Source organism: Chanodichthys erythropterus, chromosome 3, assembly GCF_024489055.1.
Source record: "Chanodichthys erythropterus isolate Z2021 chromosome 3, ASM2448905v1, whole genome shotgun sequence".
Taxonomy (NCBI): Eukaryota; Metazoa; Chordata; class Actinopteri; order Cypriniformes; family Xenocyprididae; genus Chanodichthys; species Chanodichthys erythropterus.
The window spans coordinates 35,550,044-35,612,939 of record NC_090223.1 but is presented as its reverse complement, the minus strand read 5'-3'; the positions used below and the strand labels follow the sequence as shown (position 1 = coordinate 35,612,939).

The 62,896-nt window shown below is 38.7% G+C and overlaps 1 protein-coding gene across 1 annotated transcript; it reads right to left on the bottom strand.

Annotated features, from left to right (window-relative positions):
- Window positions 1-2,186: 2,186 nt before the first annotated feature.
- Window positions 2,187-22,182, bottom strand: c1ql1l2 (complement component 1, q subcomponent-like 1-like 2). Its single transcript, XM_067374541.1, has 2 exons — window positions 21,571-22,182; window positions 2,187-2,366 (listed from the first exon to the last, which is right to left on the bottom strand). Exons 1-2 carry the CDS (start codon window positions 22,180-22,182, stop codon window positions 2,187-2,189), a joined length of 792 nt encoding a protein of 263 aa, XP_067230642.1.
- Window positions 22,183-62,896: the final 40,714 nt, after the last annotated feature.

The window sequence follows — 62,896 nt, the reverse complement described above, 5'->3', positions numbered from 1 at the left end:
GAATAAAAAGTAAAATGTGCAAAACATTCTGAGAGACCAAATAACTTGCAGTATTCGGTGGATTTTTCACTGCTCAGGACAAAACAAGAATTAATGCATGTAAACTCGATGAACAAGATGATATCTTTAAATTCAGTTCTCTTGTGGACTATAAAAAAATAGACTGATTTATTAAAAAAAAAAAAACATCTTGCACATTCATTTAAATCCCTCTCAGAATATCAGTTCATTTGATCTATTTTGCAAATACCTGCCAACATTTCTCTCTCTGTCTCAGAGGGAGTGACTGCTCAAAACACCAGGCCTGGCTGTTTGAGTGTGTCCTCTGGAAGGAAGTGTCCTAAGATGCAACAGAGGTGACAACGTGAATCATGCAATGAGGCACACTTAATGAAAGCTTTTGTTGAGTCTACAGCTGTGTTTTTTTTGTGTGCTTTTGTGAGTCAGGCCAGATGACAGGTATGAGATAAAAATAGAGGGACGGGAGGAAGGAATCCGCGGACGGAAAAGAAGCAGAGGCATAAACGTGAATCTTCTTTGCCTTCCTATTTATTCTGATGTAATGGCCCATAATGTGAACTATTAGATAAATTGGAAGATTTATGCAAATGGCCTTCTATTTCCCAAAAACTGTTTTCTTGCATTGAAAAAAAAAATCATTATACCACAAATGAATTCAAATATCCCATTTGTTATTTAAATTTATTCAACATTTCCAAAAGATAGAGTAGGACTGACAAACATAGCATAGATTTATTTAATTTACAGCTTTATTGTTTCTTTTATATCTTCTCTGTAGAGGCTTAGCTAAACGTGTCTGATGCAATCTCATTAGCTCTATATCACATCTTTGACCAGCTAAAGCATAGAACATTTCTCAAACCAATAATGTGGCAAAGACAAAATATACTTCATGCTCTGGTGTTGGTACTGATACACACACTCTCACACACACACACACACACTACTCACACTCACAAATGCACATGCACGCTTACAAACAATCCTCATTTGCACACATTCCTTCATCCCATCAGAATAAAATAAATAAAAATAAATGTTCTCACCGCATTTGTCAGCATGAATGATTGAGTTACAAGTGAAGCCCCTCAACAGCACCTCAACTCTCCCTCACCCCTCTTGAAAATCAATACTTTTTTTAACAAACACTTCTGACTTCTGTATTTCACCGTAATGTCCAGGTTATAATGACAACTCAGTAGTATTAAGTACTGTAGATATTGTGTTTTTTATAATGGAAAATACGACTTAATATTTGCCGAATGCTATTTAGTTTTAACTTTTTAAAATTTAGCTTCAGAAAAATATCCATCTGGTTTTTTGTTTTTGTCCATCACAGGCTCTCAGGCGTCCATTCTACATTAAGTTAACTAATACTAAAATATAAGAGTCTTTTAAGTCATCATTTACTGTTACTCATGTTCATAAGAAAGAGAATAGGCTATTACAAAGTCATCTGTAGTTTCCTCAGGAGCGCAGAAGGGCCGGAGGTGGCTGAGAGGAGGGAGTTTAGGGTCGAGTGCTAATTGACAGGGGAGGAAAGGAGTCATGGGAAGAGGCGGAAGCAATTGTTTTAACTCAGTATCATGTGCTTTTCAGGAATAACATTCATTCACAATGCTCATCAGCTACTGCAGTCCCAACAGAGTACAACACATACGGAAAGAATGCAGATGGAAATCAGTTACCAACAGTAGCCAACAGGGGATGCTGTGATCAATGTAGAGGTAAGGAGAAATCGAATTGGACATGAGCGTTACAATTCTATGAATACTTTTTCCACAGGGTGCCAGGGATATTTTTAACATTAGATATCTGTGGGTAAAGAAAGCTTCACTGAAGAGAAGCACATGATGACGAGTTTAAAGATCTCGGCCAGTCACTCATGGAGTCTTAAAACAAGAAAGGCAAAGGTGCCCTTTCCAGAGAAAAACTTCACTTTTATCACTTTATTTCCTTGTCTTTGATCAATCAATAAGGTGATTCGGAGAAAAGCTACTGAACCCTCGTTCCATTGAGTCTCTTTCTGTGAGAATGTGTGCTGAAGCAATGGAGAGATCCTGAAAAAATAAAGCGTTTGGATGATGAATGCTCCTTCCTTCGCTTCCCTTTTCCTTTCGCTACATCTCTTTCTTTCCCACGCCTTCTCTCTTACGCTCGCATATTCAGTCGGCGTAAAGAATGAAGCCAGAGAAGGTGCTGTATTTGTTGTTGTTGCCCCCGTGGGCTTTGCCACCATCCAGTTTGATGTAGACTTCATCGCCAGCGTCTAGATGCAGAATCACACTGTTCGAGGCGTAGTCATAGTTCTGATCAGCATCCTGAGCGATGGCGCTGGCTCGCACCTACATGAGAGAGAGAGAGAGAGAAAGTTTCAGTAACAGAAAATAATGTCTGTCTGACACAGTTGGTCAAGGTTTAGCTGCTTGGCATGGATCTGTTAGAGCGAGATGGTTGGTAGATGCTGTAAATACATCAGTTGGATCCAAAAGGCATCTTACTCTATTTACAATTAGCTGTTTATTCTGACTAAATAACATTTTTTGCAAGTAATGTGTCAGGTGATTAGCTCAGAAAATGGGAGGTTCTGCGCCAGCCAAGCAACTGTCATTGGGATGTATGGAAATGCTATGGATAGCTTTCTCCAGCTATTAAAAACAAATGACGTGATAGGAACACACAAGCTGTATTTAGTGCCAAGCTCCTTTTCTGACACTGATACTTAAAATCTGCAACCTTTGCCAAGGTTAAATCTCCCGCATTAAACAGGAAATATCAGATATCCACCAACACATAAGACGCTGGGATGCATAAAAACACGCAAGCGTTGACACACATTCAGATTGGCTTAAAATTGATAACAACTGTTACCGTTCACCTGAGCGGGCTGGGAAACGATTGAGACACGGATGGATTTAATATGTGTGGATTTGTTCGAGTACCACACAACAGCAGTAGGGAAATTGCTGAGGATTTCTGTAATCTGTCTGGTGAATTACATTTCGAGCTGGTAAAGGCATGAATATGTACAGCTTGACTGCCTGGATCTCGCTCACAACAAGCTGTGAAATGTGAGCGTGTTTTAAAAGCAATGAATGTGACAGGCTGGCTTTTTTTCTTTCAGTTCATTATTAGACGTAAAGTTCAGCTTCAGATAATGTCTATGTTATTTATTAAAGAAAAAGAAGGAAGTAAGGAAGTGTTTGTGTGGGTGTGTATTTGTGTGTCCTTGTGTTCTGGTTCTAGATGACCTCTGTTCCATCTAATTAAGAGTTCTGTTTGAAAGGATTTTTTCAGACTCGAGGGAGAGACTCCGTAGGCAGAGGTGTTAGAGCAAACCCCGACGCACTATTATAATCAACACCAGTGTGTGTGGCGGAGTTGGTGTGTGTACGTGTGTCCCTCCCACATAATGTGGCTTGCACTCTTTGGCAATACTGGTAAGAAATATAGAGGGAACCAGGGTTCTGGAAGTGGAAGGATCAGAAATGACTTTGCTAATTAAAATGTACAGTCTGTTGCTTTCATACTAACAAACTAATGCTTTGTCTTTTGTATAAAAGGAAATTTTACAGGGCCACCCACCCCAGACATCAACATAGTGTCGGCCCAGATCCGGCCCACTTCTGGTCCATGTGTAATCCACATTTACCAGATGTGGGTCGAATCTGGGCCACACTACGTTGCTGTCTGGGACAATTGTTCTGTTCCTTTACATTGTTTTAAACTGATATGACTTTATTTTGTGGAAGAAACTTTTTGCCCATAGAATGAAAGTCTTTGGAATCCAAAACAATAATGGACCCAAAGTCCCTTCCAGGGAACGTCTGTTCACTCGGCGGCCATATTTGCAACGCCTCCGAGCAGCTATTTTGGGCATCCAAGACCAAGTCCTATCTGTTTGAATGGAGGAATCCTGAAATCTCAAAAACTGCTTGGCGAACTCACAATTAAATAACATATTTCAAATCGGCAACAACATTTGACATGAACTGTCCCATAGATGTTGTTTCTTTGGCTAAAATAGCATTAAAAATGGCGGGTAGTTAATTTAAACTCTTTATATATATATATATATATATATATATATATATATATATATATATATATATATATATATATATATATATATATATATATATATATAGTTTGTATGTCTAATATGTAAAAAATGTAAAAAAAAAACATCTTGTCTTGTCACATTCAGTTATAGACAGTTTAAATGATATTTAAATTATATTTTCAATTCAAAACTGAAAAAAGTTGAGTAGTTTTGATCACTGTATGTTACTGTGGGTCATTAAACATATCCATCATAAAACAGTTGACAAATACTACATTATTAGCTACTTATATCTTACCATGCACTCTTTCACTGTAAAAACTAAAAGCGTCATGTTGGAATTCACGTTCGTCTCCAGTGAATAGTAAGCCTCGCCTTCTTTGATCTGATTGGCCATCATTTTGACATTGATGAGCGCTGTTAGACCATTGAGGCAGACCAGCCAAAAATGTAACTTTTTAAACTTCTGTCACCCTGATAACAAAGACAACAATTTGGCCATTTCCAATTATTACGGGGGGACTTGTCCCCCTCAATGCCTATGGTGGTTTATGGCCCTGGTCTCAGGTTTCTATGGGAACCAGAGCCTCTAACGGCAGCTACAATGACACAAATTACTTTATCAATCGGCGATTGACTCTTTTACTGTGACGTATTCCGCCATATTGCGCATTGCAGTTTCTCCCATTTATAACTAGGAGTGAACCGTCTTTCTATATCTTTGATGGACCCCATTGACTTTCACTGTACAGAAGAAATAAAGACATACAGGTTTGAAACAACTCTTTTTCTTTCTTTTTTTACCCAATTTCAGGCACATTTTAACATATTAGTTTTATTTATTATTCATTAAGATAGATATGTTTATTCTTTTATTGATGTTTCTTGTTTTATCATATTCATATACAGTTTTTTTTTTTTTTTTGCATTTTACATTTGAGTGGCAATGTACCAGTAATATAGTGTAGCATTATTAATTTCATTGCATACAAGTATACAAAGGCAATAAAGGTGTTCAATTCAGTTCAATTCAATTCAATTCAATATCACTGCATCCATTTTTTGAGAAAAAGGCAATGCCAGAATGCAGTGAAAAATACACATTCAATTATTATTGTGAAGTACTTAATAAAAACAGATTTTTTTCCCCCAGTATTTGTGTGCTGAATATTGTGTCAAGTTAGAAACATGCTAATTGTCAAACCAATGATTGTGAATATATCAAAATTGTTCATTCGTATTACTTTTGCTGTCTCGTTTTAAAAGCTGCACCCTTCAGAGATGATATTTGTCATCTACAAATGTCATCGAAACATTGTCTTACAATGTCTTATTTCAGAATAGCACTTCTTGTGAAGAACAAATGACTGTAATTTTTATCTTAATTTGGAATGTAATGGTTGCTTTTCTGAAAGGAGACAGTTTCGATGATGTATGAGGCTGACAAATGTAACCTCTGGAGAAACCCAGTTTATGAATGGTACAAAGTGCAATAATATGATGGAATAAGTACCACCTTCTAAATAAAAGAGCTAATTACCGATTGTTAAAGTCAAAATCAATTCTAACTGCAGCTGCTGTTAGAAGTTTGAGATGTACACCAAATGTATGTTGGCTTTACTGAACTAAAATGCTTTTTTTATTATTCTATTAGAGAAGCAACCTTTATGGGCCAGTTCATGTTAGATTTTGTTGCTAATTTGAAATATGTCATTTAAATGTAAGCTTTTAAGATTTCTGCATTTTCCCATTCAAGTAGACTCTATTGAAATCAATTGCTCGAACCATACATGTATCTTCTATTTGTGTGGTGTGGAGTTCCTGCCTATGCCTATATGAGGCAGCTGCTTATGTAGACAGTGCAGCAGCTCTCTAGGTTTTGGAACAGAGATAGTATGTTTGTGTTGCTTGAGTAAATGGCTGGATTGATTAGCCAGGCACATATCACCACCTGCCCCATTGAAATGTTGGCTGATGTTTGCGGGTATGCATGTGCGTGTGTAGCTGTCTAATTACGTTCATCCACACAAACACTCTGTAAATACTCTGGCAGAGGGGATTCCCTGAGGTTAAGGCCATATGGATGTTTGGGCTGTGGTACGGTGGCTGTAGAGGGACACATGAGCTTGCAGTGCTGAAGTGTAATGGGTAGCGGGGCAGCGCTGGTTTGACCAGCTGCTGCTGAATACACTTTACTCAAGTGCAATCTGAAATGCTGGAATGTATAAATATCCAGGTTTATTAATTATGGATAACTTCAGATTCTGATAAATAATCATTTCAAACTATTTGAAATCAATCAATACTTCATGTTTATTTATTCATTATGTAAGTAGCCAACAAAATATATAAACTTAGTTACACACACAGGCTAACACTGTGGGGTTGAACTGGACTTATTTCATTTAACCAAATCAGGTCTTCTGAATTTCAGCAGAGGATTTCTATAGGACCATTTCAGCTTGTGATTTTAGTGACGAAGCAAATGGTGAAAGAAAATGTGATAAAGAAACAGAGAGAGAATATTATGAAGCTATCTTGAAAAGAGCTGTCAATTCCTTCAAATTGAATGATTCTGCAGTGTGTTTTCCGTTTTGTGCTGAGGCAGCGCTTGCCAGAATCATTCCTTATCGATCGGACACATTGTTTACCGAATGTGCCAGCGTAAGAGTGCTGTGCAGCATGAGTGACATTGCCCGAAATTCGCCCTCCTCTTTCAGTGTCCATTTTCTGAGCCAAAGCGAGAGAAAGATCTAGAGCTTTCCATCATCCGGAGAGGTGGACCAGCCCTCCTCAGGGACGCGGCAGGATCAGCAAACACAGTGGAGCCCTCTCATTAGTTTTCATTTTGAGCTGAATGGCAGTGGGTTTGTCAGCCAGAAACTGTAATGTGTTCTTTAATTATGATGGACAGAGCACAGTCCAAGAAGGAATGGAGAGAAATGTGACAGGGCCATGGAAAAGAGTGAGATATGGCAGGTATACAGCCATCATAAAGCTTCAGGATTCTTGGATGAAGCCTTTGGCACATCTGTATTTACAAGGATCCCAAAGAATATTTGCACACTGAAGCCACGCTTGAATTATATGAATGGCACTTCAATATCAAACCAAAACTGTGGATATATTTAATTGTTTTGACAACAAGAAAGTGCCTTATTTTTCCTTATACACTGTAAAAAAAAAAAAAAAAAAAAAAAATCCTTGTAAAATTTACGGTAAAAAAGCAGAAGCTGTGGTTGCCAGAACTTTACTGTAAAAAAATACAGAAGCAAAATTTTTCATTTTACAGGACAGCACTACTTTACTGTCTATTTTACAGTTCAAAACCATATAAATTAAAGGTTTGTATTGTAATAATTACAGTTCATAACTTTGCCACTGTAAAAAAATTCTCTTAAATTTACGGTAAAAACGTATTTCATTAACTGATCTAATGTTAATTTACCAACCTATTGAAATACTAAAATATCTGTTTTGTACCTTTGTAGTACACTGACAACCATCAAACACAGTAATGAGTCACATGATGAATCAAAGTTCATCACAAGCTGCTTTTCCACAATCTGAGAAGGACAATACTAATATCTAGAAGGCGCACAGTCTGTCAATCACACAAACACTGAACACCATCATGGTAACACATATGAAGTTTAAAAAATGCAATAAACATTAATTTAACAACATTAGATGTAACATAAAACCCTAATGTACATAACTGATTAGAATAAAACTAAGAAACATATTTATTTCAATGAAAATATATCAAATGTGAAGTGTCACACAGGTCAATTTCCGTTTTTTCACTGTAAATTATAAAACAACTTGTTATTTTTCACTTCCAAAAACTGTACATTTAATGCCATTTTACCGTAAATTACATTAAATGTATGGTTAGATCTATTACAGTTATTCACCGTATATAGAACAGAAACTTTCTGTAAACCAATGAACTGTTTTTCGTTAAAATCGCGGTCATTTTTTTTTTTTTTACAGTGTATGTATTGCTTTAAAACCAGCTTGTGCTATATTTATTTTAAATAAATGCAGCTTGATTTGGTATTTTGTTATATTCATACATTTTTAAACGTAGCTAAATTGTCCAAATACCAAAAAAACACTATATATTCTGTGTGGTTAACATTCTTCCTCTCAGGCAAAGAAACATTTTCTCATTTATCTGAGTCTCTCTTGTCATATATTATGTTCTCCTTTATAAACCTCTTCACATGCATGTCTGGTTTTTCTTCCATCCAATTAGTTTTCTTAATCATCTTATATGACTTTCAGTTCTATTTCTCTCTTTCCCTTTTTTCCCCTCTTTTTAACTTCTATTTCCATCAATTTCCATGTCTTGAGGTCTGAGAGGTCGAGAGCAGACTATCAATAACTCAGATAAGAGGAGCAGACGACTGGTGATGTAGATGAGAAAGGATTGAGAGAGACGGATAGACACTGACCCTGTGGCCATCTGTCCACCATCTTCACTGCCCCACCACTTTTACCTCTAGTAAGTGTCACATTAATATTTTAAAAATATATATATTCTGTACATTTTACATTATATCCATCATGTTCATTTTACAAATCTTCTACAAAATACCGTCAATGTTTGATTACTTTTTGAAGTGTAAATTAATTAGTCTTCTGCCATCATCTACAGGTTTCAACATTAGCAACACTTTCCTGATATTGCATAATTCTTATAGTTTTGTCTGCCACCCCAAAGCTGTGAATTACTTTGTTAATGGTATAGCTCTGTCAGTCTTTATATCAAGTATAATCAGAAGATGAGAATGAGATGAACCCAGACTCGCATGAATATTCAGTCTGCCATTTTTCTCAATCCTTTTTCAATTCATCTGAGACCAGGTGAGATAAAGGTGAATGTTTGAAATTTGCAGATTCATATTAGCCATCAACAACATTCTCCCCACCCACCACCCTAATATAACTAGTAGTGTAAAAATAGTGAGTGACATTTTGCTTTGACCTACTGAGATTAATGAAAAGATGTTAATTAGAGCAAAAGAAAGAACTGAATTGTATTCAAAGTTTGTGCCTTACACATATATGAGGCATGGACAGTTTTAGTAGTGAATGATGCTGTGGCTTTAAATAGTTTTTGCTAATACTACTAATATTCATAAAGCCAAAAGAAAAAAATAGGGAAGTGTTCAGACAATATTCTGCCAGCATTTAATTCAGTACCTTATTCAGAAGTAAGGTTTGCTTTGGATGGCACATTCAGTGCATCTTGTTCAGTGGCGTCTTAAAGTCTCTGTCGGTCAAATGGAAGAGGACTTACCCATCACTCAACCCAGATGACTCTGTGTCGCACTGTCTCTCTTTTTTATTCTCTATCCTTTTTCTATTCATTGTTTACCTTCTTGATTAAATCTGGTGAGTCTAATATCGATGTGCAAACAAAGTCTGCTATTCTGAATCCATGGTGACGATCGTCCGGTGCATATTAATATCAAATAATCCGCCTTTAGCACACAGAGCCTGCATGGCGGCCTTATTAAAGGGTGAGCTCTTAGTGCCCAGGGAGAGCGTGGGATTTGTTGGAGAGGATTTCGATGAAACACGTTTTAATCTTTTTTTAGTTTTAATATTAGCTTCCTCTGGGAGGTCGGACTTCCGTTGTTGGCTGTGTTGGGATATCATTTCAGGGTAATTAAAAAGCAATTGAACTGTGGTTGAAATCTAAGCTTAAAAAAACCCATATAAAGACTTAATGACAGAAACTGTGTTCTGATTGACAATACTATAAAACTGATTTCATTGGTAAAGCCACTATTACTATAACTGATATCCGGAGCAATGAAGAGACACCACAAGGCATTTCAAACTCTGCGTAAACAGAAATCAAATAGAAAGCTGGATATATCAATTGCCTCTTAGAGGTCCACGGTAAATCCTTTCTTTATGATGCCCACGGAGAATCTGTGTAAGCTGAGTCCAAAACAAAATCATTAACAAAGACAGTCACTGCAATAAACATTGAGATTTAAATGAATATTCTGGGCTCTTTAGAAAGCTTCTGTGTGATTCTGTCAATTAATTACTATTTGTACCTTAGTCGTAAAAACAAACTAAAAAGGTGTAAATGAACTTACAATGGAAGTATGTGGGGCGACCGTTGTATACTTGCCACATATAGACTTCCATTAGAAGTGAATATCTATCACTTTTGTTTGTTTTTTCAAACTGAACTTTGAGTTGAAATGATTCTGTGGTAATCAACAGCATGCCACAGATGCTGCCATTTACAACACAGCATCCCAGAATATTCATTTAATATGGAGTGAAATAGCTGGAAAACATGTCCAAGGGGAACACATGAGGGAGGGAGGCGGTATAGTTGGGCAAAGTCAAAGAATGTAAGTCCAAAGACATTGCTGAGCTTTAGGGCTGGGTTAGGGGGACAGACAGCCTGCATTTAGCATTTCAAACAGAAGGAAACCGGCGGCCTTGCTCTGACACACATCTGTTTGTCCCTGTTTTGGAAAATAGTCGGCGTGCGCTCAGAGCACATACATGCCACGCGTTTATAGACTTTCAGAGCGAGACCTCTCTGGTGATACTGCACAATTTATGTGACTGATCAAAGACCTGAATGTCTAAACTTGTAGATAACTGACATAATCATAAATCATTTGTTTTGTGAATTTTTTTTTTAGCATGTGTGTAGATTTGGGGATGGTCTTTAGGACAGGTACCTAGCCAAGTCAAGACATCACTGAATAAGCTCCAATGTTTCTATTCTTTAGATACACTACTGTTAAAAGATTTGGAATAAATATGATTTTTGATTTTTTTTTTTAAAATAAAGTCTCTTATGTCAAGCTCACACTGCATGATTTTAGGCATGTTTTCACTCGCCGTCAGATTTTGCAAAATCGCCGACAAATGGCCGAAATTGTGAATCGTTGAAAATCACGCAATGTGAATTATCAAAGAAGTGATATTAGAGAATCAACAATACGATGCCAATGAGATATTTGGCATGATAAATATCTGGACCTGTCTGCGATTCAAAATCCTGCTGTGTGAAATGTGTCCTGACTGAAAATGACATCGCCGATGACTACAGCCAATGAGCAAGATTCAGGGCAGCGGGAAGTTTGGGGAGGAGTTATATATTATATATATATATTACATTTCCTCCGTCTTTTTTTTCTTTTTCTCCTTTTTGCTGAAAATTAGCGTACAGACAATGTGGATCGCTAGCTTCTTGCGGGCTAGCATTTTTAATAACAATTCCAGTCTCATGCGTGACCTTTTGTTATTTCCTTATCACTTCTCGCGTGTTTGGTTGTGAAACGTAGTTTGTGGACCAGACAGAGTTGTAGACTTGTGCCGATATTCGGTAATGCGATAAATCGCGATAATGAATATGCACGATATTGTAATCGTCGGCACTTCAGAATACCGTGAATAATAATTTATTACCAATTCATTTTTTATAAGGCAATTGAGAATACTTTACCCATCAATCGTATAAAATGCACAACACCGCTGTATTCTGCGTCAAAAGGACTCACGCTCAGATGTAAACAATCCCAACGTGCACGAGAAGCACATGGCTGAATCAGTGAAGGAGACGAGCTGAATGAAAGTGCGCGTTCACTCTCTGACAGCAGAGGGCGCTGATGGAACAGCTGCGTGCAGCGGTTACCACGGAAACCGTGCAAACAAAGTAACTGCGCTAGTTAAGTTTTTAAAATGCTTCAAACAGCTATTCATTTTTTTGTAATCTCAGTGTTGTTCATCACCGCACTAAATAGTGAATACTTAAAAAAGACTTAAAAGGATATTTATTTTCAAACCTAAACATTTTTATATTTTAATCTGGACTACAACATGCCCTAATGATTAGAAATGTTCTGATTATTTGTTATTGTTCAGTAAAACTTTGAAAACATTAGTTAACATGTTAATTCATCACTAAACTGACAATAAAAATACTCAAAGTATTAATTATTATTAATTAATGTTAATTTCTTAGTTACTGTTTAATAACATTACTAAAATCAAAATAACTTATTTAATGGACCTGAGATAAAACTAACAATGATCAGTTGTGTTTCTAAACTAACATTAACAAAAAATAACACTTTCTGTAACAAATGTAGCTATTGCTCAGTCTTAGTTAATGCATTGAATAGAGTAAAGTGTTATATGTTGTTCTTTATAGCCTAATTCTTTACTGTGAAATCTTTTTACAATTTATAATAACTGTTTCCTATGTTGATACATTTTAAAATGTAATTCAATCCTGTGAAGGCAAAGCTGATTTTTCTAGTAGCCGTTACGTCAGTGTACTTCAGTGTTCAGTGTCACATGAACCTTCAGAAATCAAATGCTGAGAGTGTAAATATATATAAATATATATAAACTGTTTTTCTAATCATATATAAGAGTTGATTTATGTTGTTTTAAATAAAGTCTTCAAACCTTTATTGTTTGGACTTTTTTCTGATCAGCTGTAAAAAATCAAGTAAAACAGACAGTAGTTCATCTGTCTAGTTGAAATGTATTACTGAACTCAAACATACGCCTTGGAATTTACGTAATAAAACTGCACCTTAGTAAACCAAACCTTACACCTTATCCTTTGAATTTCCTGGCACAATTTTTTAATACAGTCAATGGAGAGATTAAGCATGCTGCGACTGAAACGCAGTTGTAGCCAGTGGATATTCTTACAGATGTCAGCAGTGTTTCCCTGCCAGAGACTGATCTGTCTCTGAACGATATGAAACATTTCATCTATGGAAAGCAAACTAATCCTGATGGACAGATCCTGCAGTCTCCATGTCCGTCTTTCTCTCTTTCTTGCTTTTTTCCTGTGACTGACACCAGTTGACTTATCCTACCCCATTATAGGCTTTTAGACAGTTAGTGGTAGTGTGGTTCAATTGAAGCATGCGCCTGCCTCTAATTATAATTAAAAGGTGGACTGTGAGCTGCATCTCTGATCGAGGCTTAGCAAAGCACTTCACACAGCGCTCGGAGAAAAATCCCCTCATGGACGAGAGCGAGCCAGATGCTTACTGGTTGTGTGAAATTCCTGAGGACATTAGAGACTCACGTGTGATCCTTTTCACTTGGGTTTATTAGCAAAGCAAACCTGATTAAGGACAAGATAAGTTGTGGAGAACAAAAGTGAAGGTGCCACGCTTTCATTTCCATCTGTCGCAGAGACACCCGGAGAGATTAATCTACCCAGCTGCTCTTTGTCTTGTCAGCGAATACTCCAGGAATACTTAAATAACATTGATAAAATGTTTAAACAATGATTAAAACTGTTTGAGAAAAAAGGGCCATGGTGTTTGCAGAGAATGAAGGATGAACAGCAGTGAAAATAGGTTTTGATAAAACTTCAGAAGTACTACTAATAAAGTTATTACTGAGAAGGAGTTTAAATAATCATGTCGTGTGCTGATGGCCATGATAGACGAGGGCCAGCTGGATGGAGAAGAGGATGCCAACAGCCATCAGCTAATGCCAGAGCAGCTTTCCATCAGTTACTCACACTTATGCATCTAAAAGAAATCTAAACAGTCTGATTCATACACAGTTCAAGTAGCTGAAGTCAAGGAAGACAGTTCACAAAATAGCCCCCGCAAAAAAAATGAGAGAAAAAAAAAAGAAAAGACTTTTCTGTGTTCTGATTTTTAGACTGATTGCGAAAACAGACAGGTAGTTTACAACATGTGCAGTCTTTTATAACCAAATCCATTGTAAATCTTCGTAAAGTTTTGGCTGTGGTGTACGGGATAATTGAACCTAGACCTCATTATATTTGTCACATCAGCTCCACAAAAATCTGTAATTGACAGACTTTTGGAAATACATCATACGAGAAGAAAAACATAAATAGTAAGCTTAATACAAAAAAATATTTTGGGCTTTAAATTGCACTTAAATAGCAAATTCTTATGTTTAGCAAAACAATTAGTATTACTACTTTTAACAATATAAATGGGTCATTATCCATGCAAATATTTACCTGCCTTTATATTTTATGAATTATTGCCTTTATATACCTGCAATGATAATTAATTGCATCATATTTGGGGAAGCTTGGCATCAAAAAGTTTGAAAAACCCTGTCTTAGGTTATTTCACTCAGAATCTTCACTGTAAAAAGTAATACGCTCTATCTACTCAATAAAATTGTGGCAACAGATTACAAGCAATATTATTAATTCAATTCAACATATAAGAATTGAGTTAGAATTAATCAAATGAATTCCTTAAAAGTCAACCATTTAAAATGTTTAAAATTAGCAAACACCATTACAAAAAACACAAACTGACATAAAAAGCAAAGAGTTAAACTGTCCAACTAAATGAAACACCGATCACCATAATGGTGATCAAACATTTTCAATAAAATCAACATCTAAACCTCTGTTAGTGATTCTTCTTGTTATCATCAGGTGTCTTCAATGATGGCAATAAAACATAAAGAGTTGTCTGTTATTCAGATATTTTTGTTTAAATTTTACTTAAATTTTAATTGGTTGACATTTAAGGAATTCATTTGATTAATTCTAACTCAATTCTATTTGTTAAATTTAATTAATAATATTGCTTGTAATCTGTTGCCACAATTTTACTGGAGTAGATATAGGTTATTAGTTTTTACAGTGTTCTCAATTACATTTTCAACAGTTGTTTAAAAAAAGTGTAACACTTTAGTTTAGTTCACAATTCTCACTATTAACTAGTTGCTTAGCATGTATGTTACTAGGGTATTAGCTGTTTATTAGTACTTATAAAGCACATATTAATGCCTAATTCTGAATGGCCATATTCTACATCCCTTTAATTCTTAAACTTAACAACTACTGTACATACTAGACTATTAATAAGCAATAATTTATTAAGGCAAAAGTCATAGTTAGTTAATAGATAGTTAATGGTGAGAATTGGACCCTAAACTAAAGTGTGACCAAAAAAAGATTTCAGAAAAGTATGTTACATTAAGTGCTATTCTTCCTTCTAGAAAGTGATGCAAACAATTACAAACTAAAGTGTATGCCACTGTTACTGATATAACAGACAAACAGATGCAGTTTAATTGGTTTGTTTAAAAGAACTGTCAGTCAAGCTCGACTTAAACTAGTGACCTCAAACTTAAAGCAAGAAATATTCCCCTAAACCACAACTGACGGATCCCCTAAAGCTGAACTCCTGAAATCGCTCCTGGTGTGCACACAGTGGCCTGACCTCTACGCGAAGCCCCTCTGAAGTCTTTGAGGAGCGCAGCTGCATAATGAAACATCTCGCTGCATTATAACGCATTATCGTATGATAGAGTAGTCTCACCTCCTCTCAGTACCATAATGAGGAGAGTGCAGTAATTCTAGTCTTGGGGGAAACTGAGGAAGAGGGAGAGAAAGATGAGGAGAGGGAGCGAGGGAGAAACGCATGGTTTTTGCTGCAGCATACATTTTTCATGAATTGCCCTATTCATCATTTGGCACTGGGCGGATAGCAGTAATCTTACAGTAGCTGTTGTTTATTTTCCGAGGTGATCGAGGTGTTAAACACGCACGTACACGCGCTGACTAATTCGACCGAGTAAGTGGGCTGAGCGAGGGAGTCGCAGCGGACGTACGTAGCGTCTGAGTGGAAAGAGTCACTGAAAGCATCATCGAAGCATCAAGATGTTTACAGAGGAACTTTGCCGAGGGGCAAGTTGTTATTCCCTGGGACAGCATGAGTGTGTGTGTGTGTGTGTGCAAGTCTGTGTGTTGAACACATGAAAACATGAGTCGAGAGGGGGTTTGGGTATCAGTGTGACTGCATGTGAGTGAGTGTGTGTTGATTTCTGCTCATTAAAAGAAGTAGAGGGTCTCCTCCTGAGTCACAGACCAGGCCACAGTCACTCAAGATAGGGAGGCGCAGCTATTTTAGTGCTTATATTGAACATGCATGCTTACAGCAGTAGCGCTGAGGTCTCTCTGGGCTGGATATTTGACTGATAGAGCTGAGGTGCAGAAGGACTGTGCTTTAAAAGTATAGGTTTTTTGCCTATAAATAAATGATGGATTCCTCCGCAGTGTTTGCTCCGTCTCACCCAGACACTTGTGACACGTGTGGCATTTCTTCGCAGCATGGGAAAATCCAGTGCTAATAACCCTACAGCACCCAATTAGACTGGTTTTAATGTTCTGCTCCACTGGGTGGCAAATTTAGTGTCCAATTAGACATCACATCAGGGGCAAAGGCCCCGCCCCAGCGCCTCAACAGCTGATTAGAAGAGTGGAGAGCGAGAAGAGCGTGTTTGACTGAAACACAAGTACACCCTCTACCTCCAACGCAAATTAACAAGCTGTTACTGAAGAGGACTGCTTATTGAACTTGTTAAAAGATGCTGCAGACTTCCTTCAGGAGATTATTTTGAGGATAATAAGTTTGCTTCTGAGCGAAAAGACAAGTGAAAGATTTTGTATACTTCAACCAAAGTAATAATTGCACACACTATACTGTATGTTCTTTTTTCCTGTTTCCAGCAAATGTAGTATTGATCCCGGGGATGTTTTCCTTCTAGCAGCGTGTTACTTGTCTCTCTCCTCATCCAAATACTAATGAACAACACTTGCATTTATGTACGCTGTGTAATTAAACATAAGTAATTTGTTTGACTCTAATAACTAAACACTGAACTCTGTAATTAAAAACACGTTTTTGCTGTTCCAGATGGTGAAGTGTGCTTTTTTCCCCCCACACACATACTGTATACATATATTATTCATATTTCTCCTAGTCATGTAAACACAATTGCCTTTAAGCTTGCACTATGCCCAAAGACATGTGAATGAAGGAGCGAGTGAACGTCATGCTCAAAGGTACAGTTCATCCAAAAATTAAAATTCCGTCATGATTTATCATGTCGTTCTAAACATCTATTAATTCCTTTCTGCTATTGAACACATTTAAAAATGTGTTTTAATCTGTGTACAATTAAAGTCAAGGGGGTCTAATGTTGTTTTGGACCGCACTGATTTTCATTATATGGATGAAAACAGTTCTTCAAAATATCTTTTGTGCAAAAAAAAGGTGAGTAAACGTTGTCGGAAATTTCATTTTTAGAGTGAAGTATTCCTTTAGCTCACTGACAGACATATCTAGTACTTTATAAACCAGCTGCAGGTGAATCTTCAGATAGTTGCGCACATCTGCGCATGCGTGAGTGTGTGTTCTTGTGTGAGTGTGGTCTGAGACAGCAAGATTATCCCGAAGGAGCCTCTTGAGAAACACAAAGAGTGCCTGGATGCATTTGCTTATAATGAAGTCAGAATGGGTTTGGGTGGATTAATGACAATATCAACAGAAGGAACACGAGGACAGGTGCCAGCACAATCTGGATGTGGTTCAAAGTTTTTAATTACGATTAAAAAGGCTCTCTGGCATGCTACAAACGCCTTTTCTTTTCCCAGTCTTTCATTATTTTTTACTCCTTTATCACATTTGAAGTGGAATTCCTTGTAAAGCCAGCGGAGTTTCAAAAGGAACGCAAAGGCATCTGTACATGTCCATCTGGCAAAAATAGCATTTTTTTTTGGAGAATATTTGGCAAATTAAGAAAAAGATGGCGAGAGATAAACGGAAGGAGCTTGGAAAGAGGAGTGGAAATGGATGAAAAGAAATGCATGTGTGTTAAAGCTAAAATCCATTAAACACAAAGCAAAAGCGGCGGTAATAATTACAGCGCTAATATTTTCCACATAAAATGCAATCTCACCAGAACAAAAAATATATATATTCTTTTTTTCCTCTCTCTCTCATTCACTCACGTACACATCTTGCACACCAGCTGTGTGGGTTTGTATGGCGGTATGGTCAGTGGCCGCTTGAAGAATAGAGTAAGTCCACAGGGATACAGCAGACTAGCTGAAAGTCTGTTAGCACTCCATCACTGCCATTGAGAACCACTATACTGCGTCCACACACATTCACAGTAAGAGGGTTACAACAAAGTTAAATAGTGAAAGTTTCTTTTAAACTGTTAGGGAGCGTTGTGAGACTCCGACAACAGTTCATTCAGCAGCAGCTCGCCTGAGGTCCTATATGCCTATTCTCACTCACACACAAACACTGCTGCAATTCCTCTGATCTGGAATAGCGGTTTAATTAGTGAGGCGGTAACCACTTTATAAAGATTAGCTTGCTCTCAGGAGGAAGGCTCGTCGCCCATGTCTGCCTAAAGAGTCTGTGAGGACGGTCTCTAGAGATCAGGACCCATTGTGTTCAACAGACGGTGCTTTACGACAACATATGCTCTCCCAGTGCTCTTCCTTCGCACACTCCATAAATGCTGTACTGTGCTCCCAGCAGTTTTTGCCTGTTCTCGCCTTTGCCATTAGTGTACTTCTTTTATGGTTTTGCTTAGGCAATCTAGTTAGGACACAGGGCAAACAAAGAAACCTAAAACAGCACTTGGGAAGATTGCAAGTTAGCAGACAAACTTTTTAGCTGTACAACAGAGAAGTTCACAAAGGTTGAGACCTTTGAAAACTTCTCTGCGTACAACAATCTACCCAAGTGCTGCTTTTAGGTTTCTTGCAGGGAAGGCATTTTACTGTGGTTGATTCGGATTAAAGCATAAATAATAAAATTAAAGACTGTCTCTGTTTGTGACAGAAGCAAGTGTTCGTCTTAATTAAGAGGAATAGATCTGCCCACATTGTCATGGCACCAAGAGACCAGACGAGATAAATTAACAGAGTATAACAGACATGAAGCGCTTACAAGAACTCAGCTAGCTGCCTAGTTTGATCTAATGAAGAACACGATTAACTTTATAAGGTTTAAAAAGAGATAGAAAGGGAGGGGTATGAGACACATATGAGCAGAGGAGGGAGAGAGAGTTTAAGACATGTTGGGAACAAAAAAGAAACATATTTCAATTTCGGATATTATGACCGTTAGCTTCCTTTTATTATCTCTTTCATTTTTCCGCTTACCCTCAGGGCCAGCCTTTAAACGTCTGGCGGTCTGTGACAATTTCTTTATGGGAGTTGAACTATCCTCTGAGAGCGGCTGCTGGATGTTCGCGGCGGCGGTCGGATAACCCTCGGTAATTGTATTTATCTGACTGAAATATCGGCTGTCTCGCGAAAGCTCCAGTTGCTGCGGCAACGCTGCGCGCGCCGACCTCCGGGCCACAGAAAGACTAAAAACAACACGCGCCCTCCAGGTGATGCTCTCCTCACCCCGTTTTCAATTCCAGGTGCAGTTTTAGCTAAACAGTTAAAATACATGTTGACAAACACACTTTATGAGTCGCATTGGCGAGGCAAATATGAGACATTTAAGTTAACTTTTCATTTCATTGAATATGCGCCTATATTAAAGAACTTGAAATGTTGAAGTGTATTCTCTGATTATCTAGTACACTGTCAGAAAAAAAAAGGTACGGCGCTGTCACTGGGGCTGTACCCTAAGGTACAAAAGTGAAAAAAGTACATCTTTGTACCTTACTTACCCCTAAATGGTGCATATTTGTACCTTAAAGGTACATATTAGTACCGCTTTGTACCCTAGGGTACAGCCCCAGTGACAGCACCGTAGCTTTTTTTCTGACAGTGGTCGTTGTGAACTCACAGACTGTATCTCAAAAAAGTCTGAAAGACGTTTATTAATTGATTGCTTCATGTAAAACACGATTACTATAACGCAGTACATTGGTGCCAATTTATAAGCACAAAAGCGCACAATATATAAGGACACATCAGATAAACCTTTGTTTTGTCGTTTGTATTCAGTTATTTAATTAAATGTTATTAAAAAAAATTATATTATATATATATATATATATATATATATATATATATATATATATATATATATATATATATATATATAACAGTTAATTAGCCTGCATAAGTAAGCGTTTAAAACGTTTATGAACGATGCTGTCAATTGTCTGCCAGGACAGATGTAAACAGAAGTTTATATTAAAAGTCAGTCACAGCTGGCCTTGTGGGCTGGTGTCCTTGTAGGCTACACTTCCGAAACGATGTAACATTTCAGTAGGCCTATTTGAAAATGTGAATTCTTACTCACTAGATCCTAAAAGAGACTCTAAAGTCTACTTAATTCTATTCCATCTGTCACGAGATCCCCCGTTGCGCGTGCAGCAGAACTCTGTGGATGACGTTGCACGTGCGCCTTTCTCCCTCTTGCCGTGCCAAACGACTCCAATTAATATATAACGGTCTTCTGATAAATGTTGTATCAGGAATTAAAACTGTGGCGACAAAACCTTCACAATGATCTCAGATCCTGTGTATTTCTGTTTGCACTTTCTGACATGTCACTGTATTTCATGCACAACTCCACATTTTATCATTAAAATAGCGCAAACAAACAAAAGCTCTGAACGAAACATGCGCACACACACGCGCGCGCACACAGGAAAGGACGGAAAGAAAAAGAAGAGTAAAAGGCCATTAAATGGTCGTTTCCTGGGACATGTTAAGCTAATAAGATGTGTTTGTGGCTGTAGCTTGGCACTGTGATTATAAGTTCATGAAGTTGCACGATTTGGCACGCGCAGCCTATTTTTGTCAAATTTTGGCATTTTCGTTCGCGCTCCCTAATTAAAGAGGAATTATGTCAATAAGCTTCGTGGGGAAAATAGCCACATTCGCAAATATGGCTTAGTGTAAACTTATTCGAATCGTAGCCTATATATATATATATATATATTTCCCTTTAATATAGCTATGCAATGATAACATTAATGAAATTGATGCAACTTTTGCAATATTTATACATCAATAAACATAAAACATATTCTCCTAAGATGCATAAGATATATAATTACGCGCTTTAAAACACACTGGACACTTCATAAAAAAGTTTGGAGCGGCAAACTTTGAAGTGTCCCACGCTAAGACAATTCCTCAAAAGAGAAAGAGAGAGAGATAGAATCTCTGTCCTCTGTTAACGGGGACACGCGCACAATGTCAGCGCGCATTAAGCGCATTCAGCTCGTGTCTTCTCGCCGGGTATGTGGCGCCGCAGCTGTGCGAACTTCACCCGCGTGCTCTGGGGGGACGAGAAACTCACAGCAGATGTTACTGCGTCTCCCACCAGTTTCACACGAAACAAAAAAAAAAAAAAAGGAGAGGAGGGAGAGAAACGACAGCCTTTTTTGTCCTCTGTGGGGTCATTATTAACAGCTTAATTAATTTTAGATCCGCTCTGTGAATACCAGCTCAAACCACCAGCACGTACTGTAACACGAGATGAAGAAATGCGCTTTATAGATATGCAACACGATTTTATAAACAATACTTGAAAAAGATCAGAATAAAATGTAAAACTGAAAAAGAGTAAAACCGTAACATTGAAATAAAATATTAACTCTCTCTCTCTCTCTCTCTCTCTCTCTCTCTCTCATATATATATATATATATATATATATATATGATCAAGTGATAGCTAAGCACTCACCTGTCCGTTCTTGCACAGGTCAGCCCACATGCTGGTTCCGTCACCTCCCCTCATCAGGACGTGGTAGATGAAGAAATACGTGCCCGGTACACTGCAGATGAACTTGCCCGAAGTGCCATCATAGTTGTTGCCGAGGTTGGTGACCACGTCGTCGAACTTGAGGATCTCATAGCCCTCGTGCGGGTTCTTCAGTCCCGCGTAGAAAGCCACCCGTGGGTGCGTGTTGTATGTAACCGTGCTGATAGCTCCATCATTTCCCAGGCTCAGGACCCCGTTTCGGCCCCTGTCCTCCCGGTTCCCCGGGGGCCCCATCGGACCCGGGGGCCCTGGCTCCCCTGGTGGCCCCGGAGGTCCGGGTTTGCCTGGCCGGCCCGGCTTCCCCTGTGGCCCCTGGAGGAGCGTGGAGGGTGGAGGCATGTTGCTGTGGTCGGCCAGAGCCTCGGCCTCGGCCTGCACAGAAGAGCCGGTGCTGGTGATGCCTGTGGTGGTGCCCTTGTTCTGGTACGGGTCGCACACCATTCGACAGGTGCCCAGCATCTCGTAGTGGCTGTTGTCATTGCTCACGGAGCTGACCAGCACAGGGATGAGCACCACCAGCACCAGCACCAGCATGACCCCTACAGCTGCCGCCACCAGGGTCTTCCTGCCCAGGCTGAGGCGCGGGAGTGGCTGGGCAGCCAGTGTGGGTCTGCCGGGAGCCGAAATGGTGACTGCTGAAGTAGAGAAGACCGCAGAGAGAGTGAAAGAGACAGAGGGGTGCAGGGGGGTCCCGGGGGTAAGGCGCCAAGCCCTAGGATCCCAAACGTGTAGAGGAGCGTGTAAGGGTGAAAGAGACCCACATGCACACTCTCTCACTCGCTTTCCTAGCTCCGTGCACGCCTGGTTTGCTAAGCTGGCTCACTGGATCCGTTGGGCAGGCTGGAAAGAGCTCTCATACAGATCCCACATCCGCTCAATCTCACTCACACGCATACAACTCTCACACACGCACGCGCATACATGCGAACGCGCTCACACGCGCTCCCAAAAAGTCGATCCCATTGTCTAGTGGACAGAGTTGCACTAGGTAATGAAGAGAATGAGGGATGGCAGAGGCAGCAAAGAGGTAGAGAGGATGAAGTGAGGGAGTGTGCGCATGGGAGTGAAGGACAGAGCGTGCGAGAGAGAGAAATGGAGAGAGAGACAGAGACAGAGAGAGAGAAGCAGATATAGAGGAGAGACAGGGTATGTTTGCAGAGGCGTTTTCTCAGACTGAGGGTTTTATACTGAGTAACCCCCCCACCACCCCCACCCCCGCCACACACACACACACACACACACACACCCATCCTCTCTTCTCCCTCTCTGTGTCACAGCGATACAGCCAGGGGAAAGGAAGTAACCGAGAGGAGATATTAAAGGATATATAAAAAAAACAAAAAAACACTAGGAAAGATAAAATCTTATCATAAAAAGCTCACAGTAAACATTAAGATTTGATGTTTGACACAGGTTAAATATATTTATATTTGAAGATAAAAACGCTGAAAACTGTCATTTTCAGAACTGAAAACATCCTCCTCAATCCAAAAAGACCACTTATCTACAAAAAGGGCTCCATCTGTACTTCTACAGCTTTCTGATCTCAGACAATAAACATACCTTTCACACATTTACACCACCATGGTGGTCTTTGCTATTGTTTTATATTTAGAATGATTTTTAGAACTATATCATTATTGTTACAGTTATTGTTCTTGGTGTGAACAGGCCTTAAAAGTTAGGGGGGTGCAGAGCGTCAGGCATATGGGCCCACCAGAATGGGGAGCCACAAATCACCATTTTGGAACTATATTGTTTATTTTTGTATATCGTAAACAAAAACAAGTTTTAACTTTTAATAGAGCAGTAAAATTAAAATCTGTTCATTATAGAATGACATAAGTCAACTTTAAGTCACTTTAAAATACAGCATTAATGACGCAAAGAAGAACATAATGGATGGGAAGAGGCCCTTGTCAGGTGCCCCAAAGGTGAAAAAATAGTTATTAACAGGTGAAATTCTGTCTTGTTTCTGTTTATGGTGCCCCTGACTGGGGCATAAGCAGATTGTTTAAAAACAAATTCATACGAATTATCCACCAATTCGGCAAAATGTAAAGTAGTTACGAATTGTCACCTTGTGCTCTGCCTGGCTATGTGTAGCACCTGCTGCTCTGCAAATCCGATGATCCCAATGTTAACAAGCTAAGGGTTTGTGCAGAACATTTCAGTATGGAATCACATTTATATATTTGGCACAACAAACAGGAAGGAAAAATAATAATTCAATAATAATAATTTGTATTAAAGGGAACATTTAATTTAACAAATACATACAAACTACTACTCCTTTTACTATTAATAATAATAATAATAATAAATGTTATGACCCCTTTATTAGAAATACAACCATAAAAGCAAAATGTGTTAATGTGTTAGCAATATTCTTTAATATTTTAAATATTCCTCTTATGAGTGAAAATACACACAATAACATGCTGTTATTGAACTGAGGCGCTACAATAATTATTTTAGATGGTATTAATATATAAGATCATTTAAGAAGACAATGCACTTGCTATTCCTCTTTGTATGCATTTTTGACTTAGAGTTTATGTCATAGAGTCTTATTATATTTCACTTACTTTTTTTCCCCTGGCTGCCAATAAAGTTCCCTCTCCTCCTGCTCAGAAATGGTTTGTTATTGGCCTGTTGCGTTTTTGAGCATGGTGTCTATTGATCCGGTCCTTTGATTGAATTAAGGGTCCTGTGTGGAAAAAAATTCATCTCTATGGCTCATACTTGACAGCTGACATTTCTACCCAAAGCGCTGGTCACTAGAAGAACTGCAGGATTCTGGACGTGTGAGATGATCTTAAATTACAGCAGGAGTGTGATGTGAGTAAAGATGAGGTTTTGTTTAGATTTCAAAGTGTGAAGTGACTTATCCAAAAGAAAGATCTGTGTGGGTACCATTGGCTACTTCACTATTTGATCAGAAAAAAATCATCTTTCAGACTATGAGGGTAAACAGCAAGAGAATGTGAGGAGCAATGAAAGATAGTTGTCAACAGAGAGAGCAACTGAAAGGCAAGAAAGGAAGACAGTGATGATCCTGTGTGCTCACTGCTAATATATGACCTGATTATGTTTTCATTGCCATTGATGGGTTCAGTAAAGGAAGTGTGATTGAAAAGAGAGAGGTGGGTGACATTTATTGGTAAGGGACTGAAACCATGTACACCGGTCAGTTTCACCCAGTGATCTAATGATCTTTTCCAGGAATTCAGTGGACACATGAATTCACACGTTCATATACTCATAACTGAATGTTTGAAAACCCTGTTTTAACAAATGTTGCATGTGTGCTTAAAGGTGAAATGAGTTTTGAAAAAATACGTTCTGTGTGTCTATTTACACCAAGTGCAAATAGCTTCCTTGTTGGCAAATGCTATTTACACTAGCTCCACCCACCAATGTCTGTCAGTTTTAAAAAAGACGCACAGAATTCACTGTCTTCAGTGGTTCAGCAGTAGTGAGTAAGGCTCACAGACCTGTGCCCGGTTGCATAAAGCACCTCAAGTGTAGTTTTCCCTTAAGATCGCCCTTATGTTTCCCTTAAACTTAAGGGTGTTGCAGAAAATAACCGTTAAGTGTTACTTAAGGGTTTCTTTAGGCGAAACGTCATAAACCCTTAAGAATTTCCCTTAAGTATATATTTTTCACTTAAGTAATGCGTAAGTGTTGCATAAAGCCCCTTAACCTTCATTTCCCTAAGTATATCGTAAGGTTCGTAAAACTTCACCTTAAGTGTTACACAGAGTGAGCAGGTTCAATCCAAGTCGTATAACGTGCCACGATCGGCCGCTTAATGATAGACAAATTGTACTTTAGCGGTTTATTCACATAAACATTGATGAAATATAACATATCTTATAACATATCTTATATGGTCAACGGAAGCGCAAACGTGCGTGCATCACACGCAAAAACAAACCTCATTGGTTCTTGCGCGCACATTTGAGCTTCCGACACAGCCGTAATCATATGGATGTCTTTCAATAAATGGACATAAATGATGAGAGAATATTAAAAATATCTTTATTTGTTATCCAAAGATGAATGAAAGTCTTATGGGTTTGGAACGACATGAGGGTGTCAGGGTGAGTGAATGACGGCAGAAATCTCAATTTTGAGTAAACAATCAATTTGAGTTTCTCGTCTCTTTCATATTTGGTTTTCTTTTTTGTTTTCCTTATCCATATTATGTTGTTTTCTGTGAAAACTTACCACGATACGTATTAACAAATAACGTGTCCATGGCAACAGTAGAATTTTTTAACGGCAAAACCTGGGATGCTGTCGTTAAACACTTAACGGTTTCCCTTACCTAAGAGAACAGTTTAAGAGATTATATGCAACACCCTTAAGTCATTCCCTTAGTTAAGGGGAAATCACGCCTTAAGTGGCATACTTAAGGGGAAAAACTTAAGGTGCTTTATGCAACCGGGCACTGGCTTTTAACGCGATCAACGTAGGTTTGAATCTGCCTTTTGCTGAGCTCACGATTATTTTCAATGTATGTTCTAAAAGTGGAAATAAACTGTGAACAAATGTTTAATAATATTTAAAGTGTTTATTAGGTGGCATTAGGCGAAGGTGTAGGGAGGGTTTTTACTCTCCCAATAAGGCAGCATCCATTTAATTATTTTAATAAATATAATCATTTACACTCTATGATATTATTGCATCGTGTTAACAAAAATACTGAGGTGCAAATAATATATGCCAATATAAAGTATAGGTAGCATCTAATTACTATTTGCTCTTATTGCAAAGAACTGATACTTTTACATGGTTTACATATAATCTATCGTTGTTTTCACCTTGTGTAAATAGCATATTGCTAAGAAAATGCTGCTATTGACACTTAGTGTAAATAGCCTCTAATTACTATTTACACTTAATGCAAATAGACGCTGCCTTCTTTTAAACCAGCCTGATAGAATAATGGAGAAAATGTGGGGGCGGGGCTATCGGTTTGTCTGTCTGTTCAGCCAATGAAAGACAGGGTAAGTGTTCATGGAACCTTTTTGAAAACAATCATTATTTTTGCAATTCAGCTTTAAAAAAAAACGTGTATGCTTATATCTGTTCACGTTCTATCCAGAAAGCAAAAGCAGATCTGATAAGGTTAAATATTTAAAGGGTTAGTTCACCCAAAAATGAAAATTCTGTCATTAATTACTCACTTCATTCACCTTCGGAACACAAATTAAGATATTTTTGATAAAGAAATATTTGAGAAGTATATGACTCGTCCATAGACAGCAATATAACCACCACTTTCAAGGCCCAGAAAGGTACTTAAGACAGAGTTAAAATCGCTATAAGTCGACGTGACTGCAGTGGTTCAACCTTAATTTTATGAGGTGACGAAAATAACTTTAGGCTACGTCCACACGAAGCCGGAGCTTACCCTAAACCGATCTTTTTTTTCCTTGTCACAAAAAATATCTGCGTCCAGATGAAACCACTGAAACGACTCAAAATGATGTAGTATACATGCCAGACCATTATGTGGCGCTGTAATTCTGCCACAGAGATACACTTAAAAAGTGAATAAGACTCGGAGTATGCGCATAAACCTTTCGTGCTGAATACAAACTATAGTAAAGCTTAGAAATAACACTATTTTGGCTCAGTAGCTTCTGCAGCACGAACGCAAGCATCTAGAGTCTGCTATTGCTGTTTTTGTTGCTGTTTTGTGATGTTAGCGCCGTCTGACTAGGGTCGACACGTGGGATGATGACATCATCGTTTCAGAAAATATACGGATTGCCCCGTCCACACGAAAATGCAAAGACAGCGTTTTCAAATTTATCCACACTGGGACCCGGTTTCAAAAAATAGCGGTTTCACCTTTCGAAAACGCTGGATCTATGTGGACGAAACTCCTATCCAATAAAAAATTTGTGCGTATTCACAGAAACGCGTCTCCTTGTGGACGGGGCCTTATTCAACGATCTCTTTTTTTCCCTGTCATTATCCTTACGCAGGTGATGCAGTAAGCACAGTAAAGGCTTCTATGTTTACGTCCAAATGTCGGCTCAGTATTGGCCAAAGCTGCATACCTGAGCAGCTCGACGCATGTGTGTGATGCTAACACAGGTGCCGGCCAATAATGAGTTGGCCTTCTGACGTAGAACCTGGAAGCACTGGACGTAAACAATGTATGGGAATGACACAGAAGAGAAGATATTGTTGAATAAAGTCGTTATTTTTGTTTTGGTCTACAAAAAGTATTCCCGTCACTTCATAAAATTAAGGTTGAGCCACTGTAGACATGTTGATTTAATGATGTCTTTAGTACCTTTCTGGACCTTGAAAGTGTTGATTATATTGTTGTCTATGGATGAGTCAGATACCTCTTGGATTTCATCAAAAATATCTTAATTTGTGTTCTGAAGATGAATGAAGGTCCTACTGGTGTGAAACAACAACACGAGGGTGAGTAATTAACGACAGAATTTTCATTTTTTGGTGAACTAACCCTTTAAATACACTTCTGTTCAAAAGTTTGGGGTCGGTAAGATTTTTGGAGGTGTTCTCTTGGGCTGCATTTATTTGATCAAAAATACAATAAAACAGTTGTAAAATATTATTACAATTTAAAATAACTCTTTTTTATTCCTGTCACGGCAAAGCAGAATTTTCTGCAGCCATTACTCCAGACTTCAGTGTCACATGATCCTAAAAAAATCTAAAAGGCTGATTTGGAGCTCAAAAAATACTAATTATTATCCATGTTGAAAACTGCTACTAATGTTTTGTTTAGGAAACCAAGAATCTTTGATGAACAAAAAGTTCAAAAGAACAGCATTTATCTGGAATCTTTTGCAAATTTATAAATGTCCTTACTGTCAATTAAATGCATCAACTTTTATACATATATATATATATATATATATATATATATACATATCAAGTGATACAAAACCATAAGTGAACTACAATCCTCTTAAAAAACTGATTCTTTTAGAACAAGACACTTGTAAGAAGTGATGAGTGTAAGAGCAAAGTCAGAAGGGATGGAGTGATGCATAGGACACAAGTGATGCATGTTTATTTAGCCTTTGATCTTTGTGCTGTTAGGAGCCCAGCGCTGTGAGAGAAAGAGAGCAAAAGGACTCATATCTCCACCTACTGAAGATTACGCATTAACCATCCGCACTAGAAAGGGTCTCAAATGGATTCTCTCGCATTCATGTTTGTCATGGCAACCAAATAAAGTGCACAAGACAAAAAGATTGGAGACTCTTAATGGAAAAACAAACTAACAAATAAATAAATAAATGAAAAAGTATAGAGCTTGAGAGGAACAAATTAATAGATCACTTTTAGTACTCATGGGACTATTTTGGGGGGGAAAGTATATGACAAGAAAGCAGAATAGTTACCATTATAAACAACACAGATAGTCCAAATGTCTTTGACTGCTTCCCTGCATCCTTCCTGACTGCTGCCTTATCAAAGAGCTCCTTTCAGAGCAATGCTGATGTACAGAGAATGGCCAGAGAGGGAGACTCAGACACAGTTTGGCTTTTGTCAGAGTTGATTTGAAGTCACAACTCACATTGATTGCTTATGCTAAATGTTGTGCTTAATAGACAAACGTTTATAGGCTGATAAACAGAAGAGAAGGTGAGATGCACAGGACAGAGCACAAATTAAACACATCAGTTAAGGTCAGTATATGAATCAGACATGAATAGGGTCTGTGAATAGTGTAATGGAGAATTCAAGTTTAAAAAAAAAAAAAAAAAAAAAAATCTCACTTAATCACATTCCTAAAGGGAAATAAAATGCTTTCATTTTATGAATAAAAACATATTGCATTCAATCACAAATTCGCTATAGAAATTGGTAGGTATTATTACCTTAACTTTGACAGGGTCCTATTTACCAAAGATAATTGCAAGCATCAAGAGGGATGTGGCCATTGATGGGGTGTCTATATCTGAAACAGTTTGAGCACTTTCATATGTGTGTTTTCTTGAATGTTTGTGTAAGGGCAATCCAAATGACAGCAAGAAGGACTGAATAAGAAAGACTTCCTTGACCCAAGCAGAATATATGGCTGCCGCCAATAAGCACAAACACTTTTTAGCCTGTCAAAGCAGGACAATTTTGCTCGAGCTGAAAGATTTTTACAGATTGAAAGACACTTTTTGGAGGGCATGCTCTTTTAAAATAGAAAGCTAAATGTAAGACATTAGCACCTGCACTGCCTCTATTCTCTCTCTGCGCAGATGGATGGATGGATGGATGGATGGATGGATGGATGGATGGATGGATGGATGGATAGATGGATAGATAGATAGATGGATAGATGATGAAAGTGATGGGGAAGACCAGTGTGGGTAATGCATCCACTCCAACTATTCATTCTCTTCTGCTCAATCCTCAGACACTTGCACAGAGCAAAACAAAGTGTGGTTATGAACAACAGTTTCTTGAAGTCCCTATAGAGAGTATATACAGTTAAAAATTGATTCTGATTGGTTGAGCCATTGTAAAATTCCTGAAAACATACAGCTGACTGCATTACATAAGTATTGCTGCACCACTGAATGTTTGTGTTGCTGCATCTGTCTTAGCAACCACTCTTAGCAACGTAAACATGTTTGTTCTCTACTGATTTTGTTCACTGAAGCACTGCATTATGTAGAAGAGTATTGTGAGAGAGATATCGAGTGATCGAGTGTATTACCTGCATTCAGATTCAGCATTTTCCTTCAGATCAGTCCTATGTTCATAAAAAAAAAATACATTTGAATGTCTGCTTTCCTTTTAACATTTAATGGGTTTTCCTGTGCCCTGCTGACACTGACAGCGCTAGTCAAAGCATTTCTCATTTTCGTCTTGTTCCATGGTCACAACAAGTTTCAATGTAAAAGTCTTTACGACTGAGTGACTCGCTCATAAAGACAATCTTTGCCGCCATCTAATGGTGTAATAAATCTAACTGTTCATGGTCAGGGACTATTTTTTTCCGGCGGAAGGAAGGCTTTTATCAATTTTGCTTCATGAAAGTTGCATTGATACATATTTTTTGGCTTTAATATTTGTATTGTGTGGTAACCATTTTAAAAAAGCAATAAGTAACTTATCTATTTTAACATACTTTTCTATTTAAAATATACATAAAAAATGTATTATATTCCTGTGTGTTACGACATGCTGGTAATTAAACACAACAATGGAGAATTTAACATGCATTCATGACGTCTCGACTAGATTACTGTAATGCATTACTAGCTGGTTGTCCTGCATCCTCAATAAACAAGCTACAATTAGTCTAAAATGCAGCTGCTTGAGTTCTTACCAGGTCAAGAAAATATATTATATAACACTTATTTTATAAGTGATTATATAACACCAATTTTATCATCTCTACACTTACCTATAAAGTTCAGTATCAGTAATAAAGAATTGCTACTGACCTATAAGGCCTTAAATGGTTTAGCTCCTGTGTACTTTACCAATCTTCTATCGCCCTACAATCCTTCACGCACTTTAAGCTCACAAAACTCTGTGCTTCTGGTTGTACCTAGGATATCTTAGGCCACTAAAGGAGGGAGAGCGTTTTCACATTTGGCTCCTAAACTCTGGAACAGCCTTCCTGATAATGTTCGGGGCTCAGACTCGCTCACCCAGTTTAAATATAGATTAAAGACGCATCTCTTTTGCCAAGCATTCACATAATGCATCTCATATCGTTGTACTCCAGCTATATCAGATCAAATGCACATGACTATCTTTGCTTAATGTTATGAATAGCAGCTACACTTCTCCATTTGCTTTTCTGTTTTATCTCGGGATGCCCGCCCCAGGGTAACTAGATTATAATATACGAGGTGGGACGCTTTAGATTCAAGAGAGCATTTTGTTGGACAGAAGATCTGATGAGAAGCTGAAGTGCAGAGTGATGTCATCAAAATCCATATTGACTGAAGTGAGAGACCGTTAGCTTTGAATGCTTATATCTTCTAAATGTGAATTTTGTCATTGTTTTGGAGCACAGCTTATAGATAATCTTAAGGCTAGCATATGCATATAAAAGTAAAAAAAAAAACTTAAATTTTTATTTCATGGGGACTTTAATGCAAGGCAAAACACTGAGGAGAACGAAGGGCTTAAATACACAAGGAGAGGTAATGACACTAAAAGAACAACATATTAACCAGGGGATCAAACTGGCCCACACTAGGAAACTAGGTCAGCTTACAATGACAGGGAACGCAGGCAAACAGGAAAACAGAAACAAAACACAATGAAATTAAACAGAACAGAACATACATGTTACACTGTAATTGCAAAGCTGAATTTCAGCATCATTATTCCAGTCTTCAGTGTCAAATTTTTGTGAACAACAGTCAAGATGGCATTCCAGGGACCAGTTTACGACAGGGCCCCTCTCTAACTGGTGGTGTGTAAGAAGATGTGCCACACCGTGAGTTGATCTTTGGTGAATGAACATAAACAAAGGTTCAGCAACATCAGATAAGATGTTAGGACAACTACCAGACACCTCTTCCAGAGCAGGAAGAGGGACCTTCTGCACCCACCAAAACCAAGGAGAGGACTTCTCATTGGACGACACATTGATTCTAACCACCAAACTCATTCCTAAGGTTTAGGCAAGGACTGCCATAAAAATTCCTTCAGGACCTCCTGGATGGAGCAGCAGTGACCAAAATAAAGGGAGGCCACAGAGATCTATCTAAATCCATTCATACCTATGTGTGGAGGCCTTCATTTGATCTAAACTGCGTCACATGCACTCTGTCTTCATGCAAAGCACATATGTTAATGGTTACTGACTGTTAAAACAGCAGGTCATGGGACAGACCTGTTAACAAATAAACAAATGCATGGACGATGACTTGACCATTTCATATCGTGTTTGGTGTCTATCTGTTCCCTACGATGCCTTTAATAATTTGAAAGAGGTTTGGTAAAGAAATAATGCATGGGTAAAATGTTAAAGACACCATTTTAACACTGTACTTTATGCTATGCAAACGAGTTCCACACCAGGGTGGAACTTGTTTTAATTCAGTATTCTCCTTTGATTATTATTTTACTATCTTTTAGAAGTGCATACTCATTATTTCATTATTAATCGTTGTGGTATTTACTCTTGCATGTCTATTGTTAATAAATTTCATTGATTTCATTATAACTGTGTCTTCCTTGTGTTGATGATCAAAGACTCTACTAGTTGACCAGACTCTTCCCTTCAGATAAATCAGCTGACCGACTCCCTCCATTTTATATTAATTCTGAATTATTGAACAGCTCTTTTGGAGTGTTCTTAAATTGTTAAGATAGTATTCTTAACTGGTGCCCCACATTACAAAAGGAGGAAGGGGTCATCTGATAGTGACATGTGATCAAAAATCACTACGTCACCGGTGAATGGAGTAAAAATCACTACAACATGATCCTTCAGAAATCATTCCAATATGATTATTTGCTGATCAAGAATTGTTTCTTCTTATTAAAAATCGTAGGTATTTACTGTCACTTTTGATCAATTTAATGCATTCTTGTTGAAAAAGGTATTCGTTTCTTTTTGAAAAAAAATCTTACTGGCTCCAATTTTTTTAGTATATATTAGGGGTGCAAAGGTTCTCTGTAAAAAATCGAACCGTACCATTCTACACTTAAGGTTCGGCACGCACTTGCACCGTGGTCCATCTCGAATGACGACGCATCTATAGGCTAGTATGGTTTGTTTAAAATAGCAACGTGGAAAACAGACGGACAGAGTTCTGTATATTTCAGTGGATGGATGCGCATTCTGGCTTCTAAAAACGTTACAACAACGATAATCAAAAAGCGTGGACACAACAGTCACTCTTTGTAAACTTTGTTCAATGCGAGTGCAGTGTGCTCTAATGTCCAGTCATTTAAGCCTTCATCACCAGGTTCATACCGTGCGAGCGCAGGTGAGACCTTAACAGCACTCGTTGCTATCTGTGTTTAAACTAAACTCATTTAAGCCTTGCTAATTTAAACAAGAGCAAGACGCGAAAGAAAACTCGCACGCGCTGTGAGAAGATTTGTGTGCGCTCATCTGAAGCGTGCGCGCGCGCTTATTTCAATCAGCACGCGAATACTGATTTTTTTTTTTAAGTCTTGCGCTTCAGCGGACAAATTCATACAAAAATTTTGTCAACATGCCCGTCTTGCCAAGTATCCTAGCAAACATAGTCGGTTATGTCTTAAAGCAGAACTAAGTAACTTTTTTTTACCTTCATAAATGGTCCTTACAATGGTTAATTAACTTGTAGTGGTGTGCTTGAGGCGAGCACTAACCCCCTCTGGCACGTTTACGCCAAAAAACAGCACTTGCCAGTTCAAGTTGAGCTTCGCTGACCCGATACAATCTCGCCCCATTTTCACGTTCACGCGAGAGTGACAAAATGCTTTACGGTAATTCAAAAACAAGACAATTTCGAAAATTACCCACATCCATCGAGATTTCTTGTACTGTATTTACAAAACTACTGTGCTGGTGAGTGTTGTAGTCGTTGTAGTCCAGAGCTGCGCTTGGTGTATTTACGACAGTGTGATTCACTGAAGGAACCTGTAGGGGGAGCTTCACAAATGTTACTGAGTTCCACTTTAAAGGATTAGTTCACTTTTAAATAAACTTTTACTTATAATTCACTCACCCCCATGTCATCCAAGATGTCCATGTCCTTCTTTCTTCAGTCGAAAAGAAATTAAGGTTTTTGATGAAACATTCCAGGATTTTTCTCCATACAATGGGCTTGAATGGGCACCAGACGGTTCAAGGTCCTAAAGACCGTTTCAGTGCAGCTTCAAAGGGCTTTACACTATACCAGGGCCCAGTTGCATAAACTTAGTCACTATATTAAGACTGTGTCTTAAGAACTAGTTTGACCAACTTGCAGTTAACCAAGGGGTAATCAATGTTATTTTTCCAATTCAAATTACACCAATCTACCTTTTTATGTAACAGACTTTAAAAAATTAGGACCACTCTTCAAGAAAAACATAAGTGTCTTAAATTTTAAGACTAGTCTAAGTGGTTTATGCAACCGGCCCCTGACGATACCAGACGATGAATAAGGGTCTTATCAAGCGAAACGATCAGTCATTTTTAAAAAATTAAAAAAAGTTTAAGTTTTATAAGCACAAATGTTCTCCTTGCTCTGTTCTCGGAAGAGTGTTCGTGACGTCACGTAATACGCAATTACGTTGAAAAGGTCACGCTTGACATAGGCGAAAGTACAGATTCGGTGTTTACAACTTGAATGTGCAAATACTAACCCTGCGTCTCGATCAGCTCCCTGGTTCCCTAGGTCGTGAATGTGGCTGATTCCCTGATCAGTGCCCTGACTACTGAACTAGGGAGCTGATTGAGACACACGCCGTTAACAAAAACAAGGTAAAACAACTAATGGTTCTTCCATCCTGTGTTGTCAGTACCATCAGAATGTCATACCCTTCTCCATCAGAACAAAAACACCTCTAAAGGGGGTCGCACGAGCTCAATTTTGACTCGACTCCTGATGGAAGAGCTGCACAATGGGAGTGTTTTACATCAACAGGGAAACGTTACATATGCTTTAATATTTCGCACTGAGGTTAGTGTACATGGAAAAATGGCACAACAAAGCAAAAAGAAAGAAAAGGCTACATTTATTATACATTTTTAGACTTTATTCAAGCTGTTAAACTAAGAATGTAAAACTGATGTATCTTGCAGCACAGGGTGAAGTCAGTATGTACAATAACGACGATTTGAGAGAAATATAATATACATTTAATGTAAAACAATGTACATGGCGCTCTGTGGCGCAGCAGGATTTTGAACAACTTCCTGTGCGCCGCGGACGGGGCTCAGAATGTCGCTGCCGGTGTGTACACTCATAGGAAACAATGCGTTCGAATTTTAAAGACTTGGCTTCGCGTCTGGTGTGCGACCCCCTTATAATGCTGTTGCTCAGTAACGGTGGAAATTCTGTCCGGTAATGCAGCGAGATGGAAACAGGGACTCACCGACTGATTCTAATGGCGGGATTGAAATGGTCCAGTCGTGGCAGCATCTAGATTCTTCCTCTGTTGGCTATGGTTGGCATTTGCCACATGTGCACCACCACGTCTCGTTAGATCTTCGTCTGCCCGATGCTTGAGAGGTGTGTGTCGCCGCAGCAGTCTCTTCCATCTGCCTAATTTCTTCCTCTGTGTATTCCGGTTCAAAAAGGTAGGGCAGGCAAAAAACTCATCTTCTCCTCGTCCGACATTGTTGTTTTAACGTTACCTTTTTTTGTAAATGGCGTTTGACTTAGCATTTGCACGTTCAAGTTGTAAACACCGAATCTGTACTTTCGCCTATGTCAAGCGTGACCTTATCAACGTAATGGACTATATGCACGGGTTACTTCCTGGTTGTCGTTAAGCCAGCTCGGGCACTTCCGGTGAACTGTTAGCTGTTCATTCTGTAGTCGTTGTACATCGACACAAAACCATCTATGGTTGACTTTTAATGTTGTATTTATATTTTAATGCAGTTATTACATTTACCAATTTGCCAATAAACCAGTTTTATTGATTGCAATAAAGACGAAGCTATTGGGACTGTTTAAAAATGCCGTGTCTGTAATTAGACACACACACACACAGACATTTTTTCCCCAGGACTTTAAATGTTATTTTTAATGCGATGACCACAAACATAATTTGTTCATCCTTCTGAGATTGTCCCCATTGTAAAACCGAACGTTTAAAAAATGTAGGAAATGTAACATTTGATAAAAACACTTATTTTAAAATAAAAAAGACAGTAATTAGCACTTTAACCAGCAGGTGGCGGCAAAGTAGTATTTATTTGCGCACATATCAGCCATTTCCTCTAAACGTTTTTCACTTCGTTTTTGACTAAATATTAAACATTATAAAATAACTAGGTTTGAAAAAACATTTTGTCAATGTGAAGTATGAAATACTCACAAAATCTTGTGAAAAACAATAACTTTTATTGTGAATTACACAGAAAGCGAGCATCGTGCTCTCCCTTTGTAATCACAGCAGATGTCAGTCAGAGCAGCGCAAGATCAATGATTTCAGCACACTTGTGAAAACACACATTTTATTGAATTAATCTAACTAAAGTGCACAATAAATATTTAATTTTTGAAGCTTTTTTTCACATAAAAGTGTGAAAACTAATGGTCGAATTGAATTTAGCCGAGGAGGAACATTGAGGTATGTCTTTATTTATTTATTTTCTAAGCTGTCTTACGTTTGAATAACTAAATTAATGCTATGCTTGACTATTTAAGTGACTATATTCTGATTATAAACTAAGTATTACACTACTGATGCTCAACACACCAGCAAATGACATCTCACCGGAAGTTTTCGAGCTGGCTTATATTAATGCGGAAGTTCTAAAGAACGCTCCGTGCATATAGTCCATTGCGTATTACGTGACGTCACGAACGCTCTTCCGAGAACAGAGCAAGGAGAACATTTGTGCTTATAAAACTTTTTTTTTTTTTTTTTAAATGACTGATCGTTTCGCTTGATAAGACCCTTATTCATCGTCTGGTATAGTTTAAAGCCCTTTGAAGCTGCACTGAAACGGTCTTTAGGACCTTGAACCGTCTGGTGCCCATTCAAGCCCATTGTATGGAGAAAAATCCTGGAATGTTTTCATCAAAAACCTTAATTTCTTTTCGACTGAAGAAAGAAGGACATGGACATCTTGGATGACATGGGGGTGAGTAAATTATAAGCAAAAGTTTATTTAAAAGTGAACTAATCCTTTAAGTTAACGTATATTAGTCGAGAAAGGCAATGCATGTGTAACAGTATATGTACTGGATCGTGCATGTCTTAAAGGCAAAAAACTATTCCTGCTGCCTGTGTTTTTAATGTTAAATCAAAAAACAAATGACAAAGAAATCACTCACTGCTCTTGACTGAATAGCTTTTGTAACTAAATAATGATTAATATTTATTTAATTCATACAGTGAAGATAATATGCAGTGTTATTTTATATTTGATTGCTTTTTCCATTTTCTGTACCTGAAAACTACTGATACCTGAAAAACCTGAAAAGCACTGTTTATTTTAGTTGAATATTTGCTCTATTGTATTTAATTGTGATGTTGCTTGTAGTTTGATTATTTGTTCTTATTTTCTTTATTTTTATTTGACAGTAGTCATATTTTCCCTGAACATAGCACATACCGAACCTTACCGAAACCATGACCCTAAAACCGTGATACAAACTGAACCGCAAGCAATTTGAACCGCTGCACCCCTAGTATACAGACACACACACCTAATTATACATAAACATCCACTATAAAATGTGATTATAGCCAAAAAAGTGAGGTCATAAAGTATGTATTAAGTGAATTGTTCATGAAATTAAAATTCTGAATAAATAATTTTACATGACCACATCCAAAATGGTCCATATGACTCATGCACTATATTCTAAAACATTTGAAGCCATACAATAGCTTGAGAGTTTATAAGGGTGATGTCTGGTTCGTTTGTGAATAAATTATATTGAGTTAAATCTTTTCAGTAAATTGGTTAGTCCAGAATATTTTTCAAAACTTTTACCTTTAGAAGGAAAGTCTACATGTTTGGAACGATATAATGACTAATTTCTGGGTAAACTAGTCTCAAAAATGCCAACAAGTTTGACACATAAATAGCATGTGACACATTTTCCCTGAATTCTACAAATCATGATTCCCCAACGATGTTTTCTGTCGTCCATTTTCCATTTATTTTTTCTTTGTCCACAACTGTCCTCAACAGACACCATATCCATGCAATACACTGTTGTTGCAGCTGCTGCTGAATCATTGAATTTATTCATTACACCTCTGCATCTTTTAAAAGCCACATTGATTGTAAAGCTGGACTTTATCTGAGAGGAGGTCAAGGTTCTGTTTTTCACATAAGGGTGACACCAATTATATTTTATTACACACTTTCGTTACTTTTAACGGCTGCACAGTGTGCATACTCACATTGGTTTCATCAGAAAGGTTTATTCAAAGAGAGCATGCTGTTTTCATCTTTTTCTTCCTTTGTCCCCCCCCCCCCCACACACACACACACACAAAAAAACAAACAAACACCAAGGCCACGGACAACAGTGTCTCTGTAAGCATTAATGAGTCATTGGCTTGTGCCAAGAGAAAGAATAAATAAAAGTGACATTGCCATCCCTTTGTCCATCAATTTTTTTTTCTCCTTCTTTGCGAAGCCACAACTCCCACCCACCCCCGACGCTCCGCAGACCTGCTGGCGAGGGAATGTGGAGCTGTCACTGGGTTCTTCTTGTGTGTCATCCCTCTGGTTACACTTGCCTAAAGGGCAGTGGTGGATAGTGACAGTGCTGCTAGTCATGATTATGGCCGCTCTCCCTAGACTTAGTGTTCATTTGTACAGTTTTTTGTCCATTTTACTCAAACTAAAATGCCATTGCCAACAAAAATAACGTTTTTGGTGGTGATAATGCAAAATAATGTCAATTTGTAAGACTGAATTGCACATTTATAAAAGTATATAAATATTTATTAAATATGAAATTATTATAGACTACCTAAAATGGATTATATGTGTATGTCCTGATAAATTCCATGTTAAGGGGACCAAATGTTCACGCAAGGATAGTAATACCAGTAATTTTTTGGTCCCAATGAGGAAAACAGCTTTAACCATACTAAATTATGTTGTGTTTATATATATATATATATAAATATATATATATATATATATATATATATATATATATATATATATATATATATAAATGTGCAGAAACTTTTCTGTTATGGGTAGGTTTAAGGCTAAGGTTAGGGTTATGGGATAGAATATATAGTTTGCACTGTATAAAAATCATTTTGTCTATAAAATGTCCCAAAAAATCATGGAAATATTATTTGTGTGTGTGTGTGTGTGTGTGTTCTTGTATACATGGTTTATGAGGACACAAATGTGTATAATGACAGGGGTATTAAAATGTAAACATGGTTTATGAGGACACTTCCTGTGTCCTCGTAAACCAAATAGCTTAAAAAAAAACATACTAAACGGTGTTGGTTTTTTTTTTAAATTCAGAAATTCTGAAGACATTCTTCATTGTATGTGCCAATGTAAGTTCCAATATTACATTTGTCATATATAACAAATGTAATATTACTACAACTTACATTTGCATTTGAAATTCTCTATATAACTGCCAAATCTAAACTAAAGTGCAGTGAACCTTAATATTATTTAACAAGATGAATAAAAACCAAGTTGTCAGCTTGAGCAATGACAAAATGACGTGCCAAAATGACAAATATTAGAATAAAAGCACATATGAAATAACATATTTGACAAGTCTTTTGTTGAACAGACTTCAAGGAGGACATGGAAGTTAAAGACTCAGAATTCCTCCGTTACTTATTACAGTCAATGTCAACCAATTCAGAGAAAGAAAAAAATCCATTGAGGATCTTTATGGACTGAAAGGGATGCAATTGAATGAACTGTCTTTGAATAGTCAGTCTCTAAAGTTCAGAGATATGAGAACAGTTTTCTCTATTGCCCACTTCTTTTCATGTTAGAGACTCCACCCTCTGCAGTGTGGAGACAGCTGTCAAAATATATCTTTAAAGAAATAAATTAATAAATGAAAACTTCTGTGAGTATCTTTTTCTATTCCTCTCTTCTTTTATCTGACCCTGGGGAGGAATTGCAGGATGGTTCCTGTCATCCGGGTGTGGGGAAACAGAGGCTGTCAGACTTCAGGCAGGATCCCAGCTGGTGTGCACTATGCTTGGCCTGGCCCTCACGGAGGGGATACTCTGGAAGAATCCCTTCTCTCCAGGGAGGGGTGTGAGGTGCACAGACCCGGAGGGAGAGCAGGGAGAGTAAGCGTAGGCGTTCTTGAAGCAAAATCAGCCACACATTCAGACAGGATCGGGTTGACCTAAACTCCTCTCTGTCTTGCCAAAAGCTTCATCATTCCATCAGATGTGACATAAAATTAAACCCAAGGTCTGTTTCACACATACCATGTCTGTAGCACGTGAGCAAGTTTGCCTTGTGCTTTCACACTGCTGGTGTTTTCACACTTCAACTCTAGACATAATTTAAAGTAATTTCTAGGCTACCACATTAAATTCTTCTTTTAATAATGGTCATAAATGAAAAAAAAATGTACTTTTCAAAATTCTTTCTGTTTTTTTAAGTTTAATTTTACATTTGGTTGGGAAAACCTGTCATAAACAATGCATGTTAAATAATCAAATGGCTTTTTAATATTACAATGTAAGTAATTCCTTACCTGTTAAATTTACACTTTTCAAATCCATGTCATGTGTTTCTATTTACACAACAGTCAGTTCTGGCCTAAGAGTGTTGAAATCAAAGAGCACTGGAATTATTCAGCGCTTGATTCAGGGGCCATTCACACAAAACGTGTTTTTGCATTTGTGTGTTCCAGACAGACTGCAAGTTTGTGCATTAGTGATGGGGATTTCATCTGTAAATTACATCAGAAATGTGTTTCTGTGCTGGAAAGCGCAAGACATGGCGTAGTGCAATAAAAAAAATACAAGGTCTAGTGACTTGTTTTTTAAAAAACTTTTTTATTTTAACTTAAGCACTTTTCAGAATGCCGCACCATGTCTGAGATGCTGTAAAAGATGCAAGATGTGAGCACAATGGTCAAACATGTCCGTCTAGCCTAGCGCATGTTTACATAGACAAACAATAGGCAGAGCAAAAATGTGTTCCCTTATGCTCGTTCATTAAGACCACTTGTTCAAACACACTGATTCGTTCAAAAAGGAATCAAGTGACTGTCTTCATGCGTTAGTTATTGTATAATTCATCCATTTGTTCAGAAACACTAGTTTGCTTGCTTCAGAGGAATCCATATGTACTGAATATTTGTAATCAGGTATACATTAACATCTGCCAACCCTGCGGGTGGATTTCAGCAGCGTGTAACGCAGTCACTCCTACTAGCCACTTTGGCGGGTTGAATTAATATAATATATACAATTTTCAACTGTAGTTTTTAAAAAAGGCATCTGAAATAATAAACTACGTGTAATGTAGTGTTGTCAAAAATAGATTTCTTGATAGACACAGAAATATCTGAAATTTTTCTGGTACTCATACACGATACCAGCTGCTCTTTCTTGCTATTTCATCTCTCCAACAGTGAGTTATCACAAAGATGAATATTGTTGGTGTTACACGCAGGGCTTGAATTTCAGCGTGGGATTGTGCGTATTGCGCATAATTTTACTCATTCCCACAGATTTTGTGATCACGCCCAAAGTGCGCACACATAAAGCTGCCTCTCAGTACTAAAATGAGTTATTTTTCACTGCTTATTAAGGTGTGTGGTACCTGTGATTTTGATACACTTGAAAGAAAAAAAGGCACTTCCAATATAAACAATGGCTGCAAACCATCAAGATGCCTCCACTCCAGAGAAGTGAGAGACTTGTCTTATGAAAAAGTGGAAAGCATTATTTTCCCCGAAAAAGTAATGATGTAGAGCAATGACTTTTTTTTTTTTAGCTAATTAGATAATTATTTCTATGAGGGATTCAATATTGTAATGCAGTGCTTTCAAAAGTAACATTCCCCACATTGTTCAGTCAGCAAACACTTATCCAAAGCGACTGAATATAGCCGAAACCTGGAAGAAAAACAAGACTGACAACATAGTCATAACAGTGCTCTGGTCTGTATGCTAGAAGAGCACATTAGCATCCAACTGGTTTCATTTAACATATATAATAGAAACAGCACCAGCCTGACGCTACTATAGTCAACACTATTAAGCCATTACACTAAGTAGCTTTTCCATCAATAAAGTCCATATTTGAGCTTTAGAGATGGGAATTTTGAGCCTTTGAGTCTTTTCTGCACAAACCATCTACAGTCTATCAGACATATTTAATGTGCTGCTCAGCATGCCCAGATCCCTTTTAACAGGTATTTCTGCACTACTATGGCCTCTGATAACCATGCATGCATTAATATGTATGTATTCAAATGATAGCTACAATGCCTTGTGGTAATGTCAGTAGTGAAATGTTTGTGGAGTTGTATAATAGCATTTCCAAGACTGTTTCACAAATGACCACACATGGGAGAAAACAGACATTATATATTTTTGTGCAATATTAGTTGTGTATTTGTTCTGGCCCTCAGGACAGAGACAAGGGAAGACCTCTCCACAACAGAGACGCGCAGAAACCGGGAACGAGCTAAAACACGCTTCCAAATGCAGATACAGAAAGAAAGAAAGAAAGAAAGAAAGAAAGAAAGAAAGAAAGAAAGAAAGAAAGAAAGAAAGAAAGAAAGAAAGACAAGCAAATCATGAGAACCATCGAAGGTAAGGGCAGAAATCACAGCTTGATAAGGCAGCAAGCGCTGCAAGTCTGAATTTGCCTGAGAGCATTCTCTCCTCTACGCATGTATCATCTTGAAGTCTTCTAAGAAGCGGCTCCCCTGCCATGAGGTTTCAGCGGTGTGTCATTCCAAGTGAGACTCTGCGCTGCATCTCATATGCAGGCATTTTGGGGACTGCCCTTTTCAGCACTATGGACACACAGTCTTACTCCACCCCGGCATCGCCTTCTCTTTCTTGCTATTACTATTTCGCTCCTGGGCATTGCTCCATCCGTTTACATATTAATGAGAAGCGAACAGCTATTTTCTTTTAATCATGAGGAGAGCAAGACATCCAATGGAAGTGAACAGGACAGCTGTGGGTATTTTGGGGAGGGTCACAGGAGGCTGACTTTTTCTTCCTCTAGCAGCCAATCAGTGATAAGATGAGATTATTAACATGCTCCGTATTCAGGTTGGGGGCGTCCTTTGGTCAAATGGAGCAGCACTGAATAAATGTTTGAGTGTATTATAATAACTGCTGTATAGCTATGATGGCATGCAGGGAATGTGAGGTTTTAGACCAGCCTAGACTCACAACTAGGGGTGGGAATCGTAAAGAATTTAATGATTCCGGTTCTGGGTTGAGTACTTTGGAAGAATAAATATTTGGGGGGGAAAGAAATACAATTCCATTGCCAAATTTCAATAATAAATCAACTGAAAAACTATAGGATAGCATATTCAGCATCCCTGTGACCCTACAGAGGATAAGCGGTTTGGAGATACATGGATGGATGGATAAATTGAAACTGATGAGATAATGATTGTGGCAAGAGGTGTGATTACCATGAAATCAAATTTTTTTATTGAATACTGCAGTGTTTATAGTAAATTATTTATCTGTGCGAATTATCTTATCTTTTCTTTTTTTATTCATTTGCCCTGTAATTTTTAATCAAAATAACTTCCCCTTCCTGTATGGAGTGAGGGTGGGACAACCTGTCACTCATATAAGATCACGGCAATAGCGAACCCCCAAAGATCCAATCAGTTCATGTTTTTGATTCACTAAAAGAACCTGTTCATAAGAGCCATCACTTCAGAAATCAGACTTCGCTGGTCATGCTGTATGTTTCTGATTCACTAAAAAAAACAAAAAGCTCATTAGTCATTTGGATAACACATGCTGTAGATTCAATAGCTGTGTTTTAGTAGCATACCATATTCTACTGTATCGGTTGAAGAATGCGCATGCAAGAAGCACATGTCTTTAGGCCTGGTTTGCAGTCTGGAGGAGCCGACACTTGCCGAAAATCCACCAGTTTGCAGATTTTTGGCCAGTCAGAGTTGTCAGATTCTATTGAAAATCCCATAGTGTAATGATGGGCACAGACTTTGAATTTTAATCTTTAGACTGATTTCGCCCAGTTGGAGAAAATCAAAAATGTTATTTTGAGCCAATTTTAGCACACACATTGTTTTCATACATGCATGTCTTGCGTCTCCTAGTAATGAAGCACATGTCCAGATTCAGATTCATTCTTTATTGTCCTTGTTAGAGGAAATTTGTTTTCACAGACTGTACCAACAACATTCAACTCACACATATTACACCGAATAAACATAAATAGACATTTTAAAAAAAGAAAAAGAAAAAAAAAGCTTTATACATTCAGTGAATTCAGTGCTCTTATAGCTGCGGGTACAAAACTTTTCCCTAGGTGTGATTTTTTTATGGGGTAGCTGTTTGTACCTACGGCCTGATGGGAGAAGAATGAAACATGAGTTGAGAGGGTGCCTGAGATTTTGTATTATGATGTTTGCTCTACGAATGGTAGCAGTGTCAATAAGAACTGACAAGTTGGAAATGGGAAGACCAATTATTTTTGAGGAAGTGTTAGTAATTTTAAGGAGCTTATTTCTGCTGGTGAAAGAAAGCATAGTGAAATAGCAGGTGGCACAATACAGAAGGATGGGTTCGAAAATACTTTTGTTACAAAAGAAGCAAGAGATGGGGTTTAGCTGAGAGAGTCCTAAGTTTGCGTATGACAAATAGTCTTTGCCGGCAGAGTCTATGAATATCTGTGTTGTGATGGTCAAAACTCAATTTGTTATCCAAAATAATGCCAAGATATCTAAAACTCCTGACAATTCCTGACCATTGATGGAGATAGGGCAGTGAGGGGTGGAGAGTTTTTGTCGTGTATCAAGGATAAGTTCCTTTGTTTTGGTGGCATTGAGGAGGAGATGATTGTTTGTACACCACTGGGTAAAATAGGTGACAGATTGATGATATGTATCAGCTGATTCTGTGCCAGTGAGAAGGGCGAGTATGGATGTGTCATCCGAATATTTGTAGCATTTTGTGATGGGGGAGGGGCTACGGATGTCTTTAGTACAACGTGTATAGAAAGGGGCTGAGGATGCAGCCTTGAGGGGCTCCAGTGTTGACAGTGATGGTGGTTGATGTTATGCTACCCACCCTTACTGCCTGTAGTCTGTCACTTAGGAAATTATAAATCCAACGGATGAAGAGAGGTGGTACGTGGAGATGGTTAAGTTTAGTTATCATGATATGGCATTGAATCGTATTGAATGCAGAGCTGAAGTCTATAAAAAGAATCCTTGCATAATAGCCAGGGGAGTCCAGGGTGTCAAACCTAGCAAAAAAAAAAAAAAAGTTCAAGTTTTTGGTAAACGAGATCAGTCGATGTAGAAATGCTGGCTTTCGAAGTGGTTGCAGTGAGTGTTTTCACTTTCTGAAAGGCCTGTCTGGTGTTCATGATACTAAAATCCTGTTCCAATTTGTCCTTATATGCAAATTTTGCCTTTTTGATTTCATTTTTTACAGAGCGATTAATGTCTCTCAGTGATAACCAGTCTTTGTGATTAAATGCTTGTTGTTTCTCCTTTGAGTTTGAGTTTTATTTGGTGGGTCATCCATGGTCTGGAGTTTTAACTGGAATGGTAGTTGTCATACAAAACTTAATATAATCAGTTATTGTCTCCGTTTCTATATCCAGGTCGCCATCAAATATGCTCTAGTCTGTGCATGCAAATGACCCCTGGAGTTGCGCAGTTGTGTCCTCTGACCACTGGGCGATGCTGTACTTGGCTGGTTTTTCCTCTTCAGCAATTTCCTAGATTGCGGAAGCAAGAAGACAACGTTGTGGTCCGCAGAGCCTAGTGGGGGCTGCATGCGAGCAGTATATGCAACCCGATCTCACGGCAATTCGTACGTATTTTACAAGGTGGCTAATTCATACGAATTCATACGACCTCACTCGTACGAATTCACACGTTTTTTGCTAAATCGTATGTATTTTACGAGTTTACAAATTCGTATGAATTCATACGAATGACCTACCCCAAACCCCACCCCTAAACCTAACCGTCACAGGGGTTTAGACAAATCGTACGAATCTGTACGAGTGAAGTCGTATGGATTCGTACGAAATAGCCACCTCGTAAAATAAGTACGAATTGGTCATGAGATAGCGTTGGCATTGCTTATGTTCCCATAGCCCAAATCCAACACCTTCTCTTTCCTTGTGGGGGAATCCACATACTGTTTAAAGGATGGGAGGACACTGTCCAGCCTGCAACTATTAAAATCCCCCATAATAAACACCGGAGCATCAGGGTATTTATTCAACATAGCATGCACATTCTGGGCTACTAGCTCAGCCGCAGGGTTGGTGTTAACGCCAGGCGGAATATAAACACAACTGATAACCAGCGAGGGAGATAGTATGGGCGAAGCGAGAGAGTCTGCATGAGTTTGTTGTGTTCATAATGACTTTGGAAGTCTGGTAGAGTCTGATCCTCAGTTGTTTGGAGTATAATGCCTAGTTTTTTCCTAATTATTTACAAAGTCTGCAAGTGTATTAAGATTTTAAAAGTAATGTAGTGTACTCAAGCCTTTAACAAAACATTCAGTGTCATTCAGTTTCTGTAAAAAAGAAAAGGTCAATTATCAGCCTTGCAAAATGAAACAGTATGCCTATTCTCTGTGTGAGATACTTGTAATATATAATAGCCTATAATTATAGTACATTGAGTCTACTTTGCAAACAAATGCCTAGTTGTACTTTGCGAGCCTTACAATACAGCAAATTCACAAACACAAAAATCAATGCTATCAGCAGCCTTGAGCTGAGTCTTTATCTCTTTGGCTGATTCGAGACACTGGCAGCAAATCCACATGCTTACGACAATAGCTAACTTTCTTTAATTTAATTGCCTTGCCTTGGATTTTTCATTGTTAACAGCTTTCAACTTTTTTCTCACATTAGATCCAGCTACAGACACTCGCTCTCATGTGAGGTGCGGACTCGCACATGAAGCACGGGGGTTGAAGTGGTAAGCCATTGATTGTAAATGTGACATTAAATGTGGCTTTCAGTGAATCAGGATGATGTTAGATTAGAGAGAAAAGCACAGAAGACTTGAGTTTTGTCTTCATTTGCTAGAAACAACAATGAAAAAAACAGCGAGCTGCAAGTCGTGCTGATGAGTAGTTTCAAAGTCCCCAGATTGATGCTGCATGAAGTGATTAATCTGCTAAACTCTGAAATTGCATTAATAATTATTTCACACTTCTGTTGAAGACGCTTTATCTGCAAAATTACAGTCAATCAAATGGTTTGAAATTTGTTTTTGGAAAATGAGGAATAAATAGGGAATAAATTTCATTTGCTCTTGATGACAGTAAACAAAGGACGCAGAGAGAGTCATTAGGGATTTATATTTGATCTCTCATCTCATTTATTAGTAAAGCTGTTTAATCCGAGAGGAAGGAAACAGAGAGGAAGGAAAATGTAAACATTTAATACTTTCTCAGTTTTGAAATGAAAGAATAAGGAAATAATAATATAATATATATATATATATGTATATGTATATATATATATATATATGTTATTTTCAAACACTATTACAGAAAGTATTGTATCATCATCTGAAGAAAGAAAAACAGGAAAAAATTCATTTGAAAATACCTAAAGATATTACATTTGAAACCATAATTTCAAAGTGTTTTAACTGACTTAAAGGTGCAGTGTGTAAATTTTAGCGGCATCTAGCGGTGAGGTTGTGAACTGCATCCAACGCCAGCTCACCCCTCCCTTTCGAAGCAAAATAGAGAAGCTATGGTGGCTGTCTGGCCGACACAGTTCAAAGATGTCGTTGTCTGAGACAGCCAGTCAAGCAATGAAATGTCTTCTTACTTATAACAAAGAACGGTCTCTGCTTCTAATAAACCTGACTACTACTATTACTTCTTTGTGCATATTCAACATAGTGATGATGCAAGCTGCCTCTTAAAACACGACATAGTGACTAAACACGCTCTAGAGAGTGTTTGTCCGTTTAGGGCTGCTGTGGAAACATGCCGACACAAAATGACGACTTAACATGTAAGGGGACCCGTGGTGTATGTAGATAGAAATGACTCATTCTAAGGTAATAAAAACATAACGGTTCATAAGGTCTTTATGCACCACTGAAAACATAGTTATGTATATTGCATTTCTGTCAATAGATCCTCCCAAATTTTACACATTGCACCTTTAAGTTTTGAATTTTCAACTTCGGGATGATTCAATACAGAACATTCAGAGACTGCATCAAAAAAGTTATCAATAACATTATGATTATATTAAATTTTTTGCCATCTATGTTTTCAATGACATCTCTAAATTTCAGCACACTAAGCATTTATTGAAATATTAAAAAACAGAAAATGAATTTTGACTAAAGAAAGGATTGTGGTCTTGGCAGAGGAGCAAACATAAGACAAAAGCCTCAGCTGCTCAGTCTATTCATTATGTGAGAAAAGTGCACACAGAACTATATTTTATGCTAAGAAGTACTGTTGGTAATGCTGAGTTAATATTATTCAGCTTTAAATACAGACAATGCTTGAGAAATTGCCAACACCTTCCTTAGAGGAAAACTTGGAAGCAGGATGCTTCAGTGTTGCAGAAAACCTTACACTAGTCATGCCAAAAAAAAACTGTCCAGACACTAAAGTTGAAGTTGACTGAAAGAATATATCACCTACTTCAGTTTGGACGTCTCTGACCAATTGATTTTTGGCCTTTGCTTTATAGATGCATGCATTGTTTATATTTTATGGAAGGTATTATTACCTGTACAACTGACCTCAGATCATTTCCTCTTATATGTGGCTTGGTTCAAACCTCATGTCGCATTTAAATTCACAGCAGCCTCTCTGGGGGCTCTAGGGGGTGTGGGGTTTGTTACTGTATTTATTCAGTGTAATTTATCTGTCTCTTACCTGTTCTTGTGTGTGAGTGTATGTGTGCGTGTTTGTCCACAGAGGCAGGACAGCTCTCCTCTCCCACACAGCAGTTCATTTACATTCAGCACAGAGATGTGTCATAAATCACCTGAGCTGAGAGTAATGGGGCCTGCACTGGGGAACTCTCTCTGCTCTCCTTCCCGCTTGCTCTCACAAACCACACACACACATGGTATGGGCCACGCATACATCCAAGTGCAACTCAATACAATATAGTGGACCCTGAACATACTAATGCACATAGCTATATTTATGAGTTAAATGTGTACAAAAGCACCAAAAATCTCTCATAATAGCCTATATCTGCTCTTGACCTCTCAAAGTGAGTTTATGCCACTATAAGCACAGATTAGCAAACGCATGTCTTCAGCAGAGCTCCCAAGCCACTTCTGACTTTGGATGAAAGAACAGGACTCTACCAGAATTAACTTCTCCCCAAACACACACATATCTTACCCAAGGCCCCCTGTAAGACTTTCACACAGTATCTTGCAGCTTAACCCCTCAACAACAAAAACAAACAAGTGTAATCCTTACACAGCAAATTTTCAAGTGTTGAATTCACACTCACAGTGTCAAAATTAACACTTTTTCGGGGTTTATATAGGTCCACACTAAATAGAGTTAAACTAACACTTTAAATAGAGTTACTTTTTATAACACTTGTATGGAGTTAAAACAACACTGTAAGTGTTAATAATTAACACAATTATTGGTGTTTTTGCCCCTCATTTACAGTGCTAGTGTTAAAACTACACTAGATGTGTCGACACCTAGAGAGTTCTTTCCACACTAATATTGTGTTCAGACAAACCATGATTTGTCATTAAATGTAATCTGTATACAGTTGAACTAAAAACACGATGTGTGCATTAAATAACAGCCAATACGTTGTATTTTCAACAATGACACGTCTTAGACATAACAAATTAATCATCAAATTCACCCATGTGAACTCTGCAGGTCAAAGGATATTGTATATTATCACTGTTTGTTGTTTGCTTTTGGGATATGAAAGGTGCTTGTATACCAATTAATTATTATATATAGCCTATTATATAATTTAATGACCACTAAATTTATTATAATTTCTTAGAAATCTAATGAACACAAATGCAGATTCAGCTAGGCTAAATTTCAGCTAGCATGCTAGCTATTCTGGCTTGTAGATGCTAGCTACATTTCATGCTAAATTAATTTTATGTTAGATAATAACAAATCTCAGAAGAACATGGGTTTTGTACATGTATTGTTATACAATAATGAGAAATCATTTGGACTTTTATTTGTGGAAAGTGCCTCCAGCATTGAAAACAAATCAGTTTATCATTTAAACTAGCCATCTGCTTTGCTGGTGTCTTAAGCTGCATTTCCACCGCAGGCACTTCAGGAACTAGGGGCTTTGGAGTGGTACTCGGTGTGTTTCGACCACAGGAACCAGGATCTAAAGGAAGTTAAAGAAAGTACTTGTTCCTTGAGAGTTCACTTCATTTTGTCATGGTGTGTGCAGTAAGAGCTGTTTGCTATTTGAATCAACAATAGATTTAAAAATATGACCGATGGACCAACGAGGAAGTTCAGGCTTTATTAAAGGGTTAGTTCACCCAAAAATGAAAATTATGTCATTAATAACTCACCCTCATGTCGTTTCAAACCCGTAAGACCTTCATTCATCTTCAGAACACAGTTTAAGATATTTTAGATTTAGTCCGAGAGCTTTCTGTCCCTTCATTGAAAGTGTTTGTACGGTAGACTGTCCATGTCCAGAAAGGTAATAAAAACATCATCAAAGTAGTCCATGTGACATCAGTGGGTCAGTTAGAAGTTTTTGAAGCGTCTAAAATACATTTTGGTCCAAAAATAACAAAAACTACGACTTTATTCAGCATTAGGGTTAGGGTTACTTCCGGAATCCTTTCCATTGAACTGATTCCATTGAACTGATTCCATTGAACTGATTCCATTGAACTGATTCCATTGAATCCTTTCATCTGTCAGCGTTGGTAATGCACTTTTACGTCGTTTTTTTTGGCGATTAGGACATCTGCGACATGCACACTTACACACCATTTTAAAAAATATAGCAATACCAAAATACAAACAATGTAGAATAGCTTGAATACAGCGTGCGTCTCCCTCAGACTGTAAACGAAGCTCGGGCACACCGGATAACACGTCAGCAGCGTCACTGCGGAGTCGTGAACCCGGATTGACAACAGACCTGGAAGAGAATACAATGCTGAATAAAGTCGTAGTTTTTGTTACTTTTGGACCAAAATGTATTTTCGATGCTTCAAAAGCTTCTAACTGACCCACTGATGTCACATGGACTACTTTGATGATGTTTGTTGAGCTAAATCTCAGGAATGGGTTTCAAAAAACTACACTTCCCAGAGTGCACCAGCAGCAGCAAACTGGCTGACACTGATTGAGAGCACCTGTAAAAACATGGAGGTTCTCATTCATTTAAACAAAGGAACTTCAGAGAGAAGACACTCCAAGTTCACTCAAAGATTCAGTCCAAAGACGCCAATGGTTGGTGAAATGTTTTATTTAATTTCATGATGTTTAAAATGCTGCTTAATATGTTCAAATATGTTTAACTGCTCTGTAGATTGGTTAAACACTTTGCAGCATTGACTTAATTGATTTTGTGTTTAAATGAGTTTGTGCTAAATTTCATTTTGAGTTTGGAAAAGAAAAATGTAAATGTACTATTCTTTTGTATTTTATACAAGTTTAATGTTAAAACTTTACTAAAACATATGAAACTGTTTATTTAAAATGTTTAGTTAAAATGGTAACATTTATTTCTCTGTCTTTAAAGGTTTACAACCTAATTTACTAAATCAACTGACAAAGCCAAAAAGAAAATTAAAAGTGTTTGAGTGGAAATTTGAGTTGTCCTTGTGTCCTTTGGAAGTTGAACAAGAGCAGGACTTGACAGTTGTAAACCACGGGAGCGGCCTGGCCCCTGAGGATAAACGGCTTCAGATCCAGAAATAAGCTGTTGACGCAGAGGAAGTCAAGATGGCGGAAGATGTCCTGGGAAGTCGGTCCAGCAGCTCCAAAGGAGAGGACCACTGCAAAAAGCAACTTCACCAGACAAGCTAACTTCATTTCAAGAGGAGCAAGCAGCATGCTTCAAGTGGAATTAAGGGAGGAATTCACCAAGCTTTCAAACTGTTTCAGAAAGATGCTCGATGCCAATGATGACTACAGGATTGGACTGGAGGCTGACATCAAGACTGAGGATAAAGAAGCAGGTCTTGACGAACAGCAAGAGGCCGACATTGATAGATCTGTAAAAGAAGGAGAAACAAAGTTGGCAGAGATAAGGGACATTGTTCAAACAAACCTGTGGTCGAGGTATGGAAGAAGTGAACTTCTTGTGGCAATCCTAGAAGCAGAAAAAGCCAATGATAGAGCGGCTGATGTACATGTGGAAAGTGCCAATTTGGAGGGCTATGAAGTGCACCTCACCCTCTTGGAAAAGAGAATAAAAGAGGCTATCTCAGCAATGTCAACATGGGAGAGATGGATCCCTGTGGAATTAAAGGATGAATTAGATGGAAGAGTCAAAGACGTAAGAGCATCCTACTACAGGCTTGAATTAAGGAGAGCTGAATTTGCCACTGCACGGACGATCAATGAGCAAGGCACAGGAGTGAAAGTACTACCCCAACCAGCAGCATCCACACCAATAGTGAGAATCAAGCCAACCACTCTACCTATCTTCAATGGGAGCAAGAGAGAATATCACAGATGGAGGAAAGACTGGGAAAGCCTGCAAAAGCAGGGAGAACCATCCGGATCAACTGAAGTTAAGAAAATTCAACTCTTGGAGAGTGTGGATGTCAAAATCTCAAAAGACCTTAGACTTTCAACATACACCACTGCCAATGACATGTTCAGAGTCCTGGAGAACAGATATGGCAACAAGTCAACCATCACTGTGGAAATCCTTGAAGAGCTGGAGAAGATGCCACATGTGAAGGGGAACCAGCCAAGAAAGGTCATTGACGTCATACAGTCAGTGGAGAAGGCCCTAGCAGATCTCACGGAATTAGGAAACTCTGGAGCCATAAAGAACCCACTGGTAATTAAATCCATTGAAAGCAAGTTGCCTGACTTTATTAAAAGAGACTGGTTGATGTTCATGGTTGAACCTAGAAACAATGTCACATCAGATAACCACTTTGACATGCTCTTGAAGTTCCTTAAAAGTCAAGAAGAAATACTAGAGAGACTCGAACAGCTCAGAACTGTGGAGAAGATGGAGAAACCAGATCGTTTAGACAAGAAATATGACAGAAAGATTGCCTCAACAAAAACTACTAAGAAAGAAGAGCTTGATGAGGTATGTGGTGTCTGTGGTGATAGTGGGCACAACAACAAAATCTTTTTCTGTAGAAAGTTCAAAAGACTTAAGCTACCTGAAAAGAAAGCTGTATTGAGAAATCTGGGAGCATGCAGAAAATGTCCTTGTATGCCATGATGGAGATGGATACTGCAGAGACACTTTCCTATGCAGAAATAAAGATTGTAAAAGGGAAGGTGGTGCCCCAGACCACCATTTTTTCCTCTGCCCAAAAGGAGAAGTCAAAAGAGGGGGAAGAGAGAAAGAGTGGAAAAGACAGCAAATGTGAAAGCAAACTAACAGAGGAACAAGAGGAGTTCTTGTCTGAACTTTCCCCAGAAATGGCAGATCGATGCAGAAAGGCTTTCACCAACACCAACAAAACCGCAGTGACACTCGATGCTTCAGGCCAGTCTGAGCTACTGCAGAGAAATGGGCTCTCTGAACTTCCTGTCATCATGATGTTGATGCAAGTCACTGCAAACGCAGGGCAGAAGATTGGGACTTTAATTGACCTTGCTTCAGACACAAACTACATTACCCATAAGGCTGCTGAAAGACTGAAGTTAAGAAATGAGAAGATAACTTTAGTTGTGCATGGGGTTGGTGGAATGACCATGGAGGTGAACACACAAAGGTATCTCCTCAAGGTCAGAGTCAAGACTCCTAAAGGAACAGAGAGGGCTCATGAAATGGTCTGCTACGGCTTGGATGAAATCGCCAGAGTGCATCAAGTAATTGAACCTGAGAAGTTGAAAAAATTCTTCCCAGAAGTCAAACTTAAAGAATTGGAAAGACCAGAAGAGGTTGAACTTCTCATTAGCCACCGAGAGGGAAGACTCGCTCCCCAGAGGGTAAAAATCATCGGAGACCTCGTCTTGTGGGAGGGTCCTTTGGGGAAGACAGTGGGTGGAGCACATCCTGAGTTGTTTGAAGAAGTGGAGGTTGCAGCATATGAGTCCAAAACACACTTTGCTCGCTCCATGAGGACAGCAGCTGTCAAATATCAAGAAATTGCGAAGTTCCTTGAGTGGTGGCACTGGGACAGCATCGGAGCTGCATGTGAGCCAAGATGCGGAGGATGCAAATGTGGAAACTGTCCACCAGGAGGAAAAGAAATGACCCTGGCAGAGGAGAGGGAGCTTGAGATCATTAAAGGAGGCCTCACCTACAAGAAGGGGGATGATCACACACCAGCTCCACATTGGGATGCAAAGTATCCTTGGACAGTAAATCCAACCTCTCTCCCAAACAACAAAGGTGCAGTCCAGGCTTGTTTCTTAAGGATGGAAAAGCAACTAAGCAGAGAGCCAGATTGGAAAGTCGCATATGCTACCCAGATCCATGAAATGGTCGAACGAGGCGCAGCCATAAAACTCACCAACAAAATCATGGACAAGTGGAACGGACCAGTGTGGTACGTAAGCCACCTGGTGGCGCCAAACCCTCATTCGGTGACAACACCAGTTCGTATTGTATGGAATAGTATGGAATAGTAGCCAGAAATACAGAGGTGTGAGTATGAATGATCTTCTTCTGAAGGGACCAGACGTTCTCAACCCTATCAGAGCTGTCCTGTTGAGGTTCAGAGAAGGGATGCATGCATCTCTAGGAGACATCAAAAAGATGTACAACTCTGTATGGCTGGAGGAGCGTGAGATGCATCTTCACAGGTTTCTCTGGAGGGACAGCCCAGATGAAGAGATAAGTGAATATGCAATTACCAGAGTCAACATTGGGGACAGACCTGCTGGTTGCATTGCTCAGTTGGCTATGAGGGAAACAGCACGGCTGCCCAACTTTATTCATTTGGAGGATGAGCGCAAAGTCATTGAAGAGGACAGTTATGTGGATGACCTCTTAACCTCCCAAAATGACCTGGATAGACTTGAAAAAATCACAGCAAATGTTGAAGAGATCTTGAAAGCTGGAGGTTTCTTTCTCAAGCCATGGGTCCGGTCAGGGCAAAGTGGGAGGCAAGGAATGGAGGCGGAGGTTCTAACAAAGAAAGGTAAAACCACCTTAATTCTTCCAAATCAAATGAGGGACGAAGACAACAAAGCCTTGGGCATCGGCTACCAAGTGGATGAAGACAAGCTCTATATGTTAACCTCAGTTAACTTTTCCAAAAGAAAGAAGAAGATGAGAGTTGGAAAAGATCTTCTCAAGGAGGAGGTGAGAACTGAGACACCTAATCCACTGACTAGGAGAGCTCTCTTAAGTCAAGTAGCTGGACTGTACGACCCAATTGGTTTAGTTACACCTGCCAAACAGAAGGGAGCAATACTTGTTAGAAAAGCATTCCAAGAGGGAGGGTGGGAAACTAACCCAAAGAAACCTGGGACCAACCTCTCTCAGAAAGGCTCAGAGAAGAAGCCATACAGCTGTTTGAAGGATATGTGCAGCTTGGGCAGGTGAAATTCCACAGGAGTCTCACACCAGCTGGCTGGGTAGGGAAACCTTGGGGCATTACATTCTCTGATGGAAGTGACAAAACCTTTGGAGCTGTGATGTACTTAAGATGGAAGACAAGTCAAGGCACTGAAGTTCGATTCGTTGAATCAAAAGCCAAGCTGACACCCCTGGATCAGAAGGGAGAAGCTGTAAAAGCTGAGATCTGTGGTGCTGTCTTTGCAGCCAGGATCAGAAAGTATGTGGAAAAGCATGCTCGAATGAAGATTGAGAGATGGTTCCATCTACTCGACAGTCAAACGGTCTTGGGAGCCATTCAAAGAGTCAGTTATGGGTACAAAACCTTCTTTGCAAATAGAGTGGGTGAAATCCAGAAGGCTGGACCAGTGCAAGACTGGTGGTGGATTAGTGGAGATCTAAATATAGCTGACATCATAACAAGAGGGGGCGCTCCTGAAGATTTGAAGGAGAATTCCACATGGCAAAATGGACCAGAGTTCCTTAAGTGGCCAGTGAAGGAGTGGCCTATAAAATCAGCTGGAGAGGTTGCAGCCAATGCCAGGGAGAGTGTAAACAAGCTCCAGAGGAAGGCATTCTCAGGTGCATTAACAAGAGCTCAAGCAAGAAGGGGTCAGCAAAAAGAAGTACTACAAGCCACTAAGGAAAGTCCAAAGAGTGAAACTCAAGAGGAAAAACCTGTAGTAAACCCAACTCTTCCTCTAAGAAGTAAGCCCACTGGCTGGGTTAAGGATCTTGTGGAAGTACGAAGATTCAGTAGCCTGTCCAAACTGGTGAGAGTCATTGCCTGGGTTTGTCTAGCTGCCAAGCAATGGCTGAAGAGGAAGTGCCGGGTCTCTAAACAGTCCAAGTGGGAGATAAGATCACCCAAGCAAGCTGTGCTAACTGTCAAAGAACGAGAAGATGCACTCAAAGACCTCTTCCTCGCAGCTCAAGAAGGAACAACTTTTTCAGACACAACTCTAAGCAGATTGGTAGTATACAAAGATGTGAAGTCGGGACTTCTAGTTTGTGGAGGCAGAATTCAGACCTTCAACGAAGATAAAACAGCAGTGCCAGTTTTACCATTTGAAGCATGGGTGTCTACATTGCTGGCACAAGAATCCCACAAAGTAAACCACGAGGGAGTGGCAGGAACTCTTCTCCGGATGAGGAAGAAAGCCTGGGTAATAAAAGGCCGGAGACTTGCCAAGAAAATGGTTGATAGCTGTGTGATTTGCAGGAAAAACAAAGCAAAACAGTGTCAACAAATCATGGCTGACCTGCCTCTAGAGCGAACAGCCCCAGCTGCACCTTTTGAATTCACCACCATGGACCTGTTCGGCCTTTATGAAGTGAAAGATGAGGTCAAGAAGAGAACTAGACTCAGAGTATGGGGAATAGTCTTCTGCTGCATGGCTTCCCGGGCCATACACACTGAAGTGGTGAGTGACATGTCATCTGAAGGATTCCTGCTAGCCTATCAAAGGTTCACTTCACTGAGAGGACACCCCAGGAAACTCTGGTCAGACCCTGGCACTAACTTTGTGGGAGCCAAACCTGCTCTAGAGAAGCTTCACAAATTTCTTGACCGACTAAACAAATCTGAACTTGAAGACACAGCTGCCAAGCATGGTACGGAATGGTCGTGGAAGATCCACCCTGCAGACTCTCCCCATAGGAATGGAGCAGCAGAGGCAGCTGTCAAAGTAGTGAAGCGGGCATTGAGCAACCTTGGTGGAGATGGAGTTTTCACATGGGGAGAATTCCAAACTTTTCTCTTCATGGTAGCCAACCTTGCAAATGAGAGACCCATCGATGCAAGAACTCAAAGCAGAGAAGACTGTGTAGAGTACATCACCCCGAATTCTCTGCTTTTAGGACGTGCCAATCCAAAGGGAGACCCTGGAGATTTCCAGTTCGATGGCTACCCTTACAAAAGACTTAAACATATTCAAGCAGAGGTAAGCAATTTCTGGAAGAAGTGGAGCCAATTGGCTGGACCAAATCTATTCATAAGAAGCAAATGGCACACGAAAGAGAGAAATGTTGCGGTTGGAGATGTGGTCTGGTTGGCTGACCAAAATGCCCTGAGAGGACAGTACAAGTTGGCTAGAGTGGTCAGTGTCAATGCTGACAGCAAAGGCATCGTAAGAGATGTGCTTGTGAAGACTTTTCCCAGCTATCCTGTTCACATCACAAAGGCAAATGGCAAAGAAGGGCCCACAAGAGCAAATAGTGAAAGAACCAAGAGGCTTCAAACCAAAATTCCAGCCGCAATTCTTCATAGAGATGTCAGACGGCTTGTTATTCTACTTCCCATTGAAGAACAAGCAAAGGACCAAGGGCTTGTGTGACCTCTCTGGATTTTGAAAAACCAGGAGCTCAAGTGGGAGGTGTTGAGCTAAATCTCAGGAATGGGTTTCAAAAACTACACTTCCCAGAGTGCACCAGCAGCAGCAAACTGGCTGACACTGATTGAGAGCACCTGTAAAAACATGGAGGTTCTCATTCATTTAAACAAAGGAACTTCAGAGAGAAGACACTCCAAGTTCACTCAAAGATTCAGTCCAAAGACGCCAATGATTGGTGAAATGTTTTATTTAATTTCATGATGTTTAAAATGCTGCTTAATATGTTCAAATATGTTTAACTGCTCTGTAGATTGGTTAAACACTTTGCAGCATTGACTTAATTGATTTTGTGTTTAAATGAGTTTGTGCTAAATTTCATTTTGAGTTTGGAAAAGAAAAATGTAAATGTACTATTCTTTTGTATTTTATACAAGTTTAATGTTAAAACTTTACTAAAACATATGAAACTGTTTATTTAAAATGTTTAGTTAAAATGGTAACATTTATTTCTCTGTCTTTAAAGGTTTACAACCTAATTTACTAAATCAACTGACAAAGCCAAAAAGAAAATTAAAAGTGTTTGAGTGGAAATTTGAGTTGTCCTTGTGTCCTTTGGAAGTTGAACAAGAGCAGGACTTGACAATGTTTTTATTACCTTTCTGGACATGGACAGTCTACCGTACAAACACTTTCAATGGAGGGACAGAAAGCTCTCGGACTAAATCTAAAATATCTTAAACTGTGTTCTGAAGATGAATGAAGGTCTTACGGGTTTGAAACGACATGAGGGTGAGTCATTAATGACATAGTTATCATTTTTGGTGAACTAACCCTTTAAGCTTTTATGCGGAGGACGAAATCCAGTTGGAACTAGAAAGTTTTGCACAGTCCTACATCACCTGACTTAATCTTCACGGTACTTTAGATTGCGATGGAAACACAGACAGCAAGGTCTGGGGGAAAAAAGGTTCCTGGGAAAAAAAGTTCATGGGACAAATTGTTCCGGGTAATTTCAGTGGAAAAGCGGCTTAGTGTCTGTATTAGACACTGAAAGCCCCACAGCTGCTGGTAGTGCAATTCCCAGGCCAGAGCACTGTGGGCCGCTAATCTACAGGGCTGAGATGGCCTAGTGGCCCAGTGCACTTTAGGGGGGTACTGAATCTCTGCTGCTGCTGCTGCTGCTCTCTATTCTCTGCCAGATGCTAGCATATAATCACTGAAAGATCAGTGTCTATTCAACACACACATACACGTTCTGGCCAACAAGCCAGGAGACCCTGCTCACAGTCTAGTTTAGATTTTCTGAACATGCTTTGCCTGTCTCTTTCAATTAGGTAAGAAGCAGAGATGCATGGAGTGCACATACAGTACGATATTTCATGGTGTTTCAACAGTGTTTCTTTGAATGTCTAAAGCAAAATCTTTGATGGGTCAAAAGGTAAATGTTTACCTATTAAATTATTTTGGAGAACATTCACTGATGTATAAAATATTTTTCTGCCATTCAAAATAATCATTTTTACTCGCTTTGTGAATGTCACCTGATCCACGTGGGCTACAATTGCAGCAAAAAGAAAAATGTAGTCATTAACTCATTCAGTCAAAAGATTCACTCAAAAACACTGATTCAAGTGTCTGGCTGCATCTGAATATACATACACTGTAAAAATGATCTGTTGGTTTAACTTAATGTAAGAGGCCTAACCTGCCTGCCTGATAACTAAAACATAGGTTCACACATCAAAGTAAGCAAACTAAAGACACGACACAGCAACGTGACGACATTTCAAGGGAATGCATGGAGTTAGATGAATAAGAATCCATTAATATGTATGTTAGTCATAGATTTATTTGAACTTAGAGTGAGTCACTAGAGAAAAAAACAGTGGCATATAGAAACCCTATAGTGGGTTTAAATATGACAAGAAAAATAAAAAAACAGCCTTTAACATGATCTCTTGTTATCTGAGAGATCATTTATGCTTGGTTTACTATCTCTGCCAGACAGTGACAACATTGCTGGTTGTAAAGGTTATAAATCTCAGCAGAAACAAGATCGCCTCCTGCCCTGTCTCTCTCTCTCTGTATCTCACATCATAAAATAAGGAGAATGTATCTTTGACCTACAGCTGCAGACGGAGGCTGTATCTATTTATCGTCAGCGCTTTTAACTGACTTTGTCACTCCATCTTCTGATCTCTCACTTTCCTCCATTTCCCACTCTTTTGAGTGTTTCTCTAAACTGCACTATAGAAAAAAAGCTTTTTGTTTCAACTAAAAAATAATAATAAAGTATAACATTTTAAGTTTTATCAACCTGAAATGGAGGTTGCTTCAAATTGAACATACATATATAGGCTAAAACTTGTTGAGTAGAGTGATAAATGTATGAAAGCGTTGTGACGCCAAGTACGGTGTCCCATGAGCACACACCCGACACCCAGGGAGCGATTGGGGGTTAGGTGCCTTGCTCAAGGGCACCTCAGTTGTGGATAACGAGTGGAAAAGAGCACTATTCATTCACTCCCCCCAACCCATTTCCTGCCAGTACTGAGACTCAAACCCACAACCTTTGGGTTACAAGTCTGACTCTCTAACCATTAGGCCACAAACACCCTACAAAAGTGTGTGTGTGTGTGTGAGAGAGAGAGAGAGAGCATCTATGTGTCCTCTCACACACTAATCGTCACTCCTGCGAGTAAGAGTACGGCATTTCCACTCTGATTATTCCCTGATGAGTGTGTAATGCCAGAGAATGGAGGGGCGGCTCTGTGTGTTAACCCAGTAATAAAATCCCCCTCTTTAAAGAGGACTCACAGAAGCACAATTACCCCTCTGACATCTCGTACTTGCATGATTTATGAAAGGAATATTACTCCGCACCTCTGCTCACGCCTCCCTCTGTCACACACTTCCTCGTAATGTAGAAAGAGTGAGGAAAAACCTACTGATTGAGGGAGGAAATAGAGTTTGACCTGAAACAGCAGTGTAAGTGGAGAGGTGGAACAGACAGAGGGAGAGAGAGAGAGAGAGAAAGAAAGTAAAGAGGAAAAAGTGCAAGGCTCCTGAAGAGTTCCTTGGTCGGTATCTCCCTTCTGGCAGTCTGGTCACCTGCCATGTGTGAACAAGCTTTCAGCTTAGATCATCATCACCTCATCCACCTCTAATTGGCCATATGTGTCATCAGCAGACCGCTTCTATAGTGTGGGTGGGATTACTTTGTATATACTTGGGGGATAAATTCATCCCCAGAAGTGAACTAAATATACATAACCTCCCTTTGGGGACATTTAGGGGTGTCCTTATTTGGAACATAAAAGTTAAATAAAACCAAATAATAATATAATATAATATAATATAATATACAGATCAGGCATAACATTATGACCAGTGAAGTGAATAACACTGATTATCTCTTCATCACGGCACCTGTTAGTAGGTGGGATATATTAGGCAGCAAGTGAAAATTTTATTTTCAAAGCTGATGTTTTAGAAGCAGGAAAAATGGGAAAGCATAAGGATTTGAGTGAGTTTGACAAGGGCCAAATTGTGATGGCTAGAGGACGGGGTCAGAGCTTCTTCAAAATTGCAGCTCTTGTGGGGTGTTCCCAGTCTGCAGTGGTCAGTATCTATCAAAAGTGACTGAAGAAAGAAAGACATGGACATCTTGGATGACATGGGGGTGAGTAAATTATCAGCAAAAGTTTATTTAAAAGTGAACTAATCCTTTAAAGGATCTGCTGCTAACATCTTGGTGCCAGATACCACAGCGCACTCCTAGTGGAGTCCATGCCTCTACGTGTCAGGGCTGTTTGGGCAGCAAAAGAGGGACCAACACAATATTAGGAAGGTGGTCATAATGTTATATAATATAATATAATATAATATAATATAATATAATATAATATAATATAATATAATATAATATAATATAATATAATATAATATAATATAATATAATATAATATAATATAATATAATATAATATAATATAATTATTATGCAAAGGGTTTGAGTTAAGGTTAGTCAGTATTATGGCTTGCAATGGCAAAACGGAGTAGCCCAACTGTGACAACATTAAAATGTTCGAATTTTGACTGATTTGATAATATTTTTGCATTTCAAAGTTTGTTTTCTCTGAATTTGATCATAGTTGAGCCAAACCAAACCCATCCCTCATAGCTTAGTTTCCCTCACACAAATTGATTACTAAATAATGAAAATATAATAATGTAAAAATATAAAATCATTAGCTCAGTATAAAAAAAATAGAAATCAGTGGAAAGTCCACAGCAACGTGAGCTGGAGAGATTAGGATTGTTATTATTGTGAAATGCAGGTTATTGTTGATATTGTATCTGTTTTTACAGAATTAT

Excerpts from the sequence above, each read along its gene's own strand:
- c1ql1l2 (XM_067374541.1), bottom strand. The coding sequence starts at position 22,182 with ATGCTGGTGCTGGTGCTGGTGGTGCTCATCCCTGTGCTGGTCAGCTCC. Across the intron at positions 2,367-21,570 it reads ACCTGTGCAAGAACGGACAG|GTGCGAGCCAGCGCCATCGC; the intron begins GTGAGTGCTTAG and ends TCTCTCATGTAG.